The sequence below is a fragment of the Musca vetustissima genome, unplaced genomic scaffold (genome assembly GCF_032173495.1).
Source record: "Musca vetustissima isolate MV318-11 ecotype Yass unplaced genomic scaffold, APGP_CSIRO_Mvet_v1 utg63675, whole genome shotgun sequence".
Classification (NCBI taxonomy): domain Eukaryota; kingdom Metazoa; phylum Arthropoda; class Insecta; order Diptera; family Muscidae; genus Musca; species Musca vetustissima.
In genome coordinates, this window is record NW_026886515.1 from 10,616 (window position 1) to 76,953 (window position 66,338).

Genomic DNA, 66,338 nt, shown 5'->3' on the forward strand with positions numbered 1-66,338 from the left:
GTTTAGCAAAGCCATAATACTGAGGGTATCCCTTAGAAAGTTCGACATTTTTCGGCACAAACGTAATCAGTACGCGTTTTGTTGGGAATTTCTTCCGCCAGCATGCATTCGTCATGACTTTGCTTATTGGGTTCTTGAAATATGCAGAATTCCCTGGAAAAATCATGTTGGCGGAAGAGGACCATTTGCTGCTCCTTAATTACCTCGTCGTTTAAAATCGTCGCATCTGGGGATCGGGGATATTTTTAACATCCTAAGCGTGTGACTGTTTTTTTGTGGTTTATGCAAAGGCGGAGTCATTGAACGATACCTTAAAAAAATTGAGTTAGTTTCGCATGATTAATGAGTATTTATCGTCAAAGTTGGATGGTATTGCTCTAGACACCGGACTACATGCCATGCAGGCAACAAACCCACTGCTCGAAAATATTATTACAACAGGCTACCGATATCTTAAAATTTACACCGAACATGACCTCACATATAATATTCGTGAGGCTATCGACGGCATAGTGCGATTTTGTTGTGAACAATTTTATGGAAAGAATATTATCCTTTCTATTAGAAGAGCTTCTGATCCATCCATTTAAATACTTTCTAGGGTTCTACTAGAAGACCAATTGGTCTTTTGTAAGAAGTCCTTCTGGTATTCTAAAAGGAAAGCTTCTGGAATTATATTAACTGACATTCGGCTATTTTATTAGAAGCCCTTATGACTTTCAGGCTTTATATGAAATACCCTCTGGTCGAGTATAATTATAAAAAGACATTGTGGTCTAATATAAGAAGACATCCTGGCATTCTATCGGGTTCCTATAATAAGATTTCTGGCTTTTAACTAAAATACCTTTACAACATTTATAATAGAACCTATGGACACTTTATAAGAAAACCTTCTGGACTTCTATAAGATATTCTGCCCCTCTATAAGAAGATCTTCTGACCTTCTACGAGGAGCTTTTTATAAAAATATCATCCGTTTTTCTATAAGAAGACCTTACGCACATCTATAAGAAAACCTCCTGGCCTTCCATTAAAAGGCATTCTTGTTTTCTATAAAAATATCTTCTGGCCTTCTATAAGAAGACTTCTGACCTTCTATGAGAAAATCTTGTGGTTCTATAAGAAGACATTCTGGTCTCCTATAGGATATTAAAGCCTTCTATAAGAAAACCTTTTTTCTGGTCTTCTATATGAAAACCTTTTGGCTTTCTATAGAAAGACCTTCTAGCCTTTAATACGAATACCTTCTAGCCCTTCTGGTCATCTATAGGAAAACCTTCTTTAAGAAGTCGTTATGACTTTCTATAAGAATACTTTCTGGGCTTCTATAAGAAGTCATTCTGCTCTTTTATAAGAATACCTTCTGGTCTTCTCTAAGATGACCTTCTACAAAAATACCTTCTGTCCTTTTATACGACCTTCCTGGCCTTTTATAAGAATACATTCTGACTTTCTGTAAAAAGGCCTTCTGCCTTCCTATAAGAAGTCTTTAAGCCCTTCTATTAGACGACTTTTTGGTCTGTTCTCAGAATACCTTCTGGACTTTTAAATGTACAGCTTTTGATCTTCTAGAAGATCTTCTGGCCTTTTAATAGACGACATGCTGCTAATAGGGTTCTGAACATTAACATATTAATATTATTATCATTCATTACCTAAGCAAACATTGATCTGACATAATTTTATTATTAATAATTTTTAATACCCAATTTTTTAAGAAAAATTAAAGATAAACAACTCCCAATTGTCAAAAATGAGATTAATGAAAGATAAGAGATCCTAAAATTTTCCACTCAAACAACATTTAATTATTATTGTTGTTGTTGTCATTAAGTGCTCTAAAAATCTCATTGCTTTATGAGCGGGAACAACCATAATTGAAAAATTAACACCTTGTGACGTGTTGGGAGCTTTATGTTTAACAAATAATTTTTACAACATACCTCGTAAATGGGGGCGACCGATAAAAGCATAAATAGAATGTGCGATGTGAGATGATGATAATAACATTTAAATAAAAGATAACAAAAATAATCGTCGACAGTCGTTTTGTTTTCGTTTTTTTCAATGAAAGTACAAAACAGCTAAATGAAAAGAAAGAAGCAACAGTATCCGAAGCAGAGGAATCATCTGCTCGACACAGAACCATCAGATACAGAAGAGACCTGCAAATGAATTTTAGAGGAACGATGAAGAGGAGACAAACAGACAAAAAGTAAAAAAAAACAAAAGTGTAGATATCTAACACACAATCAGAATGTGTTGTTTACTTGATTTTTATTGTTGTATTTGATCTTGTTGTTTTTGTTGTCGTTATTGTTTGTTATTATTTTTTATTAATCTAATACAAGATAAATTTCTGTTAAACAAAGTGACAGTTTGAGGTTTGAAGGCTAGAGGTAGGGGTAGGGATAGAGGTAGTCTGCAGATGATGATGACAACAATGTGAAGAATCAAAATTATTTACAAAGAAGAAGGAAAAAAAGTGTAAATGATGTTGGAAATGCATTTGGGACTCTGACAGAAATTTAATCTCCAAGTGTCTAACGATGTCTGATGGTTGATTGTTTGACGGGATGGTTGGTTGTTTGTTTGGTTGGCACAACACCTGTCATCTCATACAAAATTAAACTTCCATTGAATTCAATAACAATTAAGTTTTAATCAAGTCAAAAGATTCGATTATTGTTGTTGTTATTCCAAGGTTCTTGGTTCATTTGCTAAACGTTTCACAACAATGGTTTACCTTGAAAATAATCATTGTCTTTTATTCTTTTTTATAATAGACAAAAATAGTTGGTTTGCTTAAATTAATTGATTTGATAAATAATTTACTAATTATAGTCAATTGAGGTAGGTCAGGACGTTTTTTCATATGCACAATTCCATAGAAAAATACCTTTGGATAATCTTTTAGTAGAGATATTCAAAGGTATAATTGACTAGAAGGTTTTATTATAGATGTCCTTTCTTATAGCAGAACAAAATGTCATAAGATATTCTATTAGGAAAGTCAGGACTTAGTTATATACAGTCAGAAGATCTTCTTATAAGAGATCAGAAGGTATTATAGAAGATCGGAAACTATTCTTACTGAAGACCAAAATGTATTCATATAAGATAGAGGGTTTTCTAATAAGAGACCTGAATACATTCTTATAGAAAAGTCAGAAGTTCAGAAATCCAGAAGCCATTATGAAGGTCTAAATCTGTTTATAAAACAGAAGGTCATCTTATATAAAGCGAGTAGGTCTTATATGTTTATAAAAACCCATCAGGCCTTATAGAACATCTTCTAGAAAGTCTTCATATAAAAAGCCAGAATGTCCTCTAATATAATGCCAGAACATATTTTTATGAAAGGCCAAAAAGTTTTCTTATAGAAGGTCAGAAGGATTTCTTACAGAAGCCAAAAGGTATTCTTTTAGAGACCAGAAGGGCTTCTTATAAAAAGGCCTGAAATTCTTCCAATAAACAGCCACAGAGTGGCTCTATTAACAGTAGGCCAGAATTCTTCTCATACAAAGCCAGAAGGTAATTTTATAGGACGTACAGCAAACCAGAGAGTCTTCTTATAGTAGATCAAACGATTTTCTTATAGGAGACCATGTGGTATTCTTATAGAAGAGCAACAGTTATTTTTATAGAAAGCGAAATGAGTTATTATAGAAGGGCAGAAGGTATTTTTTATAAAAAGCCAGAAGGTCGGAAGTTCTTCCGATAGAAAACAAGAATGTGTCCTCAAAAAAAAAAAATCTTCTCATATCAGACTAAAAGAAGACCAAAATGTTTTAATGAGGAAGGGTCTTCTTATAGAATGTCAGAGAAGGTCTTCTTACAAAATGCCAGCAGGATTCTTATAGACGCACCGGGACTCTTCCTATAAAGAGCCATAGAGTCTTCTAATAGATGAGCAGAAGGTATTTTTACAGATGGTCAGAATCTTTCCGGATGGTCTTCATATAGAAAGCCTGAAGATAATTTTATATAGAAAGTAAAAAACTTGCTTTTAGATGACCAAATGAAAGAAATGGTACAAATTATGGTTCATTCGACGCCCATATTCACCGTCGACGCAGATCGGCCCGTAGATCTTTCGGAGAATGTTTGTCTCAAACACTCCCAGAGCTACCTCATCATACTCCAGCACTGGTAGTATCGACGTCATTTAGAGGTGTGTTTGGTCTGGCGAGAGGTGACCTTATTTCTGAATTGTTTACATAGACAATATTACTAATCAGTTGATACATGCTCATGATCAGCATCTGATCACAGGTATTGAATAGTTCGGCCGGTAACCCATCGACACCTGCTGCTGTTCTGACCTCATCTTGGCTAGGTGGTATACACTCTATACCATTGATCTCTTATTGATCCTTCCAGATCCTCAACACGCTGTCCGTCACCAGGTTTTCTTCTTCATCTTTACAGGAGGATGTGCCTAAAGCCTTCGTTTTAGTGTTTTACTCGTGGATAAAATTTCCGGAATTCATTCTGACACCTTTACATCTCTACTTGCTCACGATTTTTCTTGTTCTTTTTTCTAAAAATACGTTTCCCTTCTCTCTTTTTCTCCCAATTTTTTTCTCTCGCATTGCGTGTTGCTACTGTTTTCAGGTTTGACCTATACGCTGCGTTTTTGAACTCAGTAGCATTACGACACTCCTGATCGTACCACGGGTTTCTTGATGGTGGTCTTTGGTACTCAATTGATGCTTTTGCTGCAGTTTGTAGGGAGTGGGCAATTCTTTGCCATTGTACAAGAAGTGCACAAGCATGTGGGTAAGTTGAGCCGGGTAGGCTTCTGCCACCTGATGTGTTTGCAGCTTTTCGACATCGAGTTTCCGTGTTGTGTTAGATCGCACTTTCGGTAATGGCCTGAAGCGATATTCGCCCATAAGATCGAACCGATCGATCTAAAACCCTTTTTAGACGTTCGATCGATCAGTTTTCTTGTAGAAGGTATGTTAGTCTTTGTATAGCAGACCAGAGGGTCTTCTTATAGAAGACCAGAAGTATTCTTATAAAAGACGAGAAAACATTCTTATAGAAGATGAGAAGTTCTTCTTATGAAAGACCAAAAGGTTTTCTTATAGAAGATCAGAAGATCTTCCGATAGAAAGCCAGAATGTGTCTTCGAGAAGATTTATTGAAGACCCGAATATCTACCTTCATCTCTTATAGAAGACCAATCTTATAGATATACCAAGAATTTTAAAATTCGAAAAAAAACCAGAATATCTTACCCTTGTAGAAGACCAGAGGTCTTCTTATAGAAGATGTCTTTTTATATCAGACCAGAATATAAGAAGGACTTCTAACACAAGGCTAGAAGGTCTTTTTTAAGAAGTCGAAAAGGCAGCATTTAAGAAGACTTCTGATAGATGAAGAAGAGGGCTCATAATAGAAGACCAGAAGGCTAGAAAGACTTCTTACAAAGGGCTAGAGGTCTTCTTCAAGAAGACGAGGAGGTCTTATTAAAGAAGACAAAAGTATTTCTTATAGAAAACGTGGAAGTTTTTTTATAGAAGAAGTCTTCCTCAAGAAGACGAGGAAGTATTCTGATACACATCCTTGTATAAAGGTCCTGATGGTCTTCTTATCGAAGCTTATAAGGTCCTTTTGTAAAAGGCTAGAAGGTCTTCTCATCGAAGATAGAAATAAGAGAAAAACAAATGTATTCCTCTTCCTCTATTACGCGATTGTGACTAGTTTTGCATTCATGTTGGTTCTTTACAGAATTCGCATATGTATTTTCAAAATTATTTCGATATACATAAATGCTAAATACAATAATCAAGTGTTGATACGAACAACAAGCCCAGCCGAATGTTCAGGATTGTATATGGTTGTTCTAATGACGCAGAGCATGAATATGTAAGTGAATAAGAAGAAAGGAGACAGTACATAACGAAGAAGAGGAAACATAAAATCAAGATAGAAAAATTAAAATGACACAGAGTTTCTGCGCCATATAAACCCGCCATCACACATACTCCAAAGTTGTTTTTCACTCTCTCTGGCAAGAAACCCGAATTTAAGGTTTTATGAATTGCATTCATTATATTCAGAAATAACGACATGGCAGTCATTTTTTGAACGCTATTCATACAATATATGAACTATTTTTTCTGTGTACAAGAGATGTCGAGTAATTGTACAATATGAAAATGACAGCTTTCACACATCGCCTTTTTGGCCGGCCAAAACATGGAATTGATGGATTATTCGCCATACAGCCTTAAATTGGCACCCATTGACTTATTTTTATCGTCCCAAATAAAAAAATTCGCGATCAAAATTTGTTGTGGCCAGAATACGCAGAAGAACAGAGTAGAAAATTATCAATCCTGTAGAATAGTTTGAAAAACAATCAAATCATTATTCGATTAGAAATATATATAGAATCCCTCATATAAGAAGGCCCTCTGATTTTCGCAAGAACAAAATTCTGGTTTCCTTTATGTGAAAAATGTCTGAACTTTTATATGAAGAATCTTTGATCTTCTTCTGGTCCTCTATAAAAGACTCTTCTTCACCTCTTTTATGACTCAGTTTGTCCTTCATCTGAAAAACAATCTTCTTCACACGACAAACACATAATTTTCCCCGCAGTTGACAGGCATAAATATGGCTTGCATTTTAAATATTTTTTTGCAGATTTTAATTGTCATGAAAATTCCTGGAAAAGGCAATTTTTGAATTCATTGAATATGCCAGTCGAGGATTCATCAACTCAATGCCAGCACAAACTCATCTCTCTCAAAATACGAAAAATCATACGCAATTAAAAGCAGATTTATTTACTGCAACAATTATTTTTCGGAAAAACAATTCTATGGAAATTATGAACGTGAAACCATATAAGCCACGTATAGTATCATGATACTTCATGATACTTCTAGAGAAATATGGAAATTATCAAGGATACATGGGATACATTAAGGATACATGGAATATGTGGGATCAATTTAATACGATTAAAAAAATGACAAACATCATATCAAAGGAGGACTTAAATAAAATTGCATACATATTTAGGACTTTCTTCTTGTAAAGAAAGAATGGAACCAGGTAGGTATTTAAAATCAAAATGTATTCTTAAATATGCCTACAATATGTTCTGCTTGGAGACATGAAATTTTTCATTTAGAAAACAGGAAATACAATATAACCTTTTTTTGTATAATGTCAACCCTTCCCGAAAATGAGGGTAAATGTAGCTATCAACCCTTTTCTTTTCTTTAATCTATTATAAATATTTTCTGTGTAAATTTAAACATTTCATTGGAGGAAATCGGCTTTCTTAAACAGGCTTAAGACAGTGACATTATTTCCCCCCTTGACAATAAGCTTTTTTAGTCGAAATGCCATCATTAAAATGTCAACTTCCTTATAAACAATAATAACAACAAAAATAATAATAATAAAGCTCTTCTACAAACAATGGAATTTTTTAATCCATAATATTTATTTAATGACTCGAAATTTTGTGCATTCATTAGAATTGATTGGCGAGTACAGTACACAGACACTCACGCACACATACATACATACGTACATCAAAAAATCCACTCTCAGCCACTCTGAGAAGAAAGAAGCCTTAATTAATTTTGCATTGTTCGCAATGCTACAATTCCCATTATAACTAATTTATAAAAGTTGCTGTTAATTAAAATGTAGAATTAAATCCGAATTTTATAGTTTTCTAAGTCGCTCTAAGATTTCATCATTAAAACTGTGTGCTGTGTGGTGATAAGGTCAATTAACGAGGGAATTATTTACTAAGTATGTTTGTCGGCATTTATGTTTTATATATCTGGGTATTAGATGGTGATAGGTTGTTAAGTAGTCATTAAATGCATCGTTTAAATAAAATTGAAAGTGTGATAGTTATCAGAACCACATTTCAGTAATTGTTGCCCACTCCATGAATTAGTCTTTGTCATTATCGGAAGTTCACACAGTAACAGCTGATAAACCCATGATTATTAGAAGCTTCCGCATAAGGATTTCTTTTCAAAAAGGCTTCTTTTAGGGTATGGTACGGGAAATAATTTATTTTGTCATAACTATATTTCAGAGTTGCCTAGTAATACCTGATTGACCGATAATAAAGGTCCCGTACAAACAATCTTGGATATTTTTTTAAGGACTTTAAATAATACTTTTTTGAAGAATATTTTTTTGAAATACCAAATATGGGCGTGGATTTTTATACCTTACACAACTATGTTGTCGGGGTATTAGCTTTGTGCAGCCCCAAGAGTTTGTAACGCCGCGAAATATTGGTCCTAGACCCACCTTTAAGTATACCGATCCTCATATCTCGACTTGCTGAATCGATCTAGACATGTGTATTATAATACAGGCCACAGTTTTGGACCAATCTTCACGAAATTGAAATGCGTATAGGATGGGTTCTGACCAATGAAGACCCCTATTGTTTTTGGTAAAGATTGGTTAATATTTAGGGGATGAAATGGGCCAAATACTAAATTTTTGTCTGTATTTCTGGTCGCTCCAGAGGCCGCAATTATGGCCCGAACATTGTGAAATTTTACATGGAGAAGGGGATCGGGCCAAAGAAAAGTCATGCCTGTTTTGATAAAGATCGGTCAATATTTAGCGGGTCAAATGGACCCTGACTTTTGTGTGAAAAATTACAAAATTTGGATTCTATGGCGTATTTATTTACTCCTAAAGGATATAGGCCCGAGAAGTTAATAGTATATTCAAGAGGAGTGGCTGACCTTTAAATTGATACCAATTATATTGTCGTATGTTCTCGGATGTGGGAGTTACACTTAAATATTTACAGATGCTTACGTATTCAGATATTATATAGTAACCCTTACCACACTGGAGGGCGAAAATATAACGCTGATCGATTTGACATTTTCCATGGGGTTCCAGTTATCGTCAAGGACAGCGCTTTTAATTTTCGGTAATGATCAGATAATAATGAAGTGGACCGAAAACTTAATTTTTTGCCATTTTTCGAACAGATATATAGGCCACAGTTATAAGCCGATCATCACCATACAACCCACGCTGAATATAAGTAATAGTCGGAAAATATGTCAGTGTATGGAAGATGTGCTTTTGACCTCTAATCGGGCAAGAAAGAGGGTGCAAATGTCACGTAATATTCCCCAGGCTCGGAATGAACTTCTTTAGAAAGTTAGAATTCCGTCGTAGTTGTGTAGGGTATCGTATGGTCGGCCCTGTCCGACTATGCTGCTCCGCTCACTGGTTAAAGAATATTTTTGAACCAACAAAAATAGGCGTGGAGTTTCAAAGAATATTTTTAAAGCAACAAAAATAGGCGTAGATTTTTGAAGAATATTTTTGAGGGGGAGGTACCAGAAAAAGTGAACCAATGGGTCACATCTTAGTACTTGATCTAAGCTTGGTAAATATACATATATAGGTTGTGCAAAGTTTGGCTCAAATCGAAATTTTTTCGCCTGATATAAGATTTATAAATATTGAAAATTTTGAAACTTTGTGGGGGGCGTAAAAGAAGGATTGTGACTAGATCTAGATCTAGCAGAATTGCTGGTAAATATAATAGCTTAAACAAAGTTTGGTTCAAATCGGATAGTCCGTTGCCTCATATTCGATTTATAAATATAGAAAATTTGGACCCTTTGTTGGGGTGGTGTCAGATAAAGACTTGATCCAGGCTCGGTAAATATAATAGTTTATACAAAGTTTGGTTCATATCGGGTAGTCCGTTCGCATGTTATTATACATTTAATGTTTAGCACAATTCTGATCATTTTGTGAAGGAGGTACCAGAAGTGAACCGATATTCCCCATGTTTGAACTTGAACTAAGCTTCGAAGAAATATTACGATATTTGCAAAATTTGGATGAAATCGAGAGTTATCTTGCGTACCAGCCAGACAGGCGGACGGACGGACATTTGCAAATCGACTCGAAATCGTCTGAAACGGATTTGGCCCAAAGAAACGTGGGGTCTAAAATCAATATTTCAATGAAGACCATTTTTGCCGTAGCATAATGTATATAACCTCATTGGCCAAAAGGCTAAGGCTATTAAACAAATATTCTTTAAAAAATCCACGCCTTTTTTAGCCCCTGAAAAATATTCTTACAAAATCCATGCCTTTTTTAGCCCTTGAAAAATATTCTTTAAAAAATCCACGCCTTTTTTAGCCCCTGGAAAATATTCTTTAAAAAATCCAGGCCTTTAGTCCCTGAAAACATATTCTTTAAAAAATCCAAGCCTTTTATAGACATTTAAAAAATCCATCCCTGAGAAAATATACTTTAAAAAATCCACACCTGTTATAGTCCCTGAAAAAAACTTAAAAATTCCTTTAACGTGTATTCTGTAAAAATGTATGCCGCTGATAGTCCCTGAAAAAAATATTTTTTAAACAATCGACACCGTGCGTGAAAAAATATTCTTCAAAAAATCCAAGCCTCAGCTAGTCTTTAAAAATATATTCTTAAAAAAATTCAAGCCTCAGCTAGTCTTTAAAAAAATATTCTTTAAAAAATATACGCCTCTGGTAGTCTTTAAAAAAATATACTTCATAGGTGCGATTTACCTCCCTAGTTCTCAAAAAAACATATTTTCCCATTAATATATTTTCCCATTAATTAAAATTTTCTTATTAAAATTTAAAATCCCATAGTTTCAAAACCAAAAAAAAAAAATAATTTTCAGGTCATTTGAATGACAAACCACAAATCTTAAAAAAAAATACAACAGCGAATTCATTTGAAAAAAATTGTTTATTTTTTGTATGTGTGCACGTAACAAAAACAAAAGTAAGTAATTATTTGCTGCTCTCAAAATCCTTGTAAACCAGGTTTACACCAATTATAAATAAAACACGTTTTACTTTGTAGTTTCGATTTTTTTGTCGCTGTCCGTCTGTCTGTATTGTTATTCGTCGAAGTGCGCTAAAATAATACAAATATAAACTGGTTTAACTAATAATAAACGATTGTATTGTAATGTTGCTATTGTTGTTGCTATTATTAGAGAGTATGGTGAGCGTGGAGAAAAAACACCAAATACCTTGTAATAATAAAGAAGAAAAAAAGAAATTATTATTATTGTTGAAGTTCAAAACCGACAGTGCGATTGTTGTGCGACCGGCCAAACAAATGTCCGGTATTCAGAGAATTTTGAAACAATCACTTTTAATTCGCTGGCCAAGTTGTGGTGGTCCATGAAGTGATTAAAGCGCGAGCACAAACACACACTTCAAGTAATTTCCTGTGACCAACCAACCAACTCCTCCTTACATGGCCTGTGGTGGCCAGCAATTGTTGAAAGTGTTGTTCGATTTGAAAGCAGCCAAACTGATTTTCTTTTTTGCACCTGAAGTGCGAATAATAATCGACGACGATGACGTGACCGGTAAATAGTTGTACCAAAACGTGCAAATCTCTTTTTTGTCCGACAGTCAGTTGTGTGTTCGAAATGTCTTAAATGGCTATTGACATTATTTTCTTTAGTGATTTTGTTGTTGTTTTTGTGATGTGATTGTTGTGTGCTTATTATTTAATGAATATTTATTTTTATTTTATTCACAACAATTTGCCTGGGAGATAAACCGATCGCATCGTCACAGATTTATGTTAACGATGGCAAATATATGGATATTTATTTTTGTGTTTGTTTGTGTATCAACCAACACCAGCAACAACACTATCCCATTCAGATGGGTTTGTATACAACAGAAAAAAATGTTTCCTACTCTTACTTGAAAAGAGTGTAGTTGCATATTTTGCGTGATAACAGGGTGGGCAGAAATTTACTTAATAAAATAAAAAAAAATGAAAATGTTAAAAAAAATCGAAAAACTATTCATTAAAAAATCCACGCCTTTGATAGTCCTCGAAAAACTACTCTTTAAAAAATCCACGCCTTTGATAGTCCTCGATAAACTACTCTTTAAAAAATCCACGCCTTTGATAGTCCTCGAAAAACTACTCTTTAAAAAATCCACGCCTTTGATAGTCATCGAAAAACTATTCTTTAAAAAATCCACGAATTTGATAGTCCTCGAAAAACTATTCTTTAAAAAATCCGCGTCTTCGATAGTCCTCGAAAAACTATTCTTTAAAAAATCCACGCTTTCGATAGTCCTCGAAGAACTATTCTTTAAAAAATCCACGCTTTCGATAGTCCTCGAAGAACTATTCTTTAAAAAATCCACGCCTTCGATAGCCCTCGAAAAACTATTCTTTAAAAAATCCACGCCTTTGATAGTCCTCGAAGATCTATTCTTTAAAAAATCCACGCCTTTGGTAGAGCTTGAAAAAATATTCTTTGAAAAATCCACGCCTTTGGTAGAGGTAAAAAAAAATTCTTTGAAAAATCCACGCCTTTGGTAGAGCTTGAAAAAATATTCTTTGAAAAATCCACGCCTTTGGTAGAGCTTGAAAAAATATTCTTTGAAAAATCCACGCCTTTGATAGTCCTCGAAAAAATATTCTTTAAAAAATCCACGCCTTTGGTAACCCTTGAAAAGATATTCTTTGAAAAATCCACGCCTTTGGTAACCCTTGAAAAGATATTCTTTAAAAAATCCACGCCTTTGATAGTCCTCGAAAAACTATTCTTTAAAAAATCCACGCCTTTGATAGTCCTCGAAAAACTATTCTTTAAAAAATCCACGCCTTTGATAGTCCTCGAAAAACTATTCTTTAAAAAATCCACGCCTTTGATAGTCCTCGAAAAACTATTCTTTAAAAAATCCACGCCTTTGGTAACCCTTTCGAAAACACGCATTAAAAAATCCTTGCCTTTTTGTAACACTCAAAAATGCTATTTATAAAATCCACACCTTTACTTTCGGTACACCCTGTGATTTCAAGGAGCTTGTACATCTCGACTCGCGTTTGCAAATAAATTAAATGAGCAACGATTAATGATTCGCAAAAGAAACAAAGTCGAGCAAATATATCGACTGGCTGGAAAAGTGACTGGCCATTTGTTTGCCCGAACACCACAGTGTGTGTGTGCGCACTGCTGCTCACTTTTTGTTGTTGTTTGTAAGCTATAAAACACGTGATTCATTTTCATTTGTCGTGTTAACATATTTCGCTTAACTTGGTTTTGATTAAAAAGAAAAACAAAGCGACGACGACGATGACTACAAAAGAAAACTTTACTTAAGGGAACCCACCCCATTCTCGATTTTAATTTTTCAAGATTTTCAATGGGCTGGTAAATTAATACCAACGCTTGTTAAGGTTTGTAACTTTGCACATATATAATTGAAGATTTAAGGGAACCCCCCCCCATTCTCGATTTTTTTATTTTTAAGATTTTAAATGGGCTGGTAAATGAATACCAATGCTTGTTAAGGTTTGTAACTTGGCACATATATATTTGAAGATGTAAAAAGGAAGAAAAATAATTTACCAAAATTTGTTGTTGTTGTTTTGTTGTTGTTTTTTGGGTTCAAAGAAAAGTCCATATTTTCGATGGCGGGCATGATAACTCCTCACTGGAACATCGGAATCCGAAAATTCCAACTATGTTAGAAAGAGGACATGTCTGGCTCTCGTATGAACTAGGATTATTGACTTCGCACAACAATTAACAAAATGGCGGAACTTTGAAAATTTTTTTTTGGAAAATCGCCTATTTTTTACCACAAACTAAGTTAAAAAATAAGGAAGATCTTCACCGATTGACTTTATCCTAGTTCATACGAGAGCTACACACTCCCAGAGAAACGTGTCAAAATTTGAAACTGATTGGATTATTAGTTTCTGAGTTATCGTGCCCGCCATTCGCAAAAGAGAAAAACGCGTTTAAAGTTTGAGAAGCCCTTTAGCCGTCACTTGATGCTGACACAATAAATCGGCTATATCTTCAAGAGTTCTTGAGATTTTCACTTGAAATTTTGTAGGAACATTCTAGAATTAGAGTAGATTCGAATTAAATCAAAAAATTTTTTGACACCGAGAATGGGGGGGGTCCCCTTAAAAGAGAAGAAAAATAATTTACAAAAAATTTTTGTTATTGTTTTGTTGTTGTTTTTTGTAATTAAAGAAAAGTCCTTATTTTTGATGGCGGGCATGATAACTCCTCACTGGAGCATCGGAATCCGAAAATTCCAACGGTGTTAGAAAGAGTACATGTATGGCTCTCGTATGAACTAGGATTATTGACTTCGCTCTAAAATTAACAAAATGGTGGACCTTTGAAAAATTATTTTTGGAAAATCGCCGATTTTTTACCAAAAATCAAGTTAAAAAATAAGGAAGATCTATACCGATTTGCTTTATCCTAGTTCATACGAGAGCTATACACTCCCAGAGAAACGTTGCAAAATTTGGAACCGATTGGATTATTAGTTTTTGAGTTATCGTGCCCGCCATTCGCAAAAAAATGTTTAGAGAAAAACGCGTTTAAAGTTTGAGAAGCCCTTCAGCCGTCACTTGATGCTGACACAATAAATCGGCTATATCTTCAAGAGTTCTTGAGATTTTCACTTGAAATTTTGTAGAGACATTCTTTAATCAGTGTAGATTCGAATTATATCAACAAAAATTTTGACCCCGAGAATGGGGGGGGTCCCCTTAAGTGATATTTGACTTTTTAAGTAGCTTTAATTAGTTTGGCACTTTGAATGAATGACACGCGGCGACTCGGCGACATTTGAAACTAATTTCGGTGTTAGCCTAGCTAGCCAGTCAACGTACCGACCACGCGAGCGACCAACTACAACAATAAATTGCCCAGTTGGTGTGTTGTTACTGCTGCGCACATAACAATTTTCAAGATCAATTAGTTACCTAATCTAAAGTTAGGAGGTGTAATAAAAATCAGCGAAAAAATCACAAAACAGCAAATTTCCATTTCGAAATTAATTTGAAATTGCAATAAAAAAAGAATATTTAATTTAGTCGTTAATAAAACGAAAAACACCTCCATAGATTACAGTTAAGTTTAAAAAAGTGGGTAATTTGGCTGAGATTGCAAAAATCGGATAGAGATAATAGGTAACCTCCAAGGTTAATTATAAAACACGTCAAAAGGGCAAGTTTTTGTTAACTCGGCTAGGTGAAGTTTAATAAGGTGTACTGCCCACAATGGGCGCATGATTAAGCGATTTTTAATTGAATGCATTTAAAAAAATATATTTTTTTTGATGTAACAATGGTGTACAGATTTTTCCGCTTAATATAATTAAACAACAACTGGATATACCTTAATTTTGAAAAAAAATCGAATTTTAATCAGAATACTAAAAATTTGCATTTGAAATTCTACGAATTCAAATCTGGAAATATTTGTTGAAGAATCTAATATTGGTAAAAACATGTGTATAAAACTCTATTTCACTATGCGGACTCTGTGAAGGATTGGCCCATTATTTTTATTTCCGTTGGTTCTAACATGCAGAATTATAATTTTACTATTTCGCATAAAAACTTAAATTAAAATAGTCACAAGTGACTGTTAAATGTCATAGTTAAGCTATCACTTTTTTGTATGATTTATCGAATTCTATGATAAGGGTTAATTCCCATAAGCCAATAATTGAAAATTGATTTTTTTTAGATAAAATTAAATGAGGGTATAATATCATAAATGTGAATAGAAATACAAATTGTTACGACAATCAATTTAATTTTGTTATTGAAATGTCGAAAAAATAAATCCAATTATCAACATAACCAAAAGTATTGACAGGTAAAATTATAATAATTTGAAAAAAAGAGGCGTGGATTTTTTAAAGAATATTTTTTCAGAGACTACCAGAGGCGTGGATTTTTTTAAAGAATATTTTTTCAGAGACTACCAGAGGCGTGGATTTTTTAAAGAATATTTTTTCAGAGACTACCAGAGGCGTGGATTTTTTAAAGAATATTTTTTCAGAGACCTAAACAAGACATGGATTTTTTAAAGAATATTTTCAAGACCTACCAGAGGCGTGGATTTTTTAAAGAATATTTTTCAAGACCTACCAGAGGCGTGGATTTTTTAAAGAATATTTTTTCAGAGACTACCAGAGGCGTGGATTTTTTAAAGAATATTTTTTCAGAGACTACCAGAGGCGTGGATTTTTTAAAGAATATTTTTTCAGAGACTACCAGAGGCGTGGATTTTTTAAAGAATATTTTTTCAGAGACTACCAGAGGCGTGGATTTTTTAAAGAATATTTTTTCAGAGACTATCAGAGGCGTGGATTTTTTAAAGAATATTTTTTCAGAGAATATTTTTTCAGAGACTATCAGATTTTTTGAAAAGAATATTTTTTCAGAGGTTATCAAAGGCGTAGATTTTTTAAAACAATATTTTTTCGGAGAATATTAGAGGGTTCGCGTGGATTTAAAATTAAATATTTATCGGAGAATATTAAAGGGTTCGCGTGGATTTAAAAAAAATATTTTTCGGAGAATATTAGAGGGTTCGGTTGGATTTAAAAAAATATATATTTTTTCGGAGACTGTAAAAGGTATAACATTTTAAGGGGCCGATTTAAAAATATTCTTTTGGACTTGAAGCGTGGATTGTTTAAAAAATATTTCATTTGGATATATTCGGCGTTGATTTTTTAAACATATTTTTTATGGACTACAAGAAGAGTGGGATTTTGTAAAAAATTGTTTACCAGAGGCGGGAGTTTTTACAAATAAACTTGTGGACTACAAGAGGCATGATTTCTTAAAAATGTTTTTGTATGAACTACAAGAGGCGGGATATTTTAAAAATATTTTTAATTGACTACAAGAGCCCTATATTTTTGAAGGGTTATTTTTTATGGACTACAAAAAGTGTGGATTTTTTCTAATACTTTTTAGAGAATACACAGGACCTGCATTTAAACTAAGATCTTCCGGAAGTAAGAAACGCAATATTGTCGAATATCACTAAACTTTATAATTCTAAACATATTTGAATATATTTCCCATATCCAACCTCATAAATCAATGTTATTGATATCATTTTCCATTTGACCTTCTAAATCTTGACGGGTCCTCATCAAAACCGACTTTTTGGTCAATATCAACTGTAGGTGTTGTCCATGGCAAGAATTGACTGATGTGCGTACACTAGTTTTTGCATTCCAACAATCATTTCAAACATATCTAATGTATTTTCTTTCATATATATTTACTACAAAAAAAGTTGTTATACATTTCCGTAAAATACCACAGGTGGGGCACCTTTTAACATACCCGGTAAACTCCAGTAAAAAACGGAGTTTTTAACTTTTGGCTTCGATATCTCAAAAATTTTAAAAAGGGGCTAATAAGATTACGAAATTAGCTGTATTTTTTACCATATAAATTTTTGTTTCTTTGTCATTTTAGGTTTTAATAAATTTTGATCAGAATTTTTTAATTTTCAAATATTTTTGTAAATATTTTTTAATAAATAAATGCATTTCTGATATATATGAATACAATACATATATGTTTGAACATAAACACTGTAAAAAATCATGCCGTTAGACTTAGCATACTATGGTTCGGAGGCATCGATATGTACCTATTAGTTAAAGCTTATAAGAAACCAAAAATTATAACATAAAAACATTTATGAGGCTTGAAAGAGAAAAGTGTTCAAAGGTGCCCCCCCTCTCCCCTATTTGTATACTTTAACGTGGACCAAGGACCAATTTCTTGGTCTGACAAACCCTTGAGGCCACATTTATGTAGGTTATAATGTTTTATTTATTTATTGTTTATTCCTACTTTTTGTTAATTTTGTATGCTTTTCTCAATTTGAGATTGAATTCAGAACATAACCAAATAATGTATTTAAATGTGAATGTAATCATCAACATCATTGGTAAATAATCTCTGGGGATAAGAGTAACAACATACCCTAAACCCACTCAACATGCCACTTATGATAACAAGATTCATTCTTAGAACTTTTCTCTATGCTACGAGTGGCTCCAATTAAAAATAAAAATTTCGAAAAAAAAATATTTTGAAAATTCTTAAGAATATGAAGGGCATTAATTCTTTCAATGTTTTTTGAGTTCATTGCTATAATTCACTTCAGTTCTTTATCTTGTTCTTCTTCTTCTTACCAGATATTCAATCTCAAGTTTTCCATTGAAAACTAATAATCATCAAACTGTGAATACTTATGTTTCTTTTCATAATTGCATGGAAAAGTGCGGTTTCAAATACACCAACAACAACAGCAGCAGGCTGACAGACAGACATACCACCAGACTAGACCCCAGACGTCATACCCAAAAGGCGGCAGCAGCAGCAGAAGTACAACACCACTGTATGGCTTCATATTTTTTTGGATACAGAACACCGAACCGAATCCCTCTACAATTTTTGTTGGGTGCATGGTTTGGTTTATGGTTGGTGGTAGATCGGTGGGTCGGTTGGTCGGTTGGTATGAATTGAAAATACGAATAATGAAATATTGAACACTTGAGCACTTTACTTTACATCTCAAAATGAGAGAAGAAACACTTGAAGAAACAGACTGTTTGGTTAGTTTGTTCGTTATGAACATAGAACTGGTTTTCAGTTTCTTTCTCCAATAGTTTTTGTTGCTGTTTTTATTTTTCTTCAATTGTTTTTTTTTTATTATTTTTGTATTATTTCTTGTTTTTGTTGTGTGGTGACTTTTTGTTTCAAATAACCATTGTTGTTTGTAGCAGCAGCAGCAACCACAGCACACCTAATTGTAGTTACTTTGCAAAATTTTTACCAAGAAAATCCTCCACCGACACACGATTTATGTTCCTCCCTTTCCTATTGGGAATGTAAGTTCGTAGTTCATGCATATGTATGGGTATTATGGATGGCTAGACAATGGCTCCTTAACCTAACCCTCTTTAAAGTTTACATAGCTAGATGTCACCAAAACAACTACAAGAAAGCATTTTAGCAGGAGAAGAAGTAACAAACAATGACATCTATTTTCAGTTTCATAGCTACCATCATCGAACAACAAACTGAAGAACTTGTTTAGCAACAGTTTGTTGTTGTTTAGAAAAAAAAAAACAAAAATTTGCCATTATTATTTTTCCTTTCCTTGGAAACGCTGTTTGAAACAATAACAGTAACTAGTACTAATTGGTGTTATTAGCAAATATATTTTTGCATTTTTTTATTATAATTATTTAAAAAAACGGAATCTTTCTACCTCGCACACACATATCCTTTTTAATGTTGTTAAAGATTTTGAATAATGAATATTCATATTCATTGTTTTCACGATGTGATGTTGCTATGCAAAGTGCCTGTCAAATTTTAAATACACACCCACGATGGGATTCTACGAAATTTCTAATGGCTTAACCGGTTAATATCAGCCGGTGTTGCCTGCCGATATATACCCTCAGCCTATGACATATGTAATATATAGAATGTGAAGAATAAGTAATAAACATTTTTCAAATGCAGAAAAAGTGCGATCGAATTGTCTTAATTGTTTTTAGTTACACGAAAGACAATTTACATTGAGCAGAAAGCGAGGGAAGATTGAAGTTAAAGCGAGGAGGTATACGAAGACCAAAAATACGAAGCATACGAAGCATCTTTATCATATTTATTATGTAGCCTTCGTGATGTTCGGGTCATAATTGTTACACGATCATTTCCAAAAAGCACGGTGCGAAGAATGATTAAAATACGCACTTTCTCACGAATGCTCACTGCGAGAATTGGAATGTTTTCAATTTATCGCGAATGATATAGTTACAATGAATGAACAAGCATTTACAATTTCTTGCGAATGTTCGCATTGTACGAAAAATTCACGAACGAAAAAATTTCGCTGCAAGCGTCGTCGAATCATTCGTTCGCGAGCATTTGTTGCTGAAGAACATTCTTTTGAAAAACTCAAACAACAAATGTTCGCGAATGCTCGCGAGCACTGTTAAAAACAACAACAAACAAAAATATCATAACGAAGTAAACACACAAAAACGAAAGAATGTGTATGGAATAACAAAACACATGTCCAACAACTATTGTGTTCACGAACGTTAGTTGTTATTGTTGTTGCTGTTTGAGCATTCGCGAGAATTCGGAAATGTTTGTTTTCATTCGTAAGAGAATGTCAGAAAGAATTTCAACCACGAAACGAAGGAACGTTGTTGTGTGCTCTCACTCATTTGTTATGTGTGTGCGAACATTCTTTGGCGAATGCTCGTTTGCCCAAAACACACAAAACGAAAAGAATGTATTTCGAACCATTCGCGAGCGAATTTTTGCACAAAGCACAAAGCTATAATACGCCGACAAAATATTTTTGTAGGGTATAAAAATATGTGGTAACCAGTGTCAGGATCTTCGGGTTCATCAGGGATAACAAATCAAATTTATAATTATATCGGGATAAGTCACATATAGTGTGGATATGACTTCTTTATAACTGTGAAAAAAATTGTGGATACGTCAGTCAATGTCCCAACCTTAACCCTATAGAAAATGTGTAAGTCTATTTAAAAGAAACGTTGTTAAAAACAAAAGAATACAAATTCATTAAAAACTGCAATATTGGATGTGTGCCACAATATTTCGAACAATGTGTGGTAGATGTCCAGGTCGACCATACAAAATATTAAAACTTTGAAAATGTGTGTTTCAATAACATTGTTATTATTATCACATCTAATTTGAATATTTGGTATCACGTAAAAAAAGTTCAAATATATATAGGGGAGCTTCGGGATCGGGTCACCTTCGGGAATGGCGTTTTCGGTATGTAGCTCTTATTGTACATAACTAGCTTTGATCCATAGTTATCGAGTATCGAAATAAATAACAGTCGCAAAGTTTGAAATCTCTAGCTTTTAAGCTCTTTTTGGAACCTTCCGGGTAGATTCGGCATTTTCAAGTGGGGCACATTCGGTCATATGCAGATAATGCTTTATTATTTCCTTAACATGTTTTTGAGTTTGTCTTTTAAAATTATATTTTAATATGGTTCGAAATTACATAAGACCAAATGAGCTTCTATAGACGAAAATGCTAGAGAAAAAAAACTATTTCTGATTGTGTGTGTGCCCCTAAGACGCCGACGTCCTTCGCTGGAAAATAAATCCATAAAAGTCAACACTTGAGACGCATATTAAAACAAAATAGAAACTTTAGAGGATCTGAATTCCAACCAGACTGATAGCAATGGTAATTACCAGGCTATGCCTATGGGTGCCGAATGTGCCCCAACAAATGCCGAAGCTACCCCAAGTACAGTCACTTTAGGTGAATTTTAAAATCGCAGCTATTTTAATTTGGCATTTGAGAGTCTTGGTGGGTAGGTTTTTTTTTACAAATCAAAATTGGTCGTCTTACGTTGTTAAAAAAACATGCGACCATTCTCTTTGTCGATTCAGGAAGTCGCCATAAAAATGAGAAGGATAATCGGATTAAGCTAAAAAATTTAACAATCCAATAGACATTTAATATGTTGCTGGCAACACTTCTACTGAGTTTTACTCGGCTGACCTTTGTCACAAAATTAAATTTGTATGACTAGTTTTTTTACGCATTTTATTTGGGAACCATCCTCGGGCACCAACCTCGGACTCGACCATGTTTTTCTGAAAATATTGTAGCGCTCAAATTTTATAGATAATCGGATACTCCATTCATCCCATATGATATTCAGAAATTTGGGGAAGTGTTCTAAAATGGGTTAACGGTATCAGAAATTCGTACGAAAGGTACTTAATTTTGTTTAGTTCTATACAGTTGTTTTGATTTAGCTGCCTTGTACATAGCTGCACTTTGGATTTAGCTGCCCAAAATATTGATTTTATGTGCAAAGTCTAAAGCAAAGTAAAATCATATTGATTTAATTTTAGTAGAGACATCTATGTGTCAGGCTGGGGATTTCTCAATTGATCTGTTATATATTATAAGCATCGCCTGATTTCAAGTCTTATCTATATTAAAGATGCATAATGGCCCTACTTCCGTACTTTTGACTCCATCAAAACCGTATGTGATATTATAAACGGTTTGTTATAATGTCAAGGTTTTTCAGTTGCCTATAATCGAAAGTAAAAACAAATTGTCCATTGTCTTATTCGAAAATAAAATTATCATATTTCAATTGAAATTATTGGAAAAGCAAATGAATTGATTTTCAATCAACTACAAATAAATACTCGTTATAGAATAACTTGATTATTTCTAACTGGATTCACACGTTATTTGAATTAATAAGACTTTATGGAATAAGTTAATATAATTCTGAACGCATTTGCATGTATCTTATACAATAAAAATAGATAAAATAAAAAAACATATGGGCTTCCCCATATCGAATGTAGGTGGTGGTGGTGCTGCTGACGTTATAGACATAAATTAGCAATTTGTATTTCAAACTAATAAATTGAATCAAAACAAAGTAAATTGTGTGCAATGAATACAAATTAACTAACAACGTTCAATGGAAGTGCAGAAGCAACTAACAAACTAAAAACGGAAGCCTTTTTTTGCTAAATGTATGCAAAATTTTTGAATATTTTTTCCCAAGTAATTTGAAACAACAAAAGGTGAAAAACAAAAAGAAGCATAACAAACAAACCATCAAAGAAATTTTTATGCCATATTAACCTACTCCTCTAAGCAGCAACAAAGTGCAATAAAAAATACCTAACAATGCATCGAGAGTAGAGCAGAGCAGCCATGCACTTGACCACAATCATAATGCCGTAAAAGAAGCATTTCATTATGAAGATATAAAGCTTTTTGACGTTCGTTCGTTTGTTTGATTGTTTATTTTTTTGTAGACATCGAAGAAGAAGCAGAAAATACCAAAATGGACTAAGCCCCGCTGCCTTTACCTGTGTGGACATTAAAACTGGTTCAATATTTCATTATGTCCAAATGTGTAAACATCCATTTAGACAAGCACAACAACAACAAAAACAACAATTGTTTTCTCATTTTTATTGCTATTGTTGTCTATCTAACTCCATCGAAATGCACTTGGCAACCTAAAGAAAAAAAAAATATATACTAGAGTAACGAACGACCTTTCATGTCGGACTCGCAACAACAAAAGCTACCGAATAAATATTCAATGCCAGTCAGCCCGAGTTTTAGACAGTTCTTTAAGTATCTGGCACGCATGAGAGATTTTCCATGCCTCATTCATGAATGAGAAACCAAAAAAAAAAAAAACTGAAGAAACAATGATCATAAAATCCAAATAATTCCATCTGTTAAATTTTTTGTAAATGTATTTTAAAAGAAAAAATATTGCGATTATATTTCTTGGTTATTTCAACATAAATTTGCCAAATATGAATTTATTTAAATTTGCAAAATTTTGTTGGGAATAAAATGTTAATAATTATGAAAAATAATTCAGCTATGTGGTTTGTAAAGGTGGCATTGCGGCATTCCTGTTAATTGGATACATGCTTAAAGTTCCGAACTATGATTTTTATAAATATTTCGATTAATATCAGCAGGGCTGGACCGATAGGTTTTAATATCAAACTTAATGGTGAAGAGAAACTCGACTGTTGTTAACCATAAGGCAAACTTAATACGCATAGTTGAACTTAATGACCGACCTACCGATTAATAAAAATGCATCATTTTGTCTTTGGCTGCAACGTGATTGAATAGATGACACATTGTTTTTTATTTAACCCATATATCTGTGGCTGCCACGGACGTGTTTAAATATTTAGCTGTCGAAAGTGACTCTATAAAATTTTTTTTAAAAAAATATGATACAGGGGCTAAAAGTAAAAGACAAATGTTTCTGTTTACATCCGGAGGTAAACTAACAACGCGTGACAATATTTCCCATTTTCAAGACATTTAAAAAGCAGTGAGCGGAGCAGTATAGTCAGGGCCGACCATACGAAACCCTACACAACTACCACGGAACTCAAACTTTCTGCGAATGTTTATTTCGAGCCTGGGCAATTTTCGTAATAGGTGCACCTTCTTGGACGTTTTTAGATCATCAGCGCCTCTTCCTTGCAATGGCGTATTTTCCGAATATATTCCCAATATTCAGTACAGCCATTCTAATTACTTGTCCAGATTCCCTTCACCGTGGGTTGTGTTGTGATGTTCGGCTTATAATTGTGGCCTTTAGATCTACTCGAAAAAACACAAAAAATTCATCCCAAATTTTGTATGTGATCATAACCGAAAATTATAGGCGTTGTCCTTGACCATAATTAGAACCTCTTGGAATTTTTTAAAGCGATCAGCGCTATATTTCTGATACCAGTATAATTGGTATCAATTTAAAGGTCAAAAACTCCTCATTTGCATGTCCTTCAAGGGTAAATATATACGCCATAGAATACAAATTTTGTAATTTTTCACACAAAAGTCAGGCTTCATTTGACTCACTAAATATTGACCGATCTTTATTAGAACTGGTATTCATATTCTCCTTCTCCATATAAAATTTCGCCATGTTCGGGCCATAATTGCGGTCTCTGGAGCGATCAGAAAAAACGACCCGAGTCTTACTCGGCCAACGTCTGTCACCTCAGCCCATTGTGTAAAAGCAATAGGGCTGCTACAACAACAACAACAACTAAACTTAAGTATTTGGTCCATTTTATCCCCTAAATATTAACTAATCTTTACCAAAAACATTAGGGGTCTTCATTGGTCAGAATCCATCCTACATGAACAATTTTGTGAAAATTGGTCAATAACTGTGGCATTTATCGCGTTTACAAAATATAATGGGCAGACGGACAGACACACATGTCTAGATCGACTCAGGTAGTCGACAGTTTGACAACATAGTTGTGTACGGTATAAAAATTCGAATCAAGATTTTTCGAAATCATTGCATTTTAGGGACTCTTAGTCGACTCTCTGAAGGGATGTTTTTGCTTCCCTTTCCAGAAATGATTGAAAACTCGTTTAACAATTGTTCTCCATGAAATTTTACTATAAGTCTCAAAATAGATCAAACCTCAAAAACCAGCCTAAACGTCAAAATTCTTAAAAATATAAAAATTCAATTTATGTTCAAAACCGATCTTATTCCGAGTTGAAAAAATTACAGGAAAATTTCTATGAAGAAAAAAAAAATTGGTATATCTTTTTGTCCTATATACGATCTGCTTCGTATATAATATATACGAGGCAGTTCGGAAACTTCTTAGCCAAGCACAAAAGCGCAGTATAAACAGAAAAAAATAAGTTTTTTGGAAATTCCATTTCTGTTATGAACACATGTTCAATTTTGTTTCGATCTGACAACTCCTTCTGGCAACAGGTGTTCAAAAAAGACGAATTCGCAATTTTTTATAATGGAAAAATTAGAAATGCCATTTTAAGCGTCGTTTCATAACTGTTGATGAGACATGGATCCACCACTATACTCCAAAGACAAAAGAACAATCCAAACGAAAAGCGAAAAGCGTTGGACTAAGTGTATTGCTGTTTCAGAAGATTATATTGAAAATAGAATAATAATATTGAAAATAAATAAATAATAAATATAAATAATTTTGAATAATTTAAAATTATTTTTCATTGATGGACTAAGAAGTTTCCGAACTGCCCTCGTATGCTTACATTTGTTTAGGTTTTAATTCTATACAATTTAATTTTATATTTGGCATTTTGTGTTCTAGAAGATAAATAATTCGCAAAAAATCATACCGGCGTTACCAGTTTTAACTAAAAATTCGGCGTTGAGTTACATTTTTGCACCCAAACTTAGAACCCTATTGCTAGACTTTACTTCGACAAGCTTGATTTAACATGGTCAGAGCTTTGTAAAATAATTTGCATTTTTATTATTATGACCTAGAGTTCTAAGAAATAAGTGTCATTATTAGATAGTACTGGCCAGGCCATGCACCAGATTTCTTAGAAACAATGGAGAGGGACTACACAGCCTTGGTCTAAACAGCATCGTCCTGTTGTCATATTACTATACCCAGAACGTTTAAAAAACAAATGCCCTTTCATAAGGGGATTGTTTCAACGAAGTATCCATGGTCTGATTGGATTTCCTAGAAAATTTGCTCAAAACATTATTTTTTTGCAATTATTTTCATTTATTGATTCTCCTTCAAGTTTCCAGCACCCTACACAACTAAAACCATTTCTAGTTTAAAATTCATTTTTGCAAAACCTTGCAAAAATAATTGGCCAATTCTAAAAATAGCTGGAGAAGATTACATCATTGATCCCATCTTTAGTTGCATCATCTTTCAAATAAACAAAATCATTATCCTTCAAACTGGTTTCTCTTTTTTTTCTATCAAGGATTCTTATTTGCCAAACGACCGACCCAACAACAACAACAAAATGCAGTCATGCATGACACAAACTCTGGTTGCCGGGCCAACAAACGAAAGTGAAGCAAGGAAAATAAGGAAAACTGAAAAAATAATAACAACAACAAATAAACATGGCTTGCTCGCAACTTACCTCATGAGCCTTGGGATGATGATGTTGACAGTTGTGTGACTCGGCCGGATGTATGGTATGGCCATTGCTGCCATCAATCTCAACGGCCCAAAAACTAAAGATGAGCAATAATAGTGACAGATAAGTGGTACTGCTGCGGCTGGTGGAACCACTAGGTAGGCCACTAACAACAAACATTTTGGCTAATGTGCGTTGTAATTGTTGTAGGAAATTGGATTGTTTTTGTTTTTGCTGTTTTTGATATTGGCGGTGGGTGCTGCTTTTGGTGGAACGTATACTAGGTTTCTGTCGTTGTTGTTGTAATTCTTGTTTTTCTGGTTTGTGTTTATGACGACAATAATGTGTGGCAGTTGAAACAGCTGCTGCTGCTGTAGCATGGCTGCTAAGAAGAACTTGTCCTGATGGCGTTGTTGGGCATTTCGTTTTTTGAGCTGGCAGGCAATGTAGATATTGGCACATATTTCTATGGTAGCTGCTGAGAAGAGAGACAGAGGTAAGGGGTTGTTGTTTATATACAAGAATTGAATTTTTCTATAAACTCGATTGATTTTTTTCTATGGATTTTCCCAGGCTTTAGTTACCACGGCTCCGCCATTTACATTTGCTATCGCCCACAAATTATGGCCTCTTTGCCCAAAACTTGCCGGATGATTGCCACCTATAGATTGGCTGGCTGGAGTAGCAAACCAAATTTTCACTGAAGCCTTTAATCTACACAATAATCACAATAGCACTAAGGTGCGTCCAATCATGACGGCATCTGTTGTCAGATCTTAAATCCGTGGTTCCAACAACATAACGCCACACAGCATCAATTAAAGGCAAGACTTCAGCCACTAGCCACCTCTATCTGCCGGACTGCCAGTCTGTCTGTCTATTTTCCACCTTTAAAATCGTAGTGCAGCAGCGCCACACAACAACAACCACTAGTAATGGAAGCAGCGACCGCTAAACAACATCTGCTGCTGCAGCAACGGCGACAGCGGCGGCATCCAAACAAACAGCAAAGCCTTGATTAGACACAGTGAATAAACAAACCAAAGCAAACTGAAGCACGACGAAATCACCAAAACAGCCAGCAAAACCGAACGAACCAAAATCTGAATTCTATTTTCTTGATTTATATTATAAATGTCACATTCACATGAACTCGAACTCCACCACAGAAACAAAAAACAACAAAAAAACTCCCCCCACAATACTTTAACGACGGCGCTGCAACCCCTCTCATGCGACGACGAACCGACCGAACGAACAATAAATGTAATCAAACTACCAACAACACACACACTCAAACAAGGCAATGCAAAATTATAAGGCAGACCGACCGAATTACCACTTTTTTTCACTGACTGAACGAGCGTTTCGATTTTTTTCTTGTTTCGTTTTGTTTGTTTACAATTCTATTCTTCTCTTTCACTTGGATATTTCGTTTTACATTTCTTATTGTTGTTGTTTTAATTCATAACAACTCTATAAAACAATTTGTTTTGCAAGTAATTTAATTTCATTTACTTTTTGTTTTGTTTATTTAAGTAGTTGTTGTTGTAGCTAATTTTCACTCGCGTCGTTATACCGTCCGTACGTCCACTCTCTTTCGTGGTTTATAAACAAATGACAACAAAAGTTTATTTTGTTTTCGCAAATTATTTGTCTGATGAAGAAAACAACAACAACTGAGTAGGGTTAAGTAAGTCGATTTTGGTACTAATCGATATTTTTATCGAAATTATTGTTTAGTTCCCTTTTCATATTTATTTTTATTTTGTCCTTTCGTTTAGCAAACGTTTTCGTATATTTTCGTTTTTATTCGTTTTTAAAATTGAAGGAATTGAATTGGAATTTTAAAATTAGTTTCTTTTTTGTGGATTAAATTGAAATTAATGCGGAAATTCAATATCGAAATTGTATTATTGATACTTTTAATTGAAAACAACGTATTCGTAACATAGAAAAAGAAACCCTTAAGCCTTGGCCGAATAGAATTTGAGTCGTAGAACTGGAAGCTATTTGAAATGAATGAATACACCTGTAGTTATAACGATATGTTGATGCTTACGAAAGTCTATACTTCCCGAGGTACGTACATAACTCAAATGTTTCATTTTTACTCTCCAATGTTCACATTGATATGGGAATCCGGGAATCAGGCGCTGAAGTCCAATTTAAAACGCTTTCAAGGAAATGCTTTTCCAAAGATTGGTAAGAACCTTTCAATTTTTAAGTTTGAACACATTGAACACCAGCTACTGGTGATTCTCCTTATAAATAGAATCGGAAGGAAATTATAAATATGTCTTGTTTGTCGTGGCCACATTTTTAATGAACTATTACCGAACTATGTCCATTTCTAAAGAAGTATAATTTATTTCCAAAATGTTTCCTCTCGTGGTATGATGTTACGATGCCACAGAAATTGCCATCTGTCAATATTTAAAAGTAATTTGTGAGAAAATATTTATGTGGGCAGGAACGTTATGATGCCCGGGACGCTTCACTTGATGAGGAGGTCAATTCGAATTCTCAATTAACTTTTGTTCTTCTCTTAGGGTGATACCAGAAGAAGTGGGCCCATATATCCCACCTTGGGAATAAGATATACAAAACAACCTTTTGTACAATATTTGGATCAAATCGTATTCTCCGCTCGCTATAATATTTACTCTTTACTTTTAAAATATTTACTCTTTACTTTTAAAATATTTACTCTTTGTTGGAGTGGTACCAGAATGAGTGGACCGATAGGCCTCTCCTTCGTTCATGATATAGTTTTGGTAAACATATTAAGTTTTGCAAAGTTACCAGTAGAAGCGGTTCGATACTTCTTCCTTATGGTCGAACTTGATAGTTTTGGAATATGGGTACGAAAAATACAATGTGTACCAAATCTGGTACAAATTTTATTTCGATGAACATATAGAGGTGAAATTCTTAAATTTGGACTTTCGATTACCATTTGAATGCAAGATTGAGGTATTTTTATGATTTCGTAAATATGAATACGAAAAAGTACTAAATTTGATACAACTTGGACTTTGTTGGAATTAATATTACTGTTAGAGTGTAGGATTGATGTAGAAATTCTTAATTATGTGTATGGAAAGTAGTAATTGATAATACATTTTGTATAATTTGGATTTGGATGAAATCCTGAGATTTGGAATTTAGATTACTGTTGAAGTGTAAGACTGCGCTATGCAGATAGGTTTGGAAATTGGAATTTATGTGTACGAATAGAATTTGAGTAACGGAGAGAACTGGGAAACTGAAATTTGGTATTAATTAGTACTGGTGAAATTAGAAATATGTGCTGAATGGACCTAAATGTAAAACCTGTAGGTATTTGCTAAAATATATACAATTGGAATTCTGATCAATTTTGAATCTGTATAATGGAAGAAAAGAAAGAGATTTTTGAAATTAGTGCTTATGTGTATGAAGGGTACTAAATGGTAATAAACTTCATATTAGATGTAAGAATATAAGTGGAATTCGGAATTATAGTACAACAAATTATACAGTATTCACAATTTCCATATAAAATATTATTTATTTATTTTGTATTCCCTCTCCGCATACCAAGTAGCGGGCACTTCGTTAGAAACATTTGTCACAAAATGTTGATAAGGGAAGACACTAGAACGGATGCCCCGATATTCCCTATCTTCGGACGTCGAGAATTGAGGCATAGGCATGAGGTTTTGTCGTAAAGGTAATTTGACCTTATTTATGTCATGACAAATTTTGCATAAGAGATCATGTAAAATTCCTATTCTGAGACCGTTTTCCGAACTACATTTGATTGTACAAGCTTGAGAGAATATATCTCCAAAAACCCGATACGCTACAGTATTACTTATTTAAAATTTATTTTTTAATTACGTTTGAACTTCGGCAACAACAGTTACATATAGTTTTTTTTTTTGTAATTTTGTTTTTTTATGGCAAAATCGTTATCGAATAGACAGATCGCAGAATACAATGGGAAAATGTTATATTTACATAGAAACATAAACTATTATATATTTTCAGATAAATTCTCCGACAGATCCTGATCTTGTATTGGACCAAGAACAAAATCGTTAAACAACTTATTTGGGTGTAAAAACTGTTATGATCAATGAGCATGGATTGCATTGCATTGCCATTTGTATGTCAAAATACGACTTGAGTCTAGTGAAGGCCTCTATTTGAATTATTATGTAGACCGTTAAGGTTCTGATTAAATGACATGTTAAGTAAGTATCTTTATATTTTCTCAGATTCCGAATGGTCGGTGGCTAATAAAAATAATTTATTGTTCTAGATAAATCCTCTGACATTCTACTCCGAAAGAACAAGTATTGAATCTAGATCAAGAGCATTGTATTTAGCAACTATTGTCATCAAAGAATATCAATAATTATATGGAAATGGGATTACAAAGTTCGGTAAGTACCTTTATATTTTTCTTATTATTTTTGTCATTGAACATGAGTCAATGAGACTTTGATAACATCAATATAATTTTGTATACAAAACAAAGTCACAATATCCGATATGTTCGCTGAATTTCTCTCGCTTTTTAATATTTTATACAGTTTTTCCATGATATTTTTCTAATTGATATATTAAATTTCGGAGGGGCAAACGTCCTTTGCTCTGTAAATATTCTCCCTAGCCACATTTTCCAAATTATTTAATAATTTGGTTGAAATGAATGGTCAACCACTAATTGAAAACCTCGTCGTGGTAAACGTTATCTATTCCCAATAGACTTCTAAAAGAAGGCCCAATGGTTCTTTATAATAGTACCTGATGGTCTTCTGCTCTGGTCATCCATAAGAATACATGATAGTCTTCTATAAGAGCTATAAGTCTTCTAGAGGAAGACATAATGACATCTTATATGAAGATCTTGTGATCTCTATAAGAAAAGCTAATGGTCTTTAATAATAAAATGTATTGGATTTCTGTAAGAAGCTGTTTAGAGAAAGATCTTCTAAAAGAAAATCTGATGGTCATCTATAAAAAGAATTAATGGCCTTCTGTAAGATGCCTTAATGTCCTTCTATAAAAAAAAACTTCTTATTGTTTTCTATTAGAAAATTAGTCATACACTTTTTAGAAAAAGATTTGTCTTCTATATCAAGGCAAAATGGAATTCTCGCAGAAAATCTAATTGTTTTGACAAGAAGTAAATTTATTTAATTCGTGATCCTACAAACTAAAGTACCTGCAATCTCTTACGTGTTCACTAATTGCTATTACGAATAGTCATCCTTATAAATCATAGACACAAACCTTCATCATTGACATCAACCATAATCACATTCTTTGATTTCGTGCTACCCTGTGCGCAATTCCATAACACCCGGCTATGAATTTATTTTTTTAGTTTAAAATCAATCTTTTCGCTCATTAATACCACAAACGCATCGAAATTCTCATTTAATACCATTTAGTATTTCTTTATTTCTACTTATTTGCATAAATACATATAAAAATACGTTGCTATAATTATAATTTGTGCGTGTGTGTGTCTGTGATGTTTTGTTTTAATAAATTATAGTTAACAAATATATTTAAACATTTTACTGCAATGCTATTCTTCTAAAATGATTATTCAATGGTCCTTCATCTGAATAGCCGGCAATTTCTTGTGGCACAATTCCCGATTCTTCAATCGATGTACAGGGGCGACACATACATTCCAGTGGAGCTTTCGTTAGGACTTTCTTAAATTTCCGTTCGCCATGTTTCACCTTGGGACAGAATAGGGAAACAGCAGCTTCACGTTCACCTGATTCCTGGCAGCACATACAGGAACGTTCCATTTGCCAGATTTTACTACCAGAAACCTATAACAGAGAATGATTTATATTAAAATAGAGTTACAAAATGGAAATAGCTGATAAAAGAGATATTAGGTATGATATTAAAAAAAAAAACATTAAATACGATATCCTTAAAATCAAATAAAGGATTCCATATTTGATTCTGATATCCATATCAAAATGATCAATATTAGTCCTTTATTAAATACAGTGAGATACTATTGGATTTTAGGAAAATGTATGAAGTTCCTCAAATGTAGTATTGGTGATTTAAAAAATCTTATTGTTAAAATTTAGGTATTGGTCCACTTTTTAGTATATTTTCCGTATATAACGATTCATTCCGCTACATTTTTCTTATGTGTCCTACCTTATATGACATTTTACTGACATATAAGAATAACGAATATTACCTGTATATAACTGGCACATCGTCCAACACATGCGAATGAGGGTATCGGTTTAGGTACACATCCTGGATATTGTAGAACATGGATAACTGGTGTCACCTGGCAATCATCGCCAATGTGGGAAATATCTGAAAAGAAATAATAGAGTTATACACGTAATTTTCCAATAGGTCAATTAAGTTTCAGACCATTTGGAGATGATTTAGAAATACCCGTCGGTCTTGATAACTATCGAAAGGAGTACTTATAAGGCTCCCCTCCTTCCATAAAATGGTTATATTGCCAACAATTTATGAATCGAATGGGTTATCCCACTTACATATCGTAATATATTTTTGGTTCTAGTCAAATCGCTGCAATTCAGCATACCTGACTATCAAAAGGTAAAATACCTAGTTACCGAAAACTTTTCAACGACCATCCATAAGTCTTCGAAGAAATATATGAACCAATGGAATTTTAACATAGATATAATTCAAGTATCATACCGCCTTTGAACTATGTTGGATCATCATTATTACCGAAAGCATGACATTGTGTACCACGACAATGTGAGCTTTCCATACCGGCTCAACCGAGCACGTTTCTGACCGAGCATCATCATCTGCCTTGCAGGCATGACGTTCGACACAGCGTTTTAAGATAAGATTCTACAAGAGTTGGAGGCTTAGCATTCCTATTACACCATTCTGTCCAGTATAGAGCTATCTCGCTTTAACTAAATTCTAGTGACCCATACATGGATGTATGTGGGTAGCGGTTCGCCGTAAATGGTACCGCTGTATACATTTCGACGTTAAATAACGGTGCCCCAAGTAATTCGCTGACATAGGGGTAATGACTAGAGGTGCATGGCGCTGGCCGTGTAAACGAAAAAAATAGCTAAACATTTTGTACTGGTACATCTCAAAGAACATATCCATCGTGTCTCCAAGTTTGATGAGTGACGTAACTTGGTAATCCGTAATTTCTATGGGGTCATAACACCTCCCTATTCCCCATCAACATACCATCCGATATCACAACCTCTCAAAGCTGTACTTTTCTTAACCAATGAAAAGCCGATTTGCAGTAGGTCAGAAAAATCATCGCTTTAGAAAAGTGCCACATCCTTCTGATTTTCGGGTAGCAGAAAGTAATTTCCCGAACATCGTCAACAGAGACAATGGGTTATTCCGCCTCATTATCATATCTCTCAATATTCATCCGATTTTATAACCTCTGAACGTCGTACTCTTTTTAAGCCAATTGGCAAGAGTTCAGATATTTCACCAAACGTCGCTGTCGAGAACTTTCCACTCCTTCTGATATACGGGTAGCAGAATCGAATTTCCAGGATATTATGAAATAAAGCCTAACTTCTTAGCAGAGACAGAGGATCACCTCCACCTCCTTATCATTATAAGGACTTCATAACCTCTGAACGCCGTACTATTCTTAATCATAGAAAAGCTAATTGACAAGAGTTCAGATATTTCATCAATTGATGCTTCAGAGATTTCACCTTCTGATGTTCGGGTAGCAGAAAATTGTAACCGGGACATCATCATGTATGGAGACATAACTTTATAGCAGAGACAGTGGGATTATCAGGCGGACGTGATGTGTTTCGTCGTACAAACCTTACTGACCTCAGAATCAGATATCTGGAACTGGAAGTCAACAGTTAGTCGGCGAGAATAAGCGGAAAATAAGTGTTGTAACATCGGTATCGAATCGAATAAGTTGTCGGTAACATATACGTGACTCTTCAACAAAAGAAAGCAAGATGATCGCACTTCTGTCTCGATTAATGGCGTTGAGGTGACAGATCTCAAGATGTTTTTTTAAATAGACAATTTATAGAGAGTCCCAAGAGCGATCTATTCTAGTCGATGAGGTGCCACAAAAATTTACGTTAGAGGAGGTTACATGTGTCATCAAAAGTGCAAAATCATACAAAGAACTTAGTGTTTATGGAATTACTATGGTGATATTGAGGCAACCAAATGAACCAGAAGAAGAGTACCTAACCAAAGTCCTCAATTTGTCGTTAGCCAAAATGGGAGGGATGGTTCCACTACTGAGGCCAAGTAAGAATGCCAGCAAAGATAAATCTTACAGGCCGATTTCACTTTTGTCGCCAGACCCTAGAACTCTTGCTACTCCCGGGCATTGGTGAATGGTGCTCAGTTGTCGATCATCCAGCCAATTTTGAAATGTTGAATAGTGAGTTATAAGTGTGGGTGCCAATCGTAAGTGGCATTACGAAATTAGTGAAAAAGGGTGTTCCCTTAATAGGAGTGATATCAGAGGATCTGTTTAATATGTACCCTACACGCCCACCCACATTAAATATCAGCAACTACCGGGGCAAACTAGAGTGGGTTTGACACAAATTAGATATGGGCGGTGTTTCCGCATGAATTCCTATTGGGCACGAAGTTATGGTATGAGGTAATGGTCCACTTGATACATCTCTTCAACTGCCCCGCCAAAACAACTCTAACTCCATTTTCACTTTGTACACAACCAGTAGAGCTCACGATTTTGAACCTGGAGTTAGAAGCAGAAACAGATTGGCAGGAAAAATTCACAGCAATATAAGCTGATACATCTACAAAAACTCCCAGCCGCGGAGGTACCATCACAATTTACGACGGAAGACGTTGCAGATGCCATCAAAAACGCTAAGTCATCCAATGAATTGGTCCCGTACGGTATATCCATGGTAATGCTTAAGCAGCTGGATGAACCAGAAGTTGAATATTTAAATCACCTCAACTTGTCGTGGACTAGCTACTGCCAAGAATATCAGCATGGGTGAATGATACATACCGATTTCACTCTTGTCACCAGTAGCTAAGACACTTGAGGCGCTACTCCTCCCATCGGTGAGAAGCTGTTTCCCAACGTTAGCATGGATTCCGTAAGATTCCGACCACAAATTACCACAATACACTGGGTGCAACGTTCGATAGACTTTTCAAGTTGTCTGCTATAAGCAAGTCAGGAGAGATCTTCATGATCTGAAAAGAGCGGTCCAAAGATACAAGTGCGAACCGCTAGATCAACAGGCCACCCAAGCACGTCAGGAGAGATCTTCATGATCGAGTGAGAGAGGTCTAAAGTAAAATCTTGAACCCCTAGATCAACAGGACTATGGAGCAGGTCTGAATGGAATCCATATTAAAGCAGTCGTTCTGACAGAAGAGCAATGTCGTGTGAATGTTAGAGACGGAGACCAACGCAGCAGAGAACAAGTATCTGCCACGACAAATACGAGTAGTCTCATCTTATATCTGGATGGTGTAACCGCCTCAATTCCTATTGGGCACGAATTGACGGCTCGATACCGAACACATGTCCTGTATGTGTATTAGGATCATACGACACGTCTCATCTTTTCAACTGCTGAGCTAAGCCTACTCAACTATCTCCATATTCCCCATTCAGGTTACTATATTTTTGAATTTGGAGATAGTTGAATTTGCTAGATATCCGGCAAGTTTCAAGGTTTGTTCGTATCGCGGACAATTAAAGAATAATTTTCGAATTAGCAATTTTTATTTATTTTTATTAATTTTTGAAATCAGTAACACAATGAAAGGCCTTTAGAATCAAATCTTCAGTTCAACCTTTATAACCTTACCATTATCATTGGTTAGAACTGCATTTTCCGCCGACACTTTTTTAAAATCACATTGGGCCAAGAATATCAGACAAACACAATAACTCAATATTCCATAACTACAGCCACGTACTGAAATCGCCATTATATAAAAATCCAAAACGAAAGCCCAATACTCAAAACTAGCAGTTTCTCAAACACACTGCTCTACGACTCGAACAAACGGCAAAATGAAACTAGAGAACATATCCCTAAAGTCAAATCCTTTTTATATCAAAAAAATCCCCGAGAATTGTTTTTGCTAATGGATGTCATGTAGATTTTTTTGTTCTGTTTTGTTTAATAAAAAATTATCGTTGTGTTTAAGATACAACAAAAAGCAGTAGATGAAGTACTAATCACACACACACACTCCCATACATACACATTTTGTATTTTGTGTTGTCAGAATGTTATTTATTCTCCTGCTGTTGTTGCTGCTACAGATGTTGATATGTGGACCACATATCAACAACGTCTTCACAATTATTATTCCATTCTAATTGTGTACAAGAGAACACCATTAGGTGTAACTGTTGCGACTATGCCTGTATGTATGTGTGTGTGCATTTGTTTGTTCATGTGTTGTGGACCTACTGCTGAGCTTTGGCTGAATGTCACCTCAAAAGTGATTTCCGTAGGATTTTTTGTGGTCATGTGTTGATGTATGTCTGCGTCTGTGTGAGTTTTTTGTATGTGTTTGTGTTCTCTTCCAACAACTAATGATAATGGAAAACTTTCATTCAACTGACCAATTAACAACAACAGCAACATCATCGTCAGCATCAACAACAGCAGCAACAACAACGAAATTTTCATAAGTATTTGATTCTCATCAGCCCGGGGGGAAATTACTTTATGAATAAACGGATACAATGCAATTTCACAAGACAAGAACCGAATAAATTAAAGTCTGTGATGTGTGATTTCTAAGAAATCAGTTTCAAAATACACTTTGAAATATTTTCAATATAACTCTTTAAATTAATATATATTTTTAGAAAAAAGTGGGGGTATTTAAGGATATAGGATATTCTCTTTCACTGTAATAAACGTAGGGACCATCAGACAAATTTTTTTAAGAATATTTGTTGACGGACCGTTTGCAAGAACTTTCAGATCCATATATGTGGATTTTTTTTTAATTCTTGTGAGTAGAGGATTTTCTGGGCCAGCGTTATAAACGAGGTTTTATACAATTTTTGAAGGAATATTAGATCCATGTGTATTTTTAAGAAAATGTTTTCAATTTTTGATATGAATATTTTAATGGGATATTCAGAAACCATGGTTAGATTATGTTAAATATATTTTTGAGAGACTATCAGATCCATAAGCGAGGATTTTTTAAAAATATTTTGATAAGGGTATATCAAAGCCTTATGTGTGATTTGTTGAATATATCGGAGCAAAAAGGAATATTACTGAAGATTTTTTAAGAATAGTCTTTAAGTCTATTAGAACCATAAAAGTGGTTGTTAAGAATATTTTGTTGGCGGTTCATCAAAGTCCTAAACGTGGAATTTTGAGAGATTTGAATTTTAAAGAATATTTCTTGAAGGACTGCCACAACCAAATGAGTAGATTTTTAAGAATATGAGATTTTTATGAATGTTTTGAAGGTCTTTCGGAACATTTATCGTTGATTTCTAAAAATGATTTTAGATAGACTATGAAAACCAGATAGATAGACTATAAGACCATTTTTATAATTGTCTACCAGAGCCAATAGCGTGGATTTTTAAAGAATATTTTTTTTTTTTTTTTGAAGGACTATTAATGCCAAGAACGTGGATTTCTTAAAAAAATATATTTGTGAGACTATCGGAACCATTAGCATGGATTTTTAACGACATTTTTTAACTATCAGAGTGTTAACCGCAGATTTTTAGAGCTTACTTTTAAACGTCTATCATAGGCATAATCGTGATTTTTAAAGAATATATTTTGGGGGACTATCCGAGTCGTAAGCGTGGACTTTTTTGAGAATAGTTTTGGACATTATCAGAGCCATAAGCAAGTTCTTTTTTGAGGGATAAAAAGAGCCATAAGCGACGTTGTTTTTTAGGTACTATTAGGGCGTGGATTTGTTAAGAAAATGTTTTGTGGGACTACCAAGGCGTGGATATTTTTTTACACTTTTGAGAGATTATCAGAGTCATAACGTAGACGTTTAAATACTATTTTATTGGTGACTATTAGATTCTGCAGCTTGGTATTTTTTAGAATTTTTATTGTGGGATTGCCCTTATTTTTGAATGGTTTGTCCGCATTTTCCAACAAAAATAGCTGCAATTTTGCATTCCGAGTTTGTGGAGGGTGAACACATTATTACTGAAATTGTTCAATATATTTTCATATTTTGCCAAGTAAATGTCCTGGCCCATTTTTATACCCTCCACCATAAGGTGAGATATATATATATATATATATATTAAATTTGCCATTTGCAACACCGCGAAATATTCATCGGATATATATTTTTGATCAGAATAAAATTCTATGTCGTTTTTGCAAAATACATATGTCCGTCTGTCTGTGTGTTGAAATGACTATAGAGATCGCAATATTTAAGATAGAACTCAGAAATTTTGCGCAGACATTACTACTACTCCTAGAATGTTTGGCATTGCAAATGGCATATATATGTCCACGTTTTGGTGTAGCCCCCATATTCAACATTTTGGGGACATTTTCAACCGAATTGGCTGTAATTTGGCATTTTGGGTTCTCATGGTATAAGACATCTGCGTACCAAAAATTATTAATATTGACCCAAGTTTTAGGGTGGGCCCCATAAGGATTTCGTTTTCCAACATATATAATATGGTGCCCCAAATATGGACATTTTTGGTTCTTATTTTAGGTTTAACGCTGAACCAATTCGGTATTTTGAGAATTTTTGACACGAATTTCCACCGAATTAGCTTTAATTTGGTATTTTGTATTCCCATCTGTCAATTATTTTTAGGTATCTTCAAGGTCTTTTCATAACATGAACTTCCACCTGGGAGTCCCCATTAATTTTAGATATTTTTATTGCCATCCTCATGGTGAAGGGTATAAAAAGTTCGTCCGGGTCGAACATAACATCGTTTTTACTTGTTGGTATCTTGATTGTCCTAGACGCATTTCCAAACGGATTCGGGGTACTTGGTGGGCAAAAAAAAACTTCTTCGAATAAAATTGTCAATATCATGTTCATGCTTTTTTCGCTGTCCCTTACAAAGGTTCTGTCCCATTTTAGGTTTCTTCGATTCTCCAACAGAAGTGGATGTAATTATGCATTGCGGCTATTTAGTGGTTCTTGTAAAAAGGACAGAAGGATGCTTAATTTTAAGATTTTCCTGCTTATATTTTCATTTGAGTCTCTCCATATTATTTTGAGCTGTTTCCAAATTATTTTGTTTCGCGCTTAAAGGTTTCACATTACTCACATCTATTGTGTGTAGGTCTGTAGCACTTCTGGTGAGTAGATAGACTTTTTCGTTGTCTATAATCCCTGTGTTACCCAACCTTCACCCTGTTTGCTGCCAGGCTGTTATTGCTAGTCTCTAATTTAACTTAACCACTAATCCAACCAAGTAAAATTTCAGTGTCCGATTTTTGTGGGAAGAGTTCTAGTCCCATCCTTCCTGATTTGAATGATGACATTTGTGATAGTTCCAATTATCGAGATCCAGTGGATAATGTGGCGGACTGCTTTTTGATGGTTGATGGTTCAAAACCCAGCGGGGTTGTTCTTTGAAAAAAAGAGTTCATTATTTTCAGATGAAATACATTCGAAGCCTTCAGACATTCTAATAAACAATCTCGGCATCAACACATAAAAATGGAAGAAGAGAGCGCCGCACAGAGGAAAATAGAAACACTAAATAAGCAAGGACATCAACCAATGTAAACATTTCAAGATGGCGTTGCGTCTAAGCAACGATAGATGATAGCCTCATCACGTTGCTTAAATAAAAACAATGATAGTGAAATTAACACATGGTCTAATCGTGTAAGATGCCGATGCTTTGTGGTAGCCCTATACTCCAAGGTCTTAATTGGTAGTATCCGCTTTGCCCTCACATATACGTAGGCACCATGATTTGTGTATATTATGTAGTGCTCCAAACTACAGACGCTTATTTTAGAATTAATCCAATAATGCTCTTATAGATTAAGTTATTATCTTTGGATTTCAACTCTCTATAATATATAACTAGAACTGCAGAAATCCTAGCATCTGTGGACCTTGTCAACCCATATTCGAGGTTTGTCCTATTTTTGACCTTCTGGTAAAAATACATGTCTCCATTTTTCCGAATGAAAATTATGTCCCTTGATTTCGCCCAATTAAATGTTATATTTAACGGCGTTTTAGCCTTCCTCCATAGAAAGTTTGCAAAATTTCCGCATAGAAGTAATAGACTGGTGAAAATCTGTCGTTGGTTTCTTATTAGACTATAAATAATGCTTGCGGTGTCCCTCGCCCCACTTTGCCCTGATAGTTTTCCATCTATTTCTTGGGATGAACAAATCTATCGTTGTCTGGTTCACGCGAAAGGATTTTAAGGATTAGATAATTGTTTCGGTGCCAACATTGTTGAAAGCCCCTTTGATAATAGTGAAATCAATTAATGTCTACATTTTTCCACCCTTCAGTTCCGCTGAAAGAACTTACTTTAAGTCGCTACTGCCTTCAACTCGACTTAAATTATTCTAGTTCAGTATATAAAGGCCTTCTTCGACTCGCCTATAAAGACTCATCCATCGTTTTCAGATCGCCTATAGAAACGTCCTGCCCAAAATCTTCTCCATGCTGAAGTACTTCAGCTCTTCTACAAATTCTTACTGGCCTTCAGATCATCTATAACTTTTCCCAGGGCTTCAATTCGTATATAACGCCTGACCTTTAACTAATCTATGAAAGTTCCGCACTCTTTCATCAAGAGTCCATTATTTTGTCTTTAAGTCTACCCTCAACCCGTATATTAAGCTTCCCTTCAGTTTGTCTCTAACAAAGACTCCTTGACCTTCAACACAACTATCAAGACTCTCAAACTTACATCTCTTCTACGAAGACACCATGACATTCAGCTCGTCTATAAAGAAGACTACCTTGATATCATCTATGAACAGATCCCTTGTTTCCACCTTGTCCGTAAAGAATGCCAGGGAGCATTCGGCGGGTCCCTTCAACTTATTTATAAGCACTTCCCCTAGTTATCGGCTAGTCTATAAATATTCTCTAAAAATCGACACATATATTGATTTTTTGTTCAAAATTTCCACATTTTTTATTTAAAAAAACTTATTTTCAATATGTTTTGTACAAAATTAATATCTCAAATAAGATATGACAACAATCATAATCGTTAAAATTGGCAACGAGTTCGTAATTGTGGCGGCAGCACCATTTCGTTGCTCCAAATATAGGAATAGACTTCCCAAATGTTTCGTCGACCAAGCGAGATTATTCTCTACCGTTTTAACGGAATTTTCCAAAACATTGATGTCTTCACCAAACAGATGACCTTTTGTCCCAATAAATTCAGTCAATTCCTTTAATTGATCCTCGGTGGTGAAATAATTGGCCACATCACTTACAACTATGGCGGTGTTATACCAGCTACCCAATCTGAAATAAAAAACGAGATAATTATTTCGTATGTAAAAGAGAGGATTTGAAAAAAAAACCTACGCCTTTGTTAAGACCTCCAGTGTGTTATTGATGAGTTGGAAAACAGGATCAACATTTTCCGGTGTTTGTTTATACAAACTGCTAATGGCCGATCTCTTCATTGATTGAGGCACCTCATTGCTTAATATGAAGTTATAATGGTTGTCCACAACATGGAGCGTACAACCCATGGCACGCAGCAGTTTTTGTTTTTGACTTTGTAGCTCCATTTTAATAAATTCCGTTTTGAGGGTATTATAAATATCAACCGAACCCTTACGATTTGCGGCACAATAGAGAGTTTCCTGGAAATCGGCAGGAATTAATTTTGGTTCCGTGGATTTGAAAACTTTTTGAGCCATCACATTACAATCTTCATGATCATATCTACATAGCCAAGCGATAACCATATTGCGATTGTAAACATCCAAAACCCTATCTCCAGGATTTTCAAATCCCAATTTCTTATAGACCCCCGACATAATGTCAAATAAAAATTCACCAAATTGTCGGTGTTGCTCCAAAGTCAATCGCGGACTTATCAAATCGAAAGCCTTAAAGGCAGGCTGCCATGGCAAATATTCGGTTTCACCACTCAAATATTCAATGAATTTAAACACCTCACCATAATTCATAATTTCCAAACGAGCATAGGTGAATAAATCATCCAGCAAATAGGCACGATTAATGACATGTACTCCACTGTATTTGGGCGCCATTAACGCCTTTCTTATCTTCTCCAAAAGTTCGGCTCCATAGTAAACTCTATGAAAATTCGATTGCTGTAAATTCAATACGATCCATTCATCTTTATCGGAATTTCCAAATTCCATTTCCGTTTTAGTTCTATTAAAATAGAATTTCGGTTGAAGATTTTCGAAATTATTTTCGCGACTGGTGGCATAAGTGATGGGTATGGTATAGAGTAGAGATTTATCACTACCATCCTCTGGATTATTTAGAAAACGTTTTTGTTTGATTAAATAGTGACCCGATTCTGTGGTGGATATTTCGATAATAGGGTAACCGGGTTGCTCCGTCCAATCACTGAATAATTGATCTAAATTGACTTCCTGATTTTTGGGCCAATGACGTTTCCATTGTTTGAATAAATCATCCGGTTCGGCACTGTTGTGGTGACTGAAAGAGAGAAAAATAAAGGGAAATAATGTAATTTTTTATACAGGTCATTAAGTAAAGTCTACAAAAATTACTTTTAGATCTTCTAAAAAACATCCCTTCAGTTTCACTAGGTTAAGTTGAAAAGAGAGGTGATCAACTCTACAACATGTCCGGCTAGAAAAAAGTATCTGTCTCTAAAAGGCAGGTCGGCCGACTGCTTGCCGGTAGCACTTGAGGTGTAGTCAAGTAACTCTGTTAGGCGAATATTCATATTACTCCATGGAAATACATTCAGACCTGTCAGAACGGCGTCCTGACGGTGCCTACTCTTGTCACACACCGGTGTACCATTTATATAATGAGGCCTCAGCATAGCCTCTTGTTAGTTCCCTTTAAAAAAACTACATCCAGCCTCCATAAAAGGAGTCCCTAAAAATACTATGTTCTGCTAGTTCGTCTAAAAAACTCCCAAAATTCCAGATCATATAAATCGTCTCTAAATAATTCCTAACCTTTAGTTTGCCTTTGACATGTCCTTGGTTATCAGCTCTAGAGATCCGAAAATCTTCAGCTTGAATATAACATCTCCCTATAAAGAATAAAGAATCTGAGGACCTTAGATCGTATATAAGAAGTGCTAGTTATTCAGTTCGTCAATGAAGACTTCCAGAATATCAGTTCGGTAACTAAGACTTTCTGGTCTCTCGTTCGTCTCAAAAGACCCCCTGGCCTTCAAAGACTCCCTTCTGTTCGTCTACAAAGGCCTCTCTGGTTGTTACCGTGACAATCAGATGGTTTAAAAAAAACTGCGTGACCTCAGTTCCCCTATAAACATTATCTGAATATATGTTCTACAAACACTTCTGAATTCAGGTCCTTTCCAAAGATTTTCTTTAAAGACTAACTTTTCTCCAGCTCGTCTAAATAGATTCCCTGGCCGTTTACTTATATGAAAGATCTGCCAGGAGTTCAGCTCTACCATAGTGACTCTCAGACATCTCTCTTCTTTAGGTCTTCAGCTCTCCTATAAACACCTACGAGTCCCTCAGCTCGCCTACAAAGCAGGCTATGTTCTATAAACACTTCTGAATTCAGGTCCTTTCCAAAGATTTTCTTTAAAGACTAACTTTTCTCCAGCTCGTCTAAATAGATTCCCTGGCCGTTTACTTATATGAAAGATCTGCCAGGAGTTCAGCTCTACCATAGTGACTCTCAGACATCTCTCTTCTTTAGGTCTTCAGCTCTCCTATAAACACCTACGAGTCCTTCAGCTCCTATTCAGCTCCTATAAACACCTACGAGTCCTTCAGCTCGCCTACAAAGCAGGCTACAAAGACTACCTGTCTAGCCTTCATCTTATCTGTAAAGACTGCTAGGACTTCAGGTCTTATATAAAGACTCTCTGTCCTTCAGCTAGCCTATAAAGACTCAGTGGCATTTAGATCGTCTATTAAGACTCTCAGGCCTTCAGCTTGTTTAAATTATAAAAACTTCGTGGCTTTAATTTCTACCACAGTGACTCTCAGGCATTCAACTCTTTTTTAGTTACTTTCAGGCCTTCAGCTTTCTTGTAATGATACCCTGTCCTTTAGTTCACCTATAAAGACTCTATATCTTCTATCCTAGCCTCAACCTAGTGTAAATTAAAAACTCCCTAGCCTTTAGACTCACTGGCCCTTCAACTTCAGATTTTAGCTCCCAGGATTCCCAGGCTTCTTTTGTACAGATACACGATTTTCTATAAAGAATCGAAGGACCTGAGATCGTATATAAAGGACTTTTCAGCCCGTCTATAAAGAGGTTTTTTTATAGACTCTGTGACATTCAGATCGTCCAAAAAAACTACGAGGCCCTAAGCTTGCCCATAATCACTTCCACAGGGACTCCCTAGCATTCACCTGTACTTTAGCGACTTCCAGGTCTTCAGATTTCCTATAAAGACTTACGAGTCCCTGAGCTCGCATAAAATACTACTTGAATTTGTTCGCCTATAAGCAGTCCTGGCCTTTAGCTCGTCTATAAATACCCTATAGCCCTCTGCTCCTCTACTAGATCGGCAACTGTCTAGCCTTCGCCTAGCCTTAATTTACTCCCTGGCCTTCAGCGCGCTTCTAAAGACTATGTACAATTTAGCTAGCCTTTCTGAAGTTCGCCTAGTGTAAAATGACTTCCTGGCCTTTAATAAAAACTCCCAAGTCTTCAGGTTGTTTATAAAGACTATATGGCCTTCAGCTCCTTTATAACGACTCCCATGCCTTCTATATCGCCCATAAATAGTCCAGTCTTATATTACTCCTTGACCTTCAGCTCCTTTTATAAAAACTGCGTGCCCCTTACGTTGTCTAAAAAGACTCTCTGGCATTTACCTAGCCTAAAATGAGTTCCTAACCTTCACATAGACTATGTGACTATCCTTGGCCTTCAACTTGACTATAAATATTGAATGGCCTGTCTCAGGGCTTCAGTTCTTCTATAAAGATTATTTCCCTTCAGCTAGCCTATAAATCTCCTTGACCTTTATCTTGTATATAAAGACACCATGGCATTAAGCTCTTCAATAGCAACGTTGAGATCTTCACCTCTTTTTAGCGACCATTAGGCCTTCAGCTCTCCTCTAAAAACATCCTGACTTCCAGGTAGCATAGGGTATGACTTATGCCCAGACCACCAACTGCCACCTGTCTAGCCTTCACCTCGGCTAGACAGGTGGCTCTCGTCCATCATGTTCACCTATTCTTAAATCACTCAATGGTCCTAAAGACTAAGTGCCTAGTTTAAAATGACTCCCTGGACTTCATATAGTCTATAAAGACAAAGTGAGGTATCCATACCTTCTATAGCTTCCAGGCCTTCAGCTTGCCTATAAAGACTCTATGCTCGTCTACCAGACCACCAACCGTCTAGACTTCACCTAGTCTATAAAAATCCCTGACCTTCATCTAATCTATAAATACACACTGGCCTTCGGCTAGACTATAAAGACTACCTGGCCTTAAGCTCATCTATAAAGACTCCCTTTCCATCAATCTTCCTCCCTCCGAAGACTACCAGATCACAGCCCCTGTAGTCTACAGCTAACCTATAATGACTCCCTAAACATCGCCTATAATTACTCTTGCTCCTGACTATGACTTGCAGACTGACCTTCAGCTGAACTATAAATATTTGCTGGCCTTTAGTTCGTTTATAATGGCTCTTGCTTCGGCACCTATAATAATTCTCCTTCAGCTCCTCTAATAATTCCCCTGACATTCTGTTGGTCTATAAAAAAATCCCATACCTTCAGCTCGACTGTAAACTCTTTCTGGTATTCTGATCGTCTGTTAAGATTCCTTGGCTTGCTGCTCGTCTATTAAAACTTCTTGTCCTGCAGTGACCTGCCGTATACTTGTTCTAATTTACACTTACTTCTCCTGCAAATAATCTCTAATGGCATTATCATAATTCTCTCTTCCCATTAAATTGCAAATCATGCGGAGAATGGCAGCACCCTTATTATAGCCAATGCTGCTGAATTTATACGCAACTTCAGAGGGTGTATTGATATTTTCCTCGGGATGAGATAATGGTTGGCTGTTAGCGGTAGCATCCAAATCAAAAATCAAATGGGTTTGTTTCAGCACAAATTGTTGGTCCATGTCATAGTCGGGATAAATCTGTAAAGAAGAATTTAAATTTTAGTAATCGTCCTTAAAAATTAATATCAATTGAATCTCCAACTAAGTTACCTGTTGCGTCAAATAATGAGAATAATAGGTGGGGAAAGCTTCATTTAACCAAAAATAACTCCACCATTTGTGAGTGACAGTATTGCCAAACCACATGTGACCTATCTCGTGGACCACCAGCGATATGGTAGATTCCTTGTCGGCCCACCCGTCTGTGTAATAGGGTTCTTGGGTCAATGCTAGATCTCTGTATGTGAGAAGGGAATGCAATTAGTATTTTTTTTTTTAATTTAGCAGAATTAAACCGAGTATAGGCATCGGAAACTTAATATGAACGAGTATTGTGTTTTTAGTAGAAGAAGCATATTCCAAATCCTTAGTTCCACTTCAATGAAGTGTTTGATTACCGTATTGAATCTGAATTAACGATTTTCACTTACCGATAAAAAATCAAACCCCAATTTTCCATGCCACCATGTGGAAAATAATTCGATCCGGCCATTTGCATTATGCCATTGCCCAACGTTTTGTAAGGCATCTGGGTATACTCATCATAACCCTGCAGAGCACGGGCGGCCACTTTCAAAGTAAATCCAGTTTTATTTTGGAATTTTTGATTTATTATCACTTTCAAATCCGCACTGCCATCAACAACAAAATCATTGGCCACCAGGAATGCTACCAAATAGGTGGACATTTTCGGTGATGGTACAAAGATGTCGGTATAACGGCCATCACTGAAATTGAGTAAATTTATGAAATACAAAAATTAAAATGTTAATATGGTCTTACCTTTCACTCACAACGTTTTCCAGCTGGGTATTACAGTATGACAAATAGTCTTTGGGACGTGTAATTTGGATACGGAATTGTGCCTTAATTTGTGGTTCATCGAAACACGGGAAGGCGGTACGGGCATCACTAATGTGGAATTGAGTCATGGCATACCAACTAAAAACAGAAGAAGGAAAAATAAATATTAATAATGCAACAATTAAAATTATAAAGTTCAGAAAATCGGAAACTGTCCTTAAGCTAGCCTATGAGGATTTCCCGATCTTCAGCTTATCAATAACATGTCAACCCTGGCATTCAGAACTTTAATGAAGACGCCGAGGCTTTCAGCACATGCAAATCTATAAAGATTTTCATCCTTTAGTTCGTCTATAAAAACTTGCTGGGCTTCAGCTCGCCGATTAAAATTGCTAGACAAAGACTCTAGCCTTAACTTAGCCTAAAATGACTCCATGTCCTTCAGCTAACCAATAAAGACTCCCTTGTCTATAAAAACTCCGTGGCCTTCTGCGCTTTTATATAGACCCCCATGGCTGCAGTTCTTCTAAAAATACTTCTGAATAAAATAGGAACTGACATTCAGTTCGTCTATAAAAACTCCATGGTCTTCAGCTTGCCTATAAAAATTGCCAGCATCTCGGCTTCTCACCTATAAAGACTTTAACCATAACATAGTCTAAAATGATTCCTTGCTCTTCAGCTAATCAATAAAGACTGGTCATCATGTTAACCCAGACATTCAGCACTTTAATGAAGACTCCGAGGCTTTCAGCATGTCTATAACAAATTGATAGGTTTTCTATAAAGACTCCCCGCCCGCAACTCACCTATAAAGACTTTCTGGCTTCCTGACAAAGACTCTAGCCTTAATGTAGTCTTAAATGTTTCCCTGTCCTTCAGCTAGCCTTCAGCTGTAAAGACTCTGTGAGCTACAGCTTGTCTATAAAGACTCCGCGGCTTTCAGCGCTATATATCGACCTCCAAGCCTAATGTTCTTCAAAAAATACTACTAAATAAAATCGGAAACTGACTTTCAGTTCGTCTACAAACACTGCCTTTGCTTCAGGTGGCCTATAAATATTGCCAGGCCTTCAGCTTCACGCCTATAAATACTCTTGCCTTAATCTAGTCTAAAATTACTTCCTGTCTTCCACTTAGCCTATAAAAACTCCCTGACCTACATCTCGTCTCCAGTTCTTCTAAAAAATCCTTCGAAAGAAAATCGCATTGACCTTCAGTTCGCCTATAAAAATTACATGGCCTTCAGTTGGCTTATAAAAATGTCCAGGCTTTTAGATTCACCCCAATAACAAATCTAGCATTGACCTATTCTAAAAAATACTCATCCAGTTCTTATAAAAAATACTACTAAAGAAAATCAGACTCTGGCCTTTAGTTCGTCTTTAAAAACTTCATGGCAGGGGTTCAGATGTTTTAAAAAGGCTTCCTCTCCAGTTCGCCTATAAAAATTCCCTGAAGTTTCTCTCTAGCCTTAACCTAGTTTAAAATGACTCCCTGATCTTCAACTAGACTATACTCCCTGACCTACATCTCGTCTGTAAAGACTTCGTGGCTTTCAACTCCTTTATATCGACATACAGACCTTCAGTTCTTCTAAAAATACTACTAAATAAAAATCACGGGCCTTCAGTTCGTCTATATCGATTGCCAGGCCTACAGCTTCACGCCTATAAAGACTCTAGCCTTAAACTAGTCCAAAATTACTCTCTGTCCTTCAACTAACTATAAAGACTCCATAGCTTTCAGCTCGTTTATATCGACCTCCAGGCCTTCTAAAAATACTGCAAAAAAACCGCTGACATACAGCTCGTCTATGAAGACTCCGTGGCCTTCAGCCCGCCTATAAAAATTGCCAGGCCTTCAGATTCAAGCCTATAAAAACTATAGCATCAACCTAGTCTAAAATTACTCCGTCCTTCAGCCAACCTATAAAGAATCCCTGAACTACAGCTCGTCTATGAAGACAACATGACCTTCAGCTCTTATTATATGATTTTACTTTTTACAATAACCAATTATTAAAAAAAAAAGAATATGTATTTTGGCTCAATTTTATTTCCAAAATCTACCCTATTTTTTATCAGATTGAATTTTACCACCACTTAATGAACCACCCTCCTTTTGTATAAAATATTTATTAATGAAATTTGTTTTTAATATTAATTGCATTATTATTGAATGTTATTGATCTTATCAATCAACATGAACTGGATTTGATTTGAAATTTATATACATAAATACAAACAAATTAAATTATAACAGATGCAGAGCAGTACATTGCACTTGAATATTTAAATTGAGTGCTAAAGAAGAACAGGTTCGCATAGAGAACTATATTAAACAAATGGGATTAATTTTTTAAATAGTTCATATTAATTTTTTGACCTTCAGACTCTGGTCATTAGCTCATCAAAAAAACACCTTGGCTTTCAAGACACCTATAAAAACTTAATGGGCTTAAGATCGCCTATGAGGACTTTTTGGCCTTCAGTCCGTTTATAAATACTCTATGGAATTCAGAATATCACCCCGTCCGCCTATAACACTGTGTAGCACTAATATCATGAACCAATCGGGACGTCCATGCTGGGTTTTGGTTTAAATTTCGTCGTTTCGAATAATACGAACGCTTATTATTCGTGAACTAGTCGAAAAATAGATTTTTACTATTCAGCAATGTTTTACCCGTTAGTAAGATTTACAAAGTTTGCTTTGATATAAAATAAAAAAAAAACATCTGTCAAAAAACATAATTTTTCATGATTTTTCGCACTGGGTTTAGAACTTGCTATTACTTCGACACAATATATGACAAGAATATAGTCAAAGGTAAAACAAACAACTCTTTTTAAAACACATGGTCATAGTCTAACAAAGTCAAAGTCTCAAAAAAGTATCGATTGGTTCAAGATTTTCAAATTGAAAAAACGTGTCAGTGTAATGACCTCGTGTCCTTCTGCTCGTCTCTAAAGACTCATCTAAATTCATGTCATAAGCACCAAAAATTATTTTTATGAGCGTGGATTTTTAAAATAAGTTTTCAAGTTCGTCTCTGGAACGTGGACCGTAAATTCATCAGATCGACTGCCTTCCCTTTTGCTGGCCTTTAAAGTCTACGTACCTTTCAACCTATCTTCAAAGACCTTCGGGCCTTCCTCTCGCCTCTAAAGACTACATGTACTTCAGCTCATCTCAGTTTCTCCGAAAAGATTCCCTCATATTCAGTTCGTCTTTAAAAACTCCCAGTATTACAGGCCATCTGTAAAGACTCTCTAGTCATCAGCTTATCTAAAAACTCTTCAGTTCTCAGGACTTCCGCACTTCTATAATGACTATTTGATTTTCAGCTAACGTATAATAACTCCAAGGCCTTCAGCTAATATTTCTTGACTCTCTGGCTTTAGCTTATCCTAAAACTCCTATACGGAATTCTTGATCATCAGCTTTATATAAACTCCATGCTAGTCAACTCGCCTCTACATATTCGCAGGACTTTCGCTAAAAACTCCCTGGAATTTAGAACAGCTATTAAGACCTACAACTCTTTTATAGCGCGACCTTATAATCGTAATCATTTTTATAAAAATGTTTTTAAAAGTTGCCTATGTGGACTGCTTGGTCTTCAGCTCATCAAAGCAAATTTCTTAAATCCAAATTAGAAATCAATTTTTTATATTTGTTTACGCCTAATTTAAGCCAGGATTTTTTAAATCTTTTTTAAGGAGGATTTGTCTGCACCAATGCCTTCGGTTTGGTGCTTTACCCGTTGTTAAAATTTCCGGATCGGTTTGGTTTTCTGTTTCGTTGATTTTTCATAGTAGTAGTTTTTTCCAACTAACCCGACACCTTAGCATATTTTTTATAGTTCTTATGGTGAACTCGGACTCTATTGGCCCATTTATTTTTATGAGGGTTTCCCAGAATATTCTATTTTAATAAATAAAAAGAAACGCTGTCATTCTTTATGGTTTTCAAAATTATAGGAAATTTGCAAGACACAAACTGCTATGTAATTTTTATGATTGCAGTAGGAAACAAATAAACTTTGATATATTTATGTCGAATTCCCCTTTGGGTTCTGTTATGGTAGCTACTCCTTTTCATTCAAATTGTAATTTTTACAAATGTGTGTATTTCCGTTAGCTGCACCAGGGAAAATATTTTTTTTATTTATAGCGGTACTTTTTTGAATATGTTGAGCGCTTCTAATGTGTGAGAAGAATTAGTCTGTTTCAAGCACGATAAAAAAGAGGCAACATGGTTGAGTGAACAGAGCGGCATGCACCTTAAAAAAGGACCGAGCGAATGAATATCTGACTTTGGTCGTCAAGAATGAATGTGAAATTATGTTGACTACACAGAAAAAATAATTCGTATATTATATGAATAGTATTCATAAAAACTTAAAATACTGGTTTCTTATAAGAGAGTGAAAAAAACACAGCATTTCGGAGTGCGTGTTTGGTGGTGACGGGTTTTATATGGCACATAAACTCTTTGCTTTGTTGATTTTATGTCATCATATTCTTTGTTATGTATTTTCTCGTTTCTTTTTATTTATTTAAAAATATGTTATTGTTTTGCGTCATTAAAACAATTATATACGTATTTGTTGCTCGTATCAACACTTGTTTGATATATTGTATTTGGTATTTATATCGAAATAATTTGGAAAATTCATATGCGAATTATACAACACCAAAAAGAGGTCAGTAGCAGTGTCTGAAATAATAAAACAATGGAGTGCAAAAATAACCACAATCAAATGAGCGGAGAGACGTCGCACAACGAATTGTGATGGTGTTTATTTTTCGCAGGAATACATTTGTTTTTGTCAAAAGAGTGAGAGAAAGGACAACATTTGCGCAAATAGTGTTAAATCAAATCAAAGTAGGAAACATGTTTTGATATAAATGAAAAGTTTACATTTTTTGGGAAAAAATAGTGTTTATAAGAATTTGTACACGTATTCTAAGAGAGGTATACATATGTGCAATATGGAACAAATAAACTATTTATTTAACTAAGTTCAGCCCTGCCGAAGTTAACGACCTTTTTACTTATTTATAAACAAAACACTTTCTACAGCTGTTCTATATATAACCAAAAATAAGACATTCCCAAACAAACATTATAATCTTTAAATGCACATAACATACTCATAAATACTTCAACATCAACTTACTTTTTATTATCGTAGGTGGCACGATAAATACCACCCATATCACTACGAATACGCCCGGTATATTTAAAATATAACTTATACGGCTTTTCGGGAGTCAAGTTCGAGGTCAATGGTACACTCAATTTATTTGTAATTACTTGATACTGCAATTTATCTTCACCCCAGTAGTGGTCAATCGCCTTATCATCGGCATCGTAGAGAATTGTTTCCACAATCTCAATCATTGCCACATGTAGGGTAATATTACGAACATTCGCCGCTGTCGCATGCAGTGTGATATTAACTTCACCATCAAACGTAAATTGTTTGACACCATCTTCAGATTGTAGATAAGGTTTCAGTTTGATATCATAGAAATCGGGTACGACATCTTTGCTAAGACGATAGTCGACTATGGACTGAGATAATGTCGGCCCGGCGATTATCAGTGTTAAAAATAAACAAAATGCGAATTGTTGTAAGCGGGACATGTTGTTTTTTTTCTTTTCGTTTTTAAAACGCACGCACGGCAACTGCGACTTGTTGCGTTCTCGCGTTCAGTTCAAACTAAAAACTGAGAATGGATTTTTGATTTACTTACCCCGTTGAGGGAATTGAAATGTTGCTGTTTTTTTAACAGATCATAAAATGCAATAAAGATTAATTATCAGTAACGTATTTTGCTGTGTATATACATAGCGGGGCCTTAATATGAAACTATTTTCATTATATTTACAACATACAGGGTCTGAGGTCTATTGCCAAGTAGTGTAGAATTTTTACTACCTAATGTTGGGCGCCATTGTGCTACTTAAGTTAAAACTTCGATCTGCTTTCAAATTTTTCCATAAATATTACAATAAACTAATACTTTATATGAGTAATTTCTACCTTTATCCGGTCAAGCGTGAATCTGTGTTGGCGATATATAAAAATAACTGTGAAGAAACTCAAAACAACAAGATTTACAATAATGTTGGCTACTCCTTGTTTAGGAACTACTTCCAGCTTATGATCTAGTCCATCAACTTGGGCAAGCGTGATCTTAAGCCTTCAGTGTGCGCTAAACGAATTAGAGCCGGGTGGTCCAGGACTCGGAGTGAAGCGATTTTATTGAAATTTGATTGAGCTTAGGTACTAATTATGAGAAGCAAGATTCTTATCTAGTATTGGTTGTATAAAAAGGTAGTAAGGTCAGTGATGTAGGTTTTGGTACTATTTACAAAATATTTACATGGTTAACCGTTAATTTCAAATATTTAAATTAGAGTTGTATTCAAATGATTAATAAAACGTTTGTGTTTATACCATATCATATATTAGGACCCACACACTTGTAACTGTCTTGCGTCTGAACCATTTTTTTATTTACCAAAAGCTCCTGCTCCAGTTCAATTTTTTTGTATACCCTCATTCGTACCAAAATATTTTTCGTTCATTTCGGTGTCTTCAGTTTTGGGAATAGGAAAAAGTAACAGGGGGCCAAGTCTGAAAAATATGGTGGTTGAGCTACCAAAACTCACTCACGTGCATCGATGTGAATCTGGTGCTTTAGCGTAGTACAAAATCCATGATTGCTTTCTCCACATCGGTGTATAACTTCAAGAGAACAAAGGAAAGATTGAAAGAATGGAACTAGATTAACGAATAAACCGCAACTAGTACCAATCGTTCCCTTTGAGGAAATGTTTAAGGTAACAGCCAAATTTCATACAATTTGGTCATTTGAATTCTCTTGAATAGAAAATATTGATCCACATTTTAGGGTAACCCTCATGTAACGACTTGTCCAAATTCTGGGAAATTTAGGTACGTTTTTCAACCAAAGATGTTGTAATTTACTATTAAGGATTACCATTGGGTAAAAAATCTCCCTACAAAAAATTATTAATATTCGCCTATGTTTCCGGGTACGGATCTTTGTATATTTTTATTTGGTCGTAAAATCTATCTACCATAAAAAAATCACCCATGTAAAGTTCCGATCAATTCATGGACTTTGGCCCTTAACTTAACTACGTGTTTTCTTGTTTCACACTATTTTCCGACTCTGTACTTTGTGCTTGTGCAGACACGATCTAGGCTTGGTAATAATTTTACGATATGTAAAATTTCGGATAACACTTTGTTTTTTTAATGTTTGACCTCTTTTGGAAGGATGTATCAAAATGTTTGGACTAATGGCTCCACTCAATTAGATTAATGAGGTGTATAAGATTGATACGTTCCTTCAGAGCAGACCGTAGAGTGCAGATGCCACCAAGCGGTGGTTGTTGTTGTTTTGCTCTCCTTGCTTGACATTCTCTCCCATTGGAATATGTTAACGTATTTGTTAACGACAACCGATTCTCAGCGAACACCGCGATCCTCTGTGATTGCATGAACCACAGCAGAATCACTTGTCGTCTAACCTTAGAAGCAACTTATGGAGTTAGCTAGTCAATAACAACGCGTTATTACTAACAGGCCTCAACGCCGCCACCATCATTTGCTTTTTAATATTCCCAGAGGATGAAAGTCTCCATGGGTCCATAACGTTTTTAGATAATTTTGGTTGGGCGCCACTTTTTGTGTGCTGTACATAGCACACCTTTATAATTTGTTGTAAAATTTTTCTGGTATTTTTTTTTCTAATTGTCGTACTTTATAAAATATTTTTTTAATGTAGGGCCTTGACTCAGAAACACCCTCTATGTCGTCTCCTAATTTCATACAATAAAGTGGGTCATATAATGTGTGCTAAATATTAGTCCTGATAAGATAGTGATTGTGTAGATTCATAGCAATTATGGAAGTTTTTTTCTTATGTGGCTATAATAAGATTATCCGATTGGAAATATATTGTTGTCTGGTATCAAATAGTGGCGATGAAGAGGATACCCCAGAACCAATAATATTTGGCGGTATAGAGTGTATATCACCTAGCCAAGATGAGGTCAGAATAGGAATCGATTGGCTGAAGATAAATAAAGCCTGCGCCGATCACATCGACATAATAAGTCGAACATTGAGAGCTGTAACAGCCACCATTGAACAAATTAAGAAGGATGGTATCAACACACAAGACGTCCATTAGACTCGAACCAACTGTGGAACTTGAAAAGTACAGCGACGATTATAAAGCTACCATTTTATATACCTCGGCACAGCCATAAACAAAACTTATAACATCAGCGTTGAAATCCGGAGGAAAATAGTGTTGGCCAACAGATGCAACTATGGCCTCAGTATGCAATTCAGAAACAAGGTCAGACCAAACTCATACTCTATAAGACGCTAATACTACCCGTGCTGTTATATGGATCTGAAGGTACTAACGCAAGCAGATAAGGCAGCTCTTAGAGTGTTGAGAGAAGTGGAAGATCAAGTGGAAGATAATATTGCCGAACATGGTCAAATTGGAAATCTTTTTTAAGCTCAACTTATGGAACCAAAGTGGGGTTTCTGTAAAAAATTATATTCTTCAGGTAACCAACGGAAAACAGATTTCAATATTAAAATGTTAAATACAAAGGAGTAGCTACCAAAATAGAACCAATAGTTCATTAGTTAGTTAGTTTTGGGTATATTCTACATATGCATACTAACAGACGTCGCGTGTTTGTTATATATCTATATCTGAACCGATTTCAGCGAAACTTGTTAGAGACTATTTTATATTAATTCAGTACGTTGTGCCAATAGGCCTAGCTATTGATTTTTCACGAAGCTTAGCAACATCATTCTAGAAGGGTACTGAACCTTTACCAAAATTGCACCAATTAAATAAAATCTGAACCGATTTTCACACGTCATTCTAGACTTAATTCAGTGCGCTATGACAAATTTCGTGCAAATCGAATGATTTTCACAGACTTTTGTGCACCAATTACCTAAAATCGGATGAATATATATATATATATATATATCGGAGCTATATCTAAATTTGCACCGATTTTCACCCATCATTTTAGACTTAATTCAGTACACTATGCCAAAATTCGTGCAAATGAAAAGATTTGCAGCGACTTAGGTGCACCACTTACCTAAAATCGGGCGAAAATATATATGGGAGTACGCTATGTCAAATTTCGTGCAAATCGAAAGATATATGGGGACTATGATACACCATTTAGCTTAAATCAGACGAAGATATATATGGGAGCTATATCTAAATCTGAACTGATTTTCACGAAACTTTGCACACATCATTCTAGACTTAATGCAGTACGGATTTTGGTACACCTCTTACCTAAAACCGGACGAAAATATATATGGGAGCTATATCTAAATCTGAATCGATTTTTCCCAATAGGGTTCGTCCTTAGGCCAAACAAATGAGCTGTACCAAATTTCATCCAATTCGGATCATAAATACGACCTGTACTTTGTTTAACATTTAACATGGACAGACTGACGGACGGACATGCATAAATTGACCCAGAAAGTGATTCTATGCATATTCTCAAAAGGAACCATGGGTCTATCTCGATTATTTTGCCTGCCATATGCACAAAGACATAATACCCTGTACCACAGTGTGGTGAAGGGTATAACAAAAACGTCATACGTCATAAATGTGGTTTCTGTAAAAAATCATCTCCAGCGTGTAGCTAACGAGTATAAAAAATATCATTTCAAATATCTTCAGCATTTAATTATTTAAGAAAATCAGTATTAAGATTGAATCCCATTTTACCAGAATTTATTCAATAAAATAATTAATGCAATTGGCAAAAGTAAGGATGGTATGCTTAGGATCGAACCACCAGAATTACGATTCTCTAAATAGTCGAATAGTTTTCCTAAGTGTTTTTCGGACCACGCCAAATTTGATTCCACCGTCTTTACTGCAGTCTCTAGGGTCGTAACGGAGCTGCCAAACAAATGTCCCTTGGTATCAATGAATTCCTTTAGCAATTCCAATTCATGTTGAGTGGTGAAGTAGTTGGCAATGCCACTGATCACCTGGGCCGTTGATGACCAGCTGTCCAAACTGAGAGAGGGAGAAATAAGAATAAAATTGAAAGAATTTTAAAATAGTGAGTAAATTGATTAGGCGGACTTACATTGCAGCCAAAACTTCCACGGTTTCGGTGATCGCGTAAAATACAGGTTCCACATTTTGCGGTGTTTGACTGTACAAGGCACTAATGGCCGCGGTCTTCATCGACTGTGGTACGCCATCACTCAAAATATAGGCATAATGAAAATCGACATAATGCCGTGTACAACCCATAGCCCTTAAGATTTTCTCCTTTTGAGGTTGGAATAAGGTTCCTTCGAACATTTCCTTGAGTTCAAGATAAATATCAAAGGTAGCATCGCGATTGGCAGCACAATAAAGAGTTTCCTGGAAATCAACTGGCACCTGAGCGGGTTCCCATGATTTAAATAATTGTTGGGCCCTGCGGGTACAATCTTCATGATGATATTTGCACATCCAAGAGATAACCTTATTGCGGTTGTATACATCCAATACCGTATCTTGGGGATTTTCAAAACCCAACCTAGAATAAACTGCCCACATGATCTCGAATAAAAAGTTACCAAATTTTTCGTGTTGTGCCAAAGTAAATCTCTGGCTGAGGAGATTGAATGCCTTAAATGCCGGATTCCAGGCTAAATATTCAACTTCACCCCCCAAATATTCCATGAAGGCGAACACCTCATCATAACCCATAAGACCTATGCGTCCATACGTGAACAAATCATCCACGAGATGGGCACGATTACTGACATGGATACCACTGTGCTCACGTTCCAATAAAGCCTTCTGTATTCTCTCCAAGAGGTCGGCTTCATAAAAAACTCTATAATAATTGGATTGTTGTAAATTCAAAATAATCCATTTATCGGCTGTGGAATTTCCAAATTCGACTTCATTTTGGGTTTTATTGAAATAGAATTTCGGAGTGAGATCCTCAAAATTCGTCTTATTGTCGTTGGTATAGGTAATGGGTATGGTATATTTTAGGGTGGTATCACTGCCATCTTCGGGATCAAGCAGGAATCGTTGTTGTTTCAAAAGATACCGTCCCGATTTGGTGGTGGAAATGGTAACCATAGGGAATCCTGGCTGCTCTGTCCAATCATTAAACAATTGATCTAAATTGACTTCTTGGTCCTGGGGCCAATGTTGTTTCCAATGTTTGAAAAGATCAGCAGGAACTACGTTTTTCAGGTGACTAAAATTATACAACAAAATTGGAAAATATAGAAAAATAGTACTGGCGGACCGAAGAAAAAGTTCTTCAATTCACTGAGGACACCTTTTTTATTTTTTTTCTGTAGAAAAACCATCCTCAACAATCCTCTATAAAAAATTCCTCAGTACGCTGAGGACTCTTTTTTCAAAAGAGAAAAATTCCTCAGCACGCTGAGGACTCTATTTTCTATAGAAAAAGAGTCCTCAGTGTACTGAGGAATTTTTTTTCTCTAGAATTTTTTTCTCTAGAGAAAAAAAATTCCTCAGTACACTGAGGACTCTTTTTTCTATAGAAAAAAATTCCTCAGTACACTGAGGACTCGTTTTTCTATAGAAAAAAATTCCTCAGTACACTGAGGACTCTTTTTTCTATAGAAAAAAATTCCTCAGTACACTGAGGATTCTTTTTTCTATAGAAAAAAATTCGTCAGTACACTGAGGACTCTTTTTTCTATAGGAAACAATTCCTAAGTGCTCTAAGGGCTCTTTTTTCTATAGAAAAATATTCCTTAGTAATCTAAGGGCTCTTTTTTCTGATCCTTTCGAAATTTCCCACCCAATACTTACTTCTCTTTCAAATATTCCCTAATTGAACTATCGAAGTTAGATTTTCCCATCAAATTGCTGATCATGCGCAGGATAGCAGCTCCCTTAGCATATGTTATGCCACTAAATTTATACGCCAAATCAGAAGGACTATTTATGGTTTCTTCGGGACTAGTCAATGGTTGGGTACTTCGGGCAGCATCGGTACCAAATATCAAATGAATTTGATTGACAAAAAATTGTTTGTCCAATTCGAATTCGGGGTAAGCCTAAACGAAAAAATAAAGATTTTACAAAATTTCGGAATACTCCCCAAGGGGATGACTTACTTCGTGAGCCAAGAAATATTGATAATAACGAGCGAAGGCCTCATTTAGCCAAAAGTAACTCCACCATTTAAAGGTGACACTGTTGCCGAACCACATGTGCGACGTCTCGTGGAACAAAATAGTCACCGTAAATTCCTTGTCCGACCAGCCGTCTGTGTAGCCGGGTTCATGGTATAGAACTGAGTCGCTGGAAGTAAAAATATAACAATTTATGTTAAATACTAAAAGAAAGGCAGCCCTGAAAGACCAGGGACCTAATATTTCTTCTATGAAAATCGGGAAAGAAAAATTCTCCGATTGAAGAAACAGGGAATCAGAGATCCAATTACATCGATATTTTTGTTATTGTTTCTTTTTTTATTAAATTTTAATCAAAATTCTTTTACTCACTGATATATCACCAGACCCCAATTCTCCATGCCATTGTGAGGAAAACGCATTGAACCCGCCTTTTGCATCAGAGTATTACCCAAAGTCTTATAGGGCAACTGAGTATATTTGTCAAAGGCTGCCAATGTTTTCAGAGCAACATCTGTCGAATATGTCGTTTTATTTCTCAATGATGGATGGATTATCAATTTGAAATCATCATCACCCACAGCTTCGAAATCACCCACAACAAATGCTACCAAATATGTTGACATCGGTGGGGTTACATCGAAATAGTCCGTATAACGACCATCACTGAAATTCAAAACTTTGTAAATATGTTTATAGGAAAAGGGATGTAGATTACTTACCTGTCAACTTTAGTATTTAAAAGCCTAGTATTGAAGAACGATAAATACTCCTTGGGCCGGGTAATACGCATACGATAGGTGGCTTTGAATTGCGGCTCATCGAAACATGGGAACCCAGTGCGGGCATCAATGCGTTGGAATTGAGTAATGGCATACCAACTGGAAATATATTTTATATTAGGATTATAAGGTAATATACTCCATCTTAAGAATAAACTAGTGAGCGGAGCAGTATAGTCGGACGGGGCCGACCATATGATACCCTACACAACTTCCACGAAAATGTAACATTCTGTGGTTCTATATTCTGAGCTTTGGCAATATTTCGCGATATTTGCACCCTCTTGGCCGTCTAGAGGTCAACAAATATGACTAATATTCAGTACAGCCCTTCTAATTACTTGTGCAGATTCCCTTCACCGTGGGTTGTTTTGTGACGTTCAGCTTTCAATTGTGGCTATAGATCGACTTCAAAAACACAAAAAAATTAATTTTCGGTCCACTTCATCCCAAATTATTATCTGATTATCATCGAAAATTACAGGCGTTGTCCTTGACCATACTTGGAAAATATAGCGCGATCAGCGCTATATTTACGCCCTCTAGTGTGGTAATGTGTTACTAAATAATATCTGAATACGTAAGCACCTGTAAATATATAAGTGTAACTCCCCTATCCGAGTACCTACGACAATATAATTGGTATCAATTTAAAGGTCAACCACTCCCCTTTGATATACTATCAACTTCTCGGGTATATGTCCTTTAGTGGTAAATATATACGCTATAGAATACAAATTTTGTCATTTTTCACACAAAAGTTAGGGTCCATTTGACCCGCTAAATATTGACCGATCTTTATTAAAACAGGAATGCTTATTCTTTGGCCCGATCCCCTTCTCCATGCAAAAATTCGCGGTGTTTGAGCCATAATTGCGGCCTCTGAAGCGACCAGAAAAACCGACAAAAATAAAGTTTTTGGTCCATTTCATTCCCTAAATATTAACCGATCTTTTCCAAAAACAATAGGGGTCTTCATTGGCAAGAACCAACCCTACATGCAAAATTTCGTGAAGATTGGTCCATAACTGTGGCCTGTATCGTGTTTACAAATTATAATGAACAGACGGACGGACGGACACACATGTCTAGATCGACTCAGCTAGTCGAGATATGACGATCGGTATACTTAAAGGTTGGTCTAGGACCAATATTTCGTGGCGTTACAAACTTTTGGGGCTGCACAAAGCTATAATACCCTGACAACATAGTTGTGTAGGGTATAAAAAGATATCGAAAATGGAAATCCCACACCATATGGGCCTGTAGAAGTATTTCTATAGAAAAAAGTGAATTCTCAGTAACCTGAGGAATTTTTTGTGTAGAAAAAGCGTTGTCGCCGAACCTGAGGATTTTTTTCTCTAGAAAAAATACCCAAATATCCTGAGGTATTGTTTTGTAGAAAAATAAGCTTTCAGGAGTCTGTATAAAAAGTTTTAAAAATGGGTACACATAAACCTCATGAGTTCTTTTCTAAAGAAAAATGAGTTCTCAAGAATCTCATAATTTTTGTATAGAAAAGAAAGAGTTCTCTGGGACCTGATCTAGTAGTTTATTTGTCCTCGAAGTAAGAAACAAATGTTGCACTTGAAGTAAAACCTCTCTATTCTTTATGGTCCTGATGACTTTTTTGTATAGCAAGAATTGTCCTCAGAGACCTAATTAAGTTTTTTTACATTTGAAAATAGTAAAAAAATACGTACTAGGGGACCTGCTGATTGCTTTTTTAGAGTAGGAATGGTCCTCAGAAATCTCATAACTTCAAAAAAAGAAAGATTCCCCAGGAACCACAAAGTTTTCCTAAAGAAAAAATGATCCTCTTTATAATTTTTTTATAGATAAAAAGAGTCCTCAGTGGTCTAATGTGTTTTCTACAAAATAGCTTTTAAAAAGAGTACTCGGGGGCCTGCAGATTATTTTCTGTATTAGGAAGAGCACTGAGGATCCTCATGATGTGTTTTCTATAAAAGAAAGATTCCTCAGAAACCACATGTTTTTTTTTATAAAAAAGTCTCAGGAACCTGAAGAATTAGTTTCTGCAGTTCATTTGTTCTCAAGGTATGAAAATGTGTTGAAAATAAGTCCTCAGGAACCCCAAGTTTCTTTATTTTTTTATAGAAAAAGAGTCCTCCGGGACCTGAGGAATTCGTTTAGTTTTTTACTCGAAGTAAGAAACAATTGTTTGACTTTTAAGTTAATCCCACTTTTCTTAATGGTCCCGCTGATTTTTTTCTATAGAAAAAAGAGTCCTCCGAGACCTGATCTTGTTATTACATAAAATATAGAAAAAGAGAGTCCTGATTTTTTTTCAATATAAGAAAGAGTTCTGATGAACCTCAGGGACGTGAGGAATTTGTTTCAATAGTTAATTTTTCCTCGAAGTAAGAAATAATGACACCACTTTTACGTATATCCCCTCTTCTTTATGGTCCTGATGAAAATCATCCTCAGGGACATGATAATGTTTTTGTACCCTAGATAACTATGTTCTCAGGGTATTATAGCCTTGTGAAGCCCCAAGAGTTTGTAAAGCCGCGAAATATTAGTCCTAGACCCATATTAAGTCATATCTCGACTAGCTGAGCCATTATAATTTGCAAACACGATACAGGCCACAGTAATGGACCAATCTTCACAAAATTTTGCATGTAGGATGGGTTCAGGCCAATGCAGAGCCCTATTGTTTTTGGTAAAGATCGGTAAATATTTAGGAGATGACACGGACCAAATACTTAATTTTTGTCGTTTTTTCTGGTCGCTCTAGGGACAGCAATCATGGCCCGAAAATCGTGAAATTTTACATGGAGAATGGGGATCGGGCCAAAAAATAAGCATGCCTGTTTTGATAAAGATCGGTCAATATTTAGCGGGTCAAATGGACCCTGACTTTTGTGTGAAAAATGTGATTAAGACCTTCAAATCAGGGCAGGATGTTTTTGTGATGGCTATACCAAAATATAATCTTATATCGAAAATGTTTTGCAGAGAGATTCTGCACCATTCAAGAATCCGGAATTCGAAATTGGCGACATTTCGATGGGAAATTTCTAGTAAACTCCCATTCAATTTCCATATCAAAAATGCTCGTGAGCTTGGATTTGCATCCTGGAGGATCAAATTACAGCCACTACGATGTGCAATTTCGATTAAAACCCTCAAAATGCTTAGACATACATGTATTTATATATAGGGGGGTAATACATGGACCGATAACGAAAATATTCTGCAAAGTTGAACATAATCCCTGAATGCCAATTTATAGCCACATCGGCGAGAGAATGCATTTAAAACCTTCGCAATACCGAAAATAGGGCGTTCACTTTATATGGGGGGCTTTACTTGGACGATTAGTGAGGTGGACACCAAGATTACTGCTTTTTTGCATGTGAGAACTGCACCCTCCTGCTCTAGGAACAAAAATAGATATCAGCGGAAAATGGTGATTATTGGGCAGATTATTCTGTATAATTGTCGAGCTTCGGGTTTAGTAAGAGGAGGGTTGAAATCTTCTTACAAGACGTCGATATCGTACTAGTTACTAGATTAATCTTTAAATATAACATTATTCCGCATCTAACGAAGAGAAAAAGGGTTAATTGTAATATCTCTTCTACTTTCAGTAATTATACATCTGTATACCAGGTGAATGCTAACAAATACTGCTTATTGTGGCATCTGCCAGCCCCACGCTAGTTCTAGGAGAAATGGTCACAATTTAGAGTGAAGAAACAGCGACATGAATACCAAAGGTAAGTCCATATATAATTTTATATAAATTACGTTTATATGAATGCAATTGCTGCTTCTAAAAAAATGAAATATCAAACTACAGATTGTCAGTTCGAAAAATTGGGCTAGGACCTTGCACATACCGATGTCCTCAAAATACTTTTCTTATATAGGGACTATACCGAAAAGATCATTTTTGGGTGGAAGCTTCTCTAAAAAATGTTAAATATCGAAATTTGGAGGTACCGTCATATGGGGGCCATCGTAAAAAATTGTACCTATTATTGAAAAACTGGCCAAAAACCCCTTAAATAAATACTGAACATTTCGGGGTACATTTATATACCATACCATAACGTAGACCAATATATTCCAAAACTCTATTTCTAAATATTGCGAGCTCTACAGTGATTTCAACATACAGACAGTCATGCATAAATCAGCATCGAATTTTATTATTACACTCCACTCTATGGTGAAGGGTATAAAACTCAATTTAGAGCCAAACGTACCAAAATACAGAATTATAGGGTTTCTGGTTATAGGAGGTTTTAGGGTAGCCCAATATTTATAATTTTTAGTAGATTCTTTTTCGGCTTAAAAGCGTACCCAACATATCGATATTTGTATCTAACGAAACTTGTTCGTGGAAGAAACACTTTGAAACAAATAGCATAACTGGTGATGTGGCGACTTTCCCGCATGAATCACATAGTACGAAAAAAGAAATCAGCTGAAACTATAGACTATTTGATTTGATATACCAACAAATTGTATTGTTGAGTCATCTGCCATACATCCCTGAAGTGGAACCCAATGACCTCATTTTCATCCCACACATTAACAAAAAAAGTGTAATCAACGAGTTTCGCTGCCAGAATATGCTGCTCTGGAGGTGTCTCAATCGGAGTGGAAAACTCTTTAGACAATTCGTGTGAACGGGTACTTCCTCAGAATCGCTACCAGCACGTAGACAATTGGATCTGAGTTTAAGGACCACCGGGAAATAGCACTATCAAACTGAAATTCCGAGTATGAACCCAAGAGTGAGACCAACATGGCCAAATTAGAATTCTGGAGAACGAAGAGGCTAATAATAACAAGATTGGTAGAAACAGTTAGCAAAGACATTGCTATCTAGGGCACAAAGCTGGAAACTGGCCAACATGAACTAGGGAAACAAGTGCGAACAGCAACCTAATGCCCAGAAGGATAAGGCATTCGCTCTATTTCCTCGGAAGCGGCGAAGAGAATTAAGCCTCTGGAAGAGCAAACAAATGCCAAATCCATAAAAAAAGGTTATGATCGGTTAATATGAAGATAAAGTGGAGCCAATCCAAAATTGAAGGAGTCTGCCAGGAGAATCGAGTGATTAAGGTCGAAAAAGCTGGCTCTTATATCCAATCCCAAAAGGACTAACCTTTCTTTACGAATTAGGATTTGTGACTCCATATCACTGGAATGTTAATGGTTGTGGTCCTTGATTTTTTAGTGTTGTCATTTTCTTCTGAATGTCGCTATATTCGATCAGTTTTGTGATGTTGGTGCCGAGGTTTGTTTTAAAGAGGCTAGGTGGCTACGGATGCATTTCATTGGTAAGGGAATTGTAATATATTTTTACAAACATTCGATCACCCCTGCACTATGCCACTCTACAACCACTGTAAAACTTCAAAGGTGGCTTTGTTTCTAGTCAACGATAGATGGCAGCCCCATCACCTAGGACATGCTACAGCAGACCAATCGAAACACAAACACACAATAAGTCTATAGCAAGGAATTTGTGCGGTGGTTGGAATCCATGGTTATTTATTGTTGCCCTTTTTTCTGGGTGGCGCTATATCCGATCATTTTTGTGTTATCGTCATGTGTTGATGTTGTTGCGGAGTATTGGGATGTTAGGTGGCTTCGGATGCATTTCATCGGGAAGGAAATGATAATCTCTTTTTAACAAATATTCAATCTCCATTCTGGAAAATGTCAATGTCACCTAACAACCACCGTACAAACTTCAAGGTGGCGTTGTTTCTAGTCAGCGATAGATGGTAGCCC

General features: G+C 35.4%; 2 protein-coding genes across 2 annotated transcripts; both read right to left on the bottom strand.

Annotated features, from left to right (window-relative positions):
- Nucleotides 1-31,955: 31,955 nt before the first annotated feature.
- LOC133333986 (bursicon-like) lies at nt 31,956-36,363 on the bottom strand. Its single transcript, XM_061542294.1, has 3 exons — nt 36,240-36,363; nt 32,612-32,736; nt 31,956-32,222 (listed from the first exon to the last, which is right to left on the bottom strand). Exons 1-3 carry the CDS (start codon nt 36,361-36,363, stop codon nt 31,956-31,958), a joined length of 516 nt encoding a protein of 171 aa, XP_061398278.1.
- Nucleotides 36,364-41,582: 5,219 nt separating this feature from the next.
- On the bottom strand, nt 41,583-60,701 carry LOC133333987 (membrane alanyl aminopeptidase-like; the record flags this gene model as incomplete). The annotated part of the gene is given in 13 exon segments (XM_061542295.1): nt 41,583-41,883; nt 41,947-43,065; nt 46,456-46,703; nt 46,776-46,962; nt 47,156-47,507; nt 47,542-47,666; nt 52,717-53,107; nt 57,453-57,670; nt 57,744-58,862; nt 59,450-59,697; nt 59,758-59,944; nt 60,148-60,441; nt 60,498-60,701. Coding segments are annotated over 13 exon segments (4,993 nt in total), but the record flags the coding sequence as incomplete, so codon positions are not given.
- Nucleotides 60,702-66,338: the final 5,637 nt, after the last annotated feature.

Excerpts from the sequence above, each read along its gene's own strand:
- LOC133333986 (XM_061542294.1), bottom strand. The coding sequence starts at position 36,363 with ATGGCGATTTCAGTACGTGGCTGTAGTTATGGAATATTGAGTTATTGT. Across the intron at positions 32,737-36,239 it reads AGTTCTAACCAATGATAATG|ATATTTCCCACATTGGCGAT; the intron begins GTAAGGTTATAA and ends ATTTCTTTTCAG. Across the intron at positions 32,223-32,611 it reads GATGTGCCAGTTATATACAG|GTTTCTGGTAGTAAAATCTG; the intron begins GTAATATTCGTT and ends TCTCTGTTATAG.